General features: G+C 39.8%; 1 protein-coding gene across 1 annotated transcript; it reads right to left on the bottom strand.

Annotated features, from left to right (window-relative positions):
• Nucleotides 1-6174: 6174 nt before the first annotated feature.
• On the bottom strand, nucleotides 6175-50816 carry LOC131684619 (probable basic-leucine zipper transcription factor Q). Its single transcript, XM_058967639.1, has 3 exons — nucleotides 50720-50816; nucleotides 8408-8685; nucleotides 6175-8344 (listed from the first exon to the last, which is right to left on the bottom strand). Exons 1-3 carry the CDS (start codon nucleotides 50735-50737, stop codon nucleotides 6742-6744), a joined length of 1899 nt encoding a protein of 632 aa, XP_058823622.1. The 5' UTR covers nucleotides 50738-50816; the 3' UTR covers nucleotides 6175-6741.
• Between the last annotated feature and the right edge of the window lie 5325 nt (nucleotides 50817-56141).

Consider the following 56141-nt stretch of genomic DNA (forward strand, 5'->3'; position numbering starts at 1 on the left):
GAATTTTCCTAAAGGGGTTATATATTGTACTGAGCCAAAAAATCGAATTGTTTTTTGAATCGATTTGAAGTTTATACTTTACTCAAATTTCCAATGCGACTGAGAACTAAGAAATCAACGCTTTTTCTTGAAAAGGGCCATACTAGCAGTGATACCATTCAAAGAAAATCAACAGTGAATATTTCCAGACTTAGTTTCATTTCCTATTTAAGAACTATTGTGTTTTTTTACATCCTAGATTGCATGATTCAGTGATCGAAACGCAAAACTTCATAAAGTATTTGAAATTATTAAATTAAAATTTGTTTTTGCTATTGAAATTGACAAAATGATAGTATCGCCCCTTTGGCGATTGTTTACTTTTTCGGTCCCACCTATCAGCATTGAAGTATCGCCCTTAGGTTTTTTTACAATAACTACCGTTCTACACCACCGATCTCGTCCGTGTTTTTTCAATAGAGATCATTGTTACTATTTACAGCTGGTATCAGCTTGATAATTCTAAAAAAATACGAAAATAACAGTTTCGCCTCTAAACTGCTAGCAAAAAAAGTATCACCCTGTTTGTTTGCATGGAGCGTGGAGGGCGAAACTTTAAATAAACAAACAAAAATACAGTTTCGCCCGTTGTATTTTTTGCTGTAGTTTAAGAAAGCAATATCGTAGAATCAAAATGTTTAGGTTAATTTATTGCGTTTCAAAGCCCTCATTCGCATGTATGAAAAAAGCCTTATGTTTACATTTGTAAGTATCGCCCTTTTCGAAAAAAGCGTTGAAATGAAATCGCAGCTTTTGATATCACGCTATCTCTGAAGTGCATGCGTGCATAGTTTCAAATTTTACTTCGACATCGACTTTTTCTAAAGGTGACTTCCCAGATGTATCCTTGATTTGAATTATTATCGCTAATCCCAATGCCAAAGAACAAATAAAAACCTTTCGAAAACGAACCGTTTGGGAAAATCATCATCATTACTGGAATTTTCATTTTCACGAATCTTTTCGATATCCTTCCGTCACTTGCGTTAATGAAAATATAGCGAAATCGTCTTAGGGTACCAGCGGGTCTAATTCAGAGCTATCTGCGCGGCGAGTTAAATCTGTAAAGAATACTAAAAATTAATTTCTATTCCATAATTTTCACTTCAGTAATTCGAGAGATCGTGCTCACCGCAAGCCATGAAAAATAGACTACGTTGTGAAGCGATGGTCACTATTTATTAAAAAATCACGGTTAAATAAAAAATTAAACTATTAAAAAATTTCAAATAGTTTATAATTTTCACAAACTTATTAGGAAAAATGTATTAATAAGCTTTCGTAATATTGTGTAGGAAAAAAGCTAAAAATTTCAGTATTTTCTCTATCTGCAACATATAAACCCTTAAGTATACCAATTAATTGGTATACAAATTGGAATAGGTTCGCCAAATTTTGGAAGAAGTCTATAAAATAACCCCTTGAAAGCTACCTAAAAATTGTTGTAGTTCGATGCAATAAAAAAAATCCCCAAAAATGAAATGTACCTATTAATGTGAAACACAGTGAATAATACATACAATAAAGACCCATTTTTATCAATTTCATGGTGTATTTTAGGCTGACAAAATGGGGACATTGACTAAATCGGGCAATTTTTTTCTTTATAATGAACTGAAGCTGTTAAAATATTCTTCCCGTCTCTTGATGTAGTCTGATAACTATTTCTGATTATGATGAACTTTTTATTTTCGCATATTTCCATCTTCATGATAAGGAAACATGTTCAAGAAAGGATTTACTCGAATTCAGTCTTGTTCGTCTGCTAGAGCCTATCAAACATATGTTCATATTTGGCTGATAAAATCGGAGTTTCAATGTATTATATTAGATATTCAGCATTCTAAGAAGTTTCTTGTGAACGAGTGTAGAACGACTTTGTTTCTACTTACTTGAAGTCAGCGGCGTAGCCAGAAATTCGGTTTGGTGGGGGTTTGGTGAAAATCGATCATACTGTCCAAACGGCATAATTCCGAAACTGTAATTTTTGAAGTTTTAAAATTATGCAGAATTAATTTTTCAGAAAATAGTAACAGAGTTCGTGTCTTTAGCGAATTTGTTGAGACTTTATTGTAGTCATGAATATTAACCTGAGAATATTCACCATAAATACTTCTTGAACGATATACCGTCAAAATTATTTTATCAAATGATGCGTTGGTTAACGTTAGTAAAACTCATCGAAGATACTAAACCTCCGAAATTGGCGGTTTCAAAATGATGCTATCTTGACCTTTAAATTACTGTTTTTGAACATTTGACCTATACATATAATTGGTCATAAAACAAAATCCAAATGCTCATCAAAATTGTTCAGGACCTGCTAGAGTCGCATGGAAATCGTCATTTTTCATAAATTTCTCTCTACATTCGGAAAGTGTTATCCTCGTTATTAATCATATTACGTTTTCGTCTCAACTCGACACATTCCCAAAATAAAAACCTGTTTTAATCCACCTAGTGGTGCAATTGTGCTTGTCTCATTTGTCCAGACTACGATTCCATGGCTGGTTATGTTCAATACAATGGTGGAAATGAATATTACATGTTCAGTACGATTTGCACATACATACAATGGATCGACAGCCACGATCTTGAGATACTATGTGATACTGAAACATCGCTTGAAATCAGCGGCGGATCATGGAGAATGATCCGGGAGGTCCTGGTCCTGCCGAAAATTTTCAACTTGTTAAGAAAATTTAAACTAGTTTTAATTTTAAAGTAGCAACCCCTCACTGCATACTCCCTCCGGGCCGGTATGATTGACGATTTTTAGAGGGAGTGCATAACCTTTCTATATGAGAAAAGCAAAAATGTACCAAAGTCCAAAGAATTCAATTTTTGTCAAACATCTCAATGTTTCATGCATTTTAAAGTCAATTGGCATCAAAAATACAAATTTGATTTTGAAATTTTTTTATTTCAGTTTATATGGGAATTTGCTGTGTGATTGCACTCTTCAACTCGTAACTCCGGAACCGGAAGTCCAATCAATAAAAATTCAATAGCAGCCGATGGGAAGGTTGTACCTTTCATTTGAGACTAACTTTGTGGAAATCGGTCCAGCCATCTCTGAGAAACAGAGGTCACATTTTTTTCCACATACACACATACATACACACACAGACATTTTCCGATTTCGTCGAACTCAGTCGATTGGCATATGACACTCGGCCATCCGGGTCGGGATTAGATTGACGAATTTTAGAGTGAATGAGAAAGGCAAAAACATTTTTAGCAAATGTTGAAAGTTATGCATTTTATTGGTGAGCAATTCTATGTTTCATAGACATAAAATCAATTTTAACTTCGCTTCCTATTAAATAAAGACCCTTATTACAGTACATCTCTACAAAAAATGAGCTCAATTTGAAAATAAATCTGAGAATTATGATTGATTACAGAACTCTGGAATTTTCTATTGGAATGTTTTCAGGCAGGAATTTGATATTGATGCTATTAGACAACTATGAAATCAAGACCAATAGATCAGTTACATGTCAGGACCCCATTCCGACAATTTATCAAAAGTCCTCGTGATGTTTACAACAACAGGTTGTCAATCCAGGGATCAGATAATTGTTATTTTAAAATTTAATTAAGTCAGTCTGCATCAATAAATTTTCAACTTCAATCCAATTTTTTTTTGGGTGTGGGGGCGGGGGGGGGGGGGGTTGTATGGTGTTAAACCCCAAAACCTTCTCTTGGCTACGCCGTTGCTTGGAGTTATTTATTTCGCTTTCATTTTCCGATATGTTTCAGATCGATCCGATGGTTATAAGTTAGAAAAATTGCAGTCAGAAGGTTTGCACAAATGAACATTTTTGTACTGATAAGTTATCAAGTTCCTTCCAGACAACTTGGAAGTGTTCGGTGATTATCTCTAGCGGTTGTAGATAGTAAAATGAAATGCAAAATTCGTTTTATCGAAATAATGTTTAGCTTATTTCAATGGATTATTACTATATTGAACAATAAATAGGCGACAAAGAGTAATCAACAAACAACAAGCCATAACTTTTAAAGTATTCAAAATAATTATTTAAAGTCTTCAGTAAAGTTATTCGCAAAAGTAAGAGCTACAAATTTGCTGAAGACATCATTTCGATATAATCACTTCCAAGAAAATTTGTGAAAATATCTCACTCATAGGGGGATTAATCAGCAAAAGCACAATACCGAAAGAAAGGGCATATTACCTCCAATAAATTCTCCGAAGATATTATTGACCTAAAATAAGCCGTCTTGGCGTTAATAATAGATTACATGTTTTTGGTCATATTTCTGGCAATGGGAAATGATAAAAATCTTTCGTCCGCATTTAATGTTAAATATCTCTTTTGATAACAATCTATAGCTTGTTCGAAAGGTATTCGTTAAAGCTGTCTAAAAACATATAAATTGTTAATCTATATTGTCAATTTCGGCAGAAAATTAAAAAAACTGCAAAAAAACGCCATTTTTACACATTCAAGCATTCATATCTTGGAAACTAAACATCAGAATCAAAAACAAATTAATATCGTTCATACTGTTTTTTAGTTCTTTCATTTGAAGTTGGTTTGGATAAGATCGGTTCAGCCATTGCTGAGAAACACGAATGAGAATTTGTCCGTTACATACACACACACACACACACACACACACACACACACAGACATTGTCCCAAATCGTCGAGCTGAGTCGATTGGTATATAAGACTCGGCCCTCCGGGCCTCGGAAAAAATCTTGAAAGTTTGAGCGAATTCTATACATTTCTTTTATAAGAAATGTAAAAATGTCAAAAATGAACGATTAATCATAAAGAAACATAACTGTAATTGTTTACTACAGTATACGTAGCAACCATTCATCCCACATTTGACGTTCCTCAACCATAATAAAGACAGCTTTCAAATAATTGCACGGAGATTTGAGGAATTCGTAAAAATAAATCAGGTGAGAGATGCGTAATATGTAGTAACAAAAATAACAATATCTAATCATAACAATTTAATCAATACTACAATCCATTTATAAAATTGAATGGGGTAATGTACCCGTTTATGCCCTATTAACAAGGGTACCATATTATTACTACAATAATTTTATTATTTCAGCTTCTTTGATTTGTTATTAAGGTCCATTTTTTATTTCGATTATAGAGGTTTTAACGTTAAGGTCATTCGCCTCTTATTAAGAGCCAATATAATAACAAAATTGTCTTGAGAATGGTGAAAATCTTCTGTTTGAGCGCAGCAAAATCTCTAATCGAGTACCCCCATTATCGCAACACCATTTGAGCCAATGCGTTGAGCAAAGATGGCAGACGCTGCTCTAACCAAAAGCTTCAGATGGGTAGGATGATAGTAGAAACAGGGCAAACATAGGCTTATTACCCTACATGCTCTTTTAAACACGATTTCATAAAGGAATCAAGTGTCCCCAAATTAGGGATCGAGTCTCCACTAATCTAAGAATTTTCCATTTTTTGTTGTTTTCCAGAAATGCTCATAGCTCATGTCCAGTATAATATTTCCATGCATTTTTTTTATGATTATTAGTCATCCCTAGAAACAATATAAAACTACAAAAAATGCATAGTTTTTTATCATTCCACGGAGTTGGACTGAAAAATAAAAAAGGGGATCAAGTCTCAACAGTCTCCCCTACTGTTTCGGCTACGCATACGTCGAGTTGTGCCCCAAAGAGTGCACATCGCTGTTTCTCTCGTTAACCCGTCGACGAACCGACGCCAGACTCTGCGTTTTTCGACTTTCATTAAACTCTTCATTCGCCTCTCTAACGACGCGTACTGTTGATGTGCTCTGCGAGTTAGTTGTTTATATTGTTTTGTGACTTTTTTCCTTTGCAGTCACTTTTTGAATCAGTGTTCAATTGTAAAATATGTGCTCAAAAATAGATATGCAATTCAGTAATATCAACAAAAAGCTACGCAGCATGGAAGGGCCCCTTACCTCCCAGCAGTCGTCGTAAAATTAAAAATTAAAAACTCCCTTTCTTGCTTAGAAGTCTACGCCATTCATGGATTTGAAATTTAAAAAAGCGCTCTTTCAGAAATGTAAAGTACATCCAACACAGAGTAAAAACTATTTTCCTTTTTGATTTATTTTATTATTTAATATCATTGTATATCTATATCTACAAATACACATTGCTGACCCAGCTTGGTCGATAACTCAAACATCTGACTATGATGAAAAATTCACTATGTTTCCATACTATCGAATGGCCTAAACACGTACCAATAGAACATTCCATAAAACTGTTAAACCTCACTTTTAGCTGTTCAGAGAGCTTGTTTACATTGCCTTTGAAAACACCTTATAAAAAAGCTCGCGGAACTGTCATTATATTGCTTGATTGCTTCATCACGCAATGTTCTGTCAGTTGCTTCAAACATTGATGCCTTTTAACTCATTTCGAAAATGGAACACATCGTTTCGAAATTCGAACATCTATTGTGGAAACTGCTTCTGAAGCTGAACAACTATTTTCCTATACTCTCGATTCAACAAAAAAACAGTTTCCAAAAATCACATTATGGCGGCATCCTTGGTAAGAACAGCTCCACTAAATTCTAGCTTCTGTGTTCTGTTTGCGTTTAATTAAAATACTAACAAATTAAATAAAACATCCTACAAACTGTTTTGGGGACGACTAAATACAACAAATCTACTACCAGCCGTTGCTCAGCCATCACTGACTCTTTTTTGTACTCGCCACACTTCGGGCGGTCGTCGATACGCTTTGACTTTTTTTCTTGATCCGATGCACCATTTTGTTGATCTTTTTGAACTGTTCCTCAGTGTAGGGGGCATCCCGTTTGTTGGAAGCCTTCGTTGCTGTGCTTGTTTTTGAACTGGGTTCGTTGCTAGTGTCACTGTTGCTAACATTGCTGCCGCTGGTGTCACTTTTGTTGCTGGCAGATCTGGTCGCATGCATCCGGTGGGATCGCGAAGGGCCTGCATGGTAATTGTAAAGCCGTTTGGGTTTCTGCGTGATCGCTACGACGGCTTCCTCGTTGTATCGGGGTTCGATGTCCGGTGCAGGCGAGGAAGCATGACTGTGCAAATCGTTGATTGCTTCGGGTGTTACCGGTTCGTGGAATGATTTATCTTCCAGGGCTTGGTCGGAATAGATCGTTTGGTAGAGGTACTGCTGTTGTCCGTGGTCCTCCGGTTGTTCTTGCTGGTGGTGGTGAATTGCGTACTCTTGCTGCTCGTGGGATGCTTGCTGAAGGTGGGTTTTGAGGGATTGGGATTTGTAGACGACTCGCGTGTGTTTATCGCTGGGGTAGTTTTCGACCAGTTTCGGTTCCGGGAGGTATTCTTCGCCCTCCTGATGAGCAGGTTGATGATGAGCGTGGTACTGGGCAAAGTTTTGATATTTGGGAGGAGGTTGGTAGTGCTCTGAGGGTTCTTCCTGGTCCGGGATGGGAGTGACAAAATTGAGTAGAGGTTTTTGATACACGTATTGTTGATGATGTTCTTCCGGAGCACTGGGAGGTTGTTGCTCTTGGTGTATGTACTGGTATTGAATATGTGCTTGGTGCTGCGGAGATTCTTGATGCTGGTGGTAGGTTTCGTATTGATAAGCTTGGTTGTCTGGTTCAGGAGAGCTGTGGTAAGCGATGTGTGTTGGAATGACTACTGGTTTACGGTAGGATGGTTGTGTTGGTCGGTGTTTAGGCGATTCGTAATAGTGACCATGTACTGGAACAAACGGACTGGGTTTGTATACTGGTACATATTCTTCCTGCGATTGCTGATATGGGTCCGGTTGACTATATTTTGTTGTCTGCACGTGCTGCGTCTGGTGTTGATTTTGATGCTGCGGTTGTTGAGGATGGTAATATTGTTGCTGCTGCTGAATTAATTTTTGCTGATGCAGTTCGATAGCGTGTTGTTGGTGTTGGAATTCTTGCTCTTGAAGCTCCTTATATAATTGGGCTGCTCGTATCTCTAGGTATTGCTGAAGCAGTGCCTGCAAATGCTGAGCATATTTGGCGGGTCCAGGGATCTTCAGAACAATAACGGGACTATCCTGATGCTGTTGTTGTTGCTGCTGATGCTGATAGTACTGTTGTTCTTGATGATAATTCGTTGGATAGATTTGATAAACTTCCTCAATTGGTTTCAGTTCGTAGCTGTGTGACGGCGTTATTTCAAGTTCGGTGACTGTTTCTTCGCTAGTGTGCGTTGCTTTCACTGGACTGTTGTGATGGGCGTAAGGGTATAACATAAATTTCGGCTTGGAAAAATGATACCCTCCTTCGGGCTGGTTGCTGTAGTGCCCATAACTAAAAAGAGAAGGTAATCACATAAAATTTAGGTTTACTGGTTGATTTCAAAGCAAATCTTACCCCAGATCACCGTCTATAGTACGCTTAACGCTCTTAATACCGGTACTGTTGTCTCGCTGGATCTTGATGCGTATCTTGTTGCCATGCTCGTTGAACTGTCGATCCAGCTCCTTGATGAAGTCGATATCATCCGGCGGTAGGCCGGTGAACTCTTCGACGATGGATTTTGGTGTTTTAGTAGGTTTTGCCGAGCTTGCTTTCTTGGTAGGTCGTTTCTCGGGCTTCTTCTCGCTAGCGGCGGTAGCTTGTAGTGTCAACAGTGACACTAGCACCGTAAGCTACGAAATGAAATAAAAAAGGCGGATTAGTGGAGTCTGGTACGTGGACTGATCGAATTTCGGACTGTTTTGAATAGTTTTGTTGTTGGTGCTACCTGAAGTGCCATAGACACTTGCTGCTTATATAGAGAATAGAACGAGACAATAATTTTACTTGATAGGGCTTGGAATGCAAAACAGGTAAACTTGCTTAGTAAATAGACGCTTTGTCAAATTTTTCTCAGTACATTTCTCACAAAGTACCAATCATAAGTAACATTTACTATTTTACAGCGCATTTCAAGTGCAATTTATGGTTTGAAAGTCAAGGGTGATCGATGTTGTCTTCGTGTTAACATATTTGGAAGTGCGTGGTTGTGGGGGTGGGGAGGGGTATCATTAGTGGGAGGGGGAGGAAGCAACTTATTATAGTATATGGGTTGGATGATGAGAATGCAGGTGTGAAGTTAGTCTGAGAGGGAGGTGGGGTGAGAGAGCAGTGGGGGTGTGAGAGAAAAGAGGGGGAGGGCTGGCGTTCAGCTATCTATGGAAACTGTCCCTCAATGTCAGTTTCTTTCTCCGAGCAGCCTAGATAAGCCGAGTAGTGTCGGTAGTGTTTCAACCGGCTATGAATTACACTACGGACTACCTGTTCCGGTGGTAAAAACCCACCAAACAGGGAACCTCAATTCCATAGTATCATGCAACTCGTGCTATGGGTAAAATTGTTGAGGGGGTTTAAAATATTCTCAAAGGCGAACGGAGCCTGGCAAGAGCTGGGCGAACTCCACAGTATGCTGTATCACGCAGCGGACAGCTCGCTTTACGCACCGAGGTTTTTTCGCCGATGATCCGCATAATTTTGCCGAACTTTTGTTGGTTGGGGGTTCGCTGAGACTCTCGGCAGATGGTAGTTCGGTGAAGTATTGTTTGGTTTCGATTATCGAATTTCGATGTGTACGGACGAACCTGGCCAGAGGCCACGTGGTATCCGGCCAAGGTTTGAGCCACTTGGTTTCGGCCCCCATGTCGTAGGAGGCGACTGAAAGCAGGAGTTCCAAAGTCAAGGTGTAGTTCCGTGCCGTGGACTTGATGACTGGAAGGTCTAAAATATGCCAGTCGCGCACGGATCATTCTGGGTTTCGCCCTTACTGTGTTATGCGAATCTTTGACACGGTGGACCATTATTTTCTTCGCAAATCGTGGGAATCTAATGATCGTGTCCCATTTAAACCTAATATGGCTCGCTATATGCGTTCACATCTCAACTATTACAGGCTATTGACGCGTGTCTCATTTCGAAGCTCACAACTCGTGCTGTCTGTGTAGTCACAATCTGGGACGGGACATGCGAAGACGGTCTTCTTTTTCCCTCCCGATATTGATGTCATTTTGCAGGGAAAAATCCGCTTGCAAAATAATTTCAAGCAAATGTCGATGATAGTGCTGTGCCGATGCGGCATAGATTTCTGCCGATGAGGTACAGATTTGTGCCGAAAATAATAGATCCCAAACATGACATGAATTACGTTATCGTTTGTCTGAGCTGTGTAAAACAACATTAACCATAACTGTTGAGCAGAATAATAAAATTGCACGTATCGTCGTTGTACTTTGCATATTTGTTTCTGTACATGTTCATGCATCTAAGCAATATATAAAATATATTTTCTAAAAACACCTTGTTTATAGCCAGGATATTACGATACTACCCAGAAAGTGTCCATTACAATAAAATGAAATTCGTCCGCGGTGACAGTTACTTTATTTCACTTTGCACGTCCCGTCCCAGGTCACAATTACACTGGCTGTCGGTAACGCAGACAAAAAGTATTTATATTGTTCAGCATATCTACCGCATAACCAGGTGGGCGTTATTTATTTGCTGCATTTATCTGAGGTAAGTGATAACTGACTGTATGACGTTCAATCCTCCGAGGTTCAGTGCATACTTGACGAAGCAAGCAGGCGAGACAATGTACTTGTTGTTGGTGATTACAACCTTCCTTATCTACGGTGGTCTTTCGATGACGATCTTAAGTGCTACATTCCAGAAAATGCGACATCGGAGCAGAAGACGACCATCACAGAAACTTTGGTCTCTGATGGTTTATATCATATCTGCACTCTGAGCAATTTGAACGGACGGACACTCGATCTAGCCTTCGTCAACGACACAAAAGTGTTCGAATTGATCGAGCCTCCGACATCTATACTTAAAGTTTTAAGATTTGACGCGTGCTCTTACAAAGGCGACGATTCTGGTACAACTAACGACGACCTTAACTTTGATTTTACTCGATGCAACCTGGCTGAAGTCTCGTCGGCCATTGGTGCAGTCAATTGATATGCTGGATGGAAACGATTTGGATCAGGCAGTTTCGGCGTCCTACGAGGCCATATATGGAATTCTTCGCTGCAATGTTCCTAAAAAACGTACCACTAAAAAAGCAGATTATAAGTATCCGTGGTGAAACGCTGAGCTTGGCCGGCTGCGCAACGTGCTCCGGAAGCAACGTAAGCGATTCTTTCGTCACAGGACCGATGACAACACAGTTACTCTTCGACAAATTGAGCTGCAATATGAAAGAGCCCGGAACAGTGCATTCGATGAGAATCTCATCCAAGTCCAATGCAATCTACGGAATAATCCCTGGACATTCTGCAAGTTTATAAATAACAGATGACGCTCCGTGGGTATTCCAGAAAATGTTTATCTGCGAGACAAATTTTCACAGTCCGCAGCCGAGTCGGTGGATCTTTTTGCAGATCACTTCCGAGATGACTGTCTGGTTTCGCAAGACTACCTTGAAACATTGCCAACCTATAATATCAGCCTTCTCCGCCCTAACGTTAACGATGCCGATGTTCTGAGAGCTTTGTCCAGCGTTGACCCGTCGAAAGGGTCAGGCCCGGATTACTTGCCGCCTTAGTGCATAAAACATTGTCCCCGAGCACTTTCTGTACCAATAAGCATTATTTACAAGCGCTCGATTACGGAAAATGTTTTCCCTAGTGTGTGGAAAGAAGCTGCTGTAGTTCCTATCCATAAGGCAGGAAATACTCATAATATTGTCTGGCCAAAGTTATGGAAAAGATTGTTTATAATGCCATGTACGCTGCATCTTCGCACATAATTGATTAACGTCAGCACGGCTTTGTAAAGAAACTTCGAACTTGATGACGTACACAAGTTTTCTAGTTCCAGCCATCGAGAAGAACTTGTTGATGCTTCTCGATGCAAGCATTCGACAAGGTGCCGAACAACATTGCGTTTATGAAATTGCAGAGACTAGGATTTCCGTGGATAACATGGATGGCTACAATCTTACCTTTCTGAACGATCCACTTTTGTTGGAATCGGCACCACATGCTCAAGCGTGTTTGAATCGCCAACCGGTGTCCTTCAAGGAAGTCATCTAGGGCCACTTATCTTTATATTATCCATCAACGATCTCTGTACCCGGAAACTGCTCTACGCTGATGATCTTTCACTCAATTGCATCGGGACTAGATTCAGCTGTGCTCCAAGAGGATATAGTCAATATTGAAGAGTGGTGCTCGCTGAATGGAATGCAGATCAACGTCGATAAATGTAAGGTGGTAAGTTTTGGGTGCTCGACAACTCTATGGCGCTGCGAATATACCCTTCAAGCGTGTGTAATCGAAAGCATGGAATCTATCCGTGACCTGGGAGTGTTATTTGGCAGAAAACTTCGTTTTTGCCGACCACATCACAGCGACAACGGCTAAAGTTTTTGCAACATTGGGTTTTTTGAAACGAAACACTGCTTACTTCGAGGATTTCTACACTCTGAAATCTATATACTGCGTACTGGTCATATTGGAGTACGCTGTACAAGTATGGGCACCGTACAACGCCGTGCAAAGCAATCGATTGGAGTGTGTTCAAAGAAGCTTTGTAAGGTTTGCTTTAAGAAAACTGCCACCGTCTGCCACCGTATAATGATAGATGTATGCTGCTAAATTTACCAACGCTTGAGTCACGTCGTACCTTCTTGCAAAGAATGTTCATTTTCGATATGTTGTCGACCAACATTGACTGTCCCGATATGCTCTCAGGGATTAATTTGTTTGTTTCTCCTCGTGTTATAAGAAACCGACCGCTTTTATGGATTGCTAGGCATCGTACAGCATACGGCCAGAATAATCTGGTAGATAGATGTTGCCGCAAATTTAACGAAACTTCCGAATTCTTTGACTAAATCTAGTTATAAGTCAGCGATTATAAACTTTTAACACTATAACAATAAGTCATTTACAAGTAATCTGTACGGTTTCTGCTTCGAATAAATAAATAACGAATCATCTTCTTCTTATGCTTTCAAAAGTGTTGTATCATATTGTATTTGTATAAAAAAAGTCCAACTGCCAATTTGTCTTAATGAACTATACTAAACTAAGGTAAACTAAACATATTAAAATAGTGACAATACACGACGACGAAACTGCGAAGAGTTCATGACGAAGTAAAAAATTTCAGCAAACTCGTTGAAGCGACGACTCATTGCTAAAATTGGACTATTGGTAGCGTAGTTAGTGCTGCGCATTTCAGAATGCAGCAGGGCTCGAGGGCGAAGAGAACGGGTAGGCGCGTAGAGGTTGATTTGCGCTAGTAGCTCCGGATCATCATATTCAGCCAGCAGAATCTTTGACACGAAGGTAGCTTGCGCTGCATGTCTCCGGCGTGTTAAAGTATTAAGTCCTAAAAGACGACAACGGTCCTCGTACGGTGGCAGGTTTAATGGATCGTTCCACGGCAATTCACGTAACGCATATCGTATGAATTTACGCTGGACTGCTTCGTTCCTAAGGCTCCACGTAGCTTGATACGGGCACCAAACGACGTTTGCAAATTCCAACTGCGGGCGCACCAATGAGCAATAAAGAGCCTTGAAGCATAGAGGATTCCGAAATATATTTTGAATATAAATTCCAGCCAATGATTGGCTCTGTCGATGGTCGCTGAGACGTGATGAGTATACGTTAGCTTATCATCAAGAATGACTCCTAGATCCTTCACGTGGTCAACGCGTTGTAGTAGAGTTCCTGCGATGTTATAGTTGAAGGTAATCATATTTCTCGTTCGATAATAGCTGATGACAAAACATTTTGCAACGCTAAGGACCATCATGTTTCTTACACACCAGCTATAAAAGGTGTCAATAAGATGCTGTAGCTCACGGCAATCGGCTTCATTCCGTATAACAAGAAAAAAAATTAAGTCGTCGGCAAAAAACAGCTCTTCTCCACGGCTTAGAACGAAAACCGCATCGTTCACGAACAGTGAAAAAAGTAGTGGACCTAGCGTACTACCTTGAGGAACTCCGGAAGCGTTGAAAAAGGATTCTGAAACAATATCGCCAATTTGAACAACGATTTCACGGTCCACAAGGTAGGATCGAAGCCAATGGCAGAATCTAGTAGAACACCCTAGCTTATCAAGCTTTGTTATCAGTATCTCATGATTAACTCTATCGAAAGCTGCCTTTAGATCGGTGTAAATAGTATCCACCTGCAATTTCTTAGACATTTGTTCCGTGCAAAATGACGTAAAGCAGACGAGATTCGTCTCGACTGAACGTCCTGGGAAAAATCCGTGCTGAGATGTACTAATGTAGTGTCGACAAGCAGAAAATAACGTTGATAATTGATTCAAACACTTTAGATTCGACTCCTAGCGAAGTGATTCCGCGATAGTTCGCTCTGTTGCGTTTGTCACCTTTCATGAATACCGGGAACATAACTGAGCATTTCCAATCCTCAGGAAACGTTTGCTGCTGAAGCGATAGGTTAAAAATATATGCAAGTGGTGTTACAAGTAAGTCTGAACATTTTTTCAATACAGTTGAAGGTATAACACTGAGGCCGGGTGCATAAGATGACTTGGTTTTCCGAATTGCAGATATAACCATTTGTTCAGAGACAGTAAACACATCCAAATCAACAGCACAAGCAGGAACGTCGCGAGAGGCATTTTCGAGTTCGTTTGCGGTTGGCGAGTCAGTTGAAAAAACACTCGAGAAGAATCTGGCAAACAGCGTACATTTCGCCACAGTTGTCGTAGCTTCTTCGCCGTCGTAAAGCATCCTTGATGGAAGTCCAGTTTCTTTTCGCTTCGTGTTGACAAATGACCAAAAGCCCTTCGGGTTTCGGCGTAGATTATTCTGGATGCGGTTTACATAGCGTTTGTACAGAAGCTTGTTGTAACAACGATACTCATACTGGCTAAAGTGTAGCAGAAATGGAATTCCGCTCATTTGGGGCAGCTCAGACATCAATCTGAACTGATGGAGTATATAAGTAGTGAAAATCTCCAAATTGGTAGGTTTCAAATGAAACTAAACCGGCTCAATCTGATCATAAGTATATATTTTTCGCTCATTTTGATGTCACCTTCAATGTGGTAACATATCGTAATCTTAAATCTACAAACTGGGACCTCCTTTTGGAAAACTTGGCGACTAAATTTTATGGATATTCTCCAACAAGTAGTCAACTAGATGACTTAGATGTTGTCGCTGATACGACAAACTCATTCATAGTAGCATCCTACGAGGAAGCTTGTCCACTTCGTACTGTTAAAACGACTAGGGGAAGGAGGTGATTGAGCTGGAAAGAATGAAGAAGGACATGAGAAGAGCTTGGAACCGGCAACAGTGTGATGACTCTAGGGCTTTCAGGTCAGCTCGTACTGCATATAAGAAATGTGCTGGCTGGCAAAACCTATGCACTAATGTCTCTAGTCTGAACGAGGCTAGCAGTCTAAATAAAATTCTCTTCAAATCGAAATATTTTCAGATGAACTCCTTAAAAACCAGAGATTTGTTTATGTGACGGACGAGAAAGATTTTGCCCTTTTGCATTCATCGCAGAATTTATTAACCCATTCATGCCAATGTTGTTTGTGGACAACAACGGTTTTAAACAGGTATAACATTTGATTGATTTTTTCATAAAAGTAGGTGCTTTCCTTGCAGTTCTAGAAGCTGCTAAATTTTTACCTTCCAATGCTCAGTACAATTCTCCTAGAGTAGTCCAACTGCGTGAAAAACGTAGCCAAAAATAGTCTAAATTGATAAGTTTTATCAGTTTTCACTAATATTGCAACATGACGAAGTTATATGAAAAATTAATTTTCCGTCTTAAACGTAAACGATCCCCGGCAGCACTGCTCCATCGGAATCCAATCAGACTAATTGCAATAACTTCACTTCTAGAGCTGATCCTTGTAACTGTTAATACTCAAATGAAAGGCAATAGTTGCATTTATTAGCCTTACTTGTTTTTGTGAGCAAATCAGAAGTTATAGCTGTTTAAAAACGTTGTTGTCCACAAACCACATGGGCATGAATGGGTTAAAATATGATTACTCGGCTGTACGGGAAATTGCTGAACTCTATTCATTGTACAGTAATGTTTCGATTATATCACGCTTATATATCAATATATGTATGCATGTATCTGTGTACATACATATGTATAATCATAGTATGTGTATGTAAATCAGTATGTATATATTTAAGTGAATATATATACTTGTACTTATATATTGTTTTACATATATATATATATATATATATATATATATATATATATATATATATATATATATATATATATATATATATATATATATATATATATATATATATATATATATATATATATATATATATATATATATATATATATATATATATATATATATATATATATATATATATATATATATATATATATATATATATATATATATATATATATATATATATATATATATATATATATATATATATATATATATATATATATATATATATATATATATATATATATATATATATATATATATATATATATAATGATATAATCGAAACATTACTGTATATGTTTTGAGATTGTGATATTTTATTGTTTTCATTTCACTAGAAACCGGTAATCCAAGCCAGAAATTACGGCAGGCTTCAGCGTGTTCCGTATGTGCCATTTGAGCCGAAATTTCGGCGGGAACCAGCCAGGATTGCGAACTGATTTCCGGGTTGCGTTATCTGGGAAACCGCATTACCCCTTTCTCCTCTTAATTGATACAGTCGATGTACCGATGATCAGTCATCGAAACGGTTATGCATCAATTGCCTGAAGCTAGGCAATCGGGTTATCACATTGCTTTTTCGTTGAGTTCAAGCTTTATTCAAAGTAGTTGTGAACGCACTCCAATTCCGTTCAAGTGTGCGAAGATCGATTGAAAATGTAAAAAATTTTTGCTTTAAAACACAATTTGACTACAGATTATGCATCGATGTAATGTTTTACCGTTACAGTCGTTATCCAAGACAACCGACACAACTACTAATTTCTCAGATTGGCTTTTCCACTATTTCAATGCAACACTCGTTCGTCGGTAGGGGTGCAGATCAAACTTCTCTAGCATAATCACTGCAGAAACCATCACGACGAACGACCTTGAGCTATCATTTGGCCGTTAAATGGAACTCAATTAATTGATTATCTTTTATTGCCAATGCATTCAAACCGTCCGACATGTAGTCAGATTTTCTTTCACCACATATTTCGTTTGGTTTTCTTTTGTGAATGCGGTATGGATTGGCCAAGTTTATTGATCCGGCGGCAGAGGCAGCGAGGATGATGTGATTGGCAATAGCCGACCAATCGGACCATTTTATACAATAATAGAGCAAATGCATCGGGTGGCATTCAGCGGAATGCTAACAAGCAACTGGTTATAGTGTTAGCGCCTTCCACTTTTGGACTCGAAATTGTGTGGGGCCACGCACTTGGAGGCCTCTTCGAATGATTAGTAAATGTCGGTAATCTGCAGTCTGCCGCGTTATGCTTTCATCACGAAAAATAGCTGATGGTAGAGAGCTTTTCGTGGTAGTTTTTGTTGGACTTTGGCACAGTAAAAGGAGCAGGATGTTGCGGTGACTGCAAGAACTTGTATATTTGACTATAGGGGGTCCAGGATGTGAGCGCGTGTCCCACCGAATCTAACATAATGTGTTTCACTAGAAAGTATTTGTATACAATGTTTTCAAGACTACTACTTGATTATGTTATTCTTTTGGTATTGTTTATGTATTAAATGAAATTATTAAAGCCTTGAACTGCTTCAACTTGACCACGTAAAATTATAGCGTCTGGCTACATTGCGATAATATTCGAAGCATAAATTTCTCCGGTCAGAGTTTTACTTACAGAAACGGCTCTGGACATGCTCCGTCTCTGGTCAAGCGTGTCCATTAGAGAAGGTTTGGTTAGGGGCTTTAAATTCGAAGCCCGACGGGTTTTGGGTCGTGTCCCGATCAGAATCAAAAAAAAAAAACAAAATTGTAACAGAAAGCAATTTACATAACGAATTGTGTTATAAATTTGGTCTCGTTAGTAGAGTAAATAGCAATAAATTATAACAAGTATCAACGGGAGATACAGTTTTGAAACTTGTGAGGAATATTGAGACACGGTTGAGAACTGGTTACTTAAAAATATTGTTACGCAAAATTTGGAAGCCCTTTTATCTAAATAAGATGGGGCAACAAGTCGTACGGCCGTGGCAATCATCAGTTCGTTCATCGAAAACGATATTCGATGAACGAACACTATCGAAAGATGGTAATGTCGATTGGGTGCCTCGTTCTTGCGATTAAATGTCTTTGGATTTTTTTCATGGAGCTACGTTGAGTCTCTCGTCTACAGGGGTCATTTTGCGAAATGCATGCTTTATACTCCGGAAAACGAAAACGACCATCAGATTGCATCACGCGAAAAACGCTGTTGGAAATTACCTACTGAACCGATCCTTTTCAAATTTTCAGACAATAAAATATAACACATTTGCAAGCTTTTGCCATATTTATTTCATTCAACTTTAATATCATAATCGTATGCTCGCACATTATGCTTAACTCGACTCATGAGGTTCTGTACAATATCTGGCTGCAGTTTCTTCTGTACGGAAGGAAACCCACTTTTTCTACATGTCTCCATGGGTTGCTTCTATAGTATCTGCTTCATAATTTCCTGTATTTTTCGATGGGCCCTAGTTCCGGTGTGTTGGGGGGGGGGGTCATATCCTTGGGTACGAAAGTGACTTGCTGGCTTCGTACCACTAAAGCAGTGGCACGAAGCTAGATCGGGTTAGAAGATCGGAGGACCTTGGTGTTGCTTCAACAGAGGAAGCAGGCGGTAGATCTCCCCGTTTACAGTCCCGATAGTCACGAACGTTGCACTCCGTTTGCCACATGAGCAGATCGCTTTCCAAATCATGTATTTATTGGCAAACTTTGAAGCCGCCGGAAGTCCGCCTTGGCGCAAGTCTCATCATCCATGATTAGACAATGAGGCTTCGTCAGCATCTGGATGTACAGCTTCCGGGTCCATGACTTTCCAATCATATTTTGCAATTCGTCACGATTGGGAGCCTTCTACGCTTTGTATGTATGCAGTCTCTCTCGGTCCCTGGCTCTCTGAATGAAAGACTTAGACAGATTCAACTTTTTGGCCACATCCCTCACTGAAGTATGGGGATTCCGCTTAAACGCTTTCATTATACGCTTCTGATCCTGATCACTAATAGAACATCCATTTTGACCACATTTCATCTTCCATTTGATTCGATGCTCAGAGTTTGGTAGTTCTGTGTTATCATACGACCCACCGTTGACTGCACGATTTCGAGTTGTTTTCTGATGACCCCATGGGAGAATTGAAGATTTTCCATGTGCAAACCAATTTGTGACATTGCTTTTCGGGTGACGCCTTTTTTTAGTTTTGGAAAAATTAGCATCGATAAAAATACAGTGTTCAATACACTCCAAATTACTTCTACCCGAATTTTCAAATGAAAATACCCAATGGGATATTTTTTAAATCGTTTTTTTCCGTGATGCAATTTGATGTGGGGCACCCTTTAAGTGCTGTGTTCTAATACTCATTCGCGAAAATAAAGGTAAGGATGACATTGAATGTTTTGAAGTATGAAAATATTGCGAAAACGCCAAAACAAAGTGAAGAGGACATACAGAATGCAATTGCATATGTTCAAGATGGCGCTAGTATTTTGTTAGTCTCTAAACAATTCAAGGTTCCGTTCGAAACATTACGTGCTCGTGTGAAAGGAGAATGCTCGTCATCAATGAAAGCGCGTCAGATGTTTCGCGTGAGTCAACAACACACTTAGAAAAAATCGTGTAAATTTACGTCTCCTGACCATGACATATACGAGCATCAAAAATGACATAGTTTTACGTTTGATTTAGATTTTACATGTCGTTGAATTTTGCGAGTCACGTAATTTTACTTCACATATGGCGTTTGTTTAAAAGTTGAAGGCGCATGGAGAGTACATCTTCAATGTAAAATTAAACAGGAAACTTACATTTAGTTATTTCGTCAATTACGGTTTGTTAGATTGTGGCAACTTTGGAATTACGTCAACGATAAAATTCAGAATTTTTTGGTGTGAATATTAAATTTTAAGATGTTGTTGAAGTAGATGATCGAAAAAACTTGATCCAAAAAGAGAAGGAAAAGGAATATAAAAAAACATGCTCCGTAACGCAAAAGTTATCGTCGTATAGCTAAGCAACCATGTGAGCCAGAATGCACAACTTCAATTCCACGCTCTGGCGATGACGACGACATCGAAGAAGTCATTCGCAAGCTAGACGCAGCTCTTCACCTCCAAACAGTCATCGGACTGTTTTTTTTATAATTCGTTTTTTTGACACGGCTCATAGCGGTAGCTTAACGGAGCCGTGGATCTTGTATATGTTAAAAAATGTAAAAATAAAAATATAAGAAAAACATTATTATAATATTGGATCTCGTGCGCGCAACTTTTTATTGCGAGCGGAGACCTTCTTTCGCGGGGTTTGCTGGCAATCTGCATCTGGGGGGACTGTTTCGTGTTTTTCGCGTCCAGGTCGAAGCCGGCTTGGTGTCCGTGATCAGATGCTTTTCCCTGTTTCTTGCACTTATTGTTGACCAGCGTAAATCCGTCACTGTTATTGTTATCCTTGCCAATGTTGCTTACAGTTAATTTTGCGGTACTGGATGCTTCTTTTGTGGTTGTCATTATGGTCTGTGCAACTGCTGCCACAAATTTGGCCACCGTTTGTGGTTCAGGCATTGGTATTGAAAACTCCGTTTTGGGTTGGTTTGCCGTAGATGAGTTGGCAGTCGGTTGAGGTGCGTCTTCCTCTGCATCTTCCGCGCAAGGTTGTCCATGATGAGCTGTCTGATTACAATACTTGCACGCAGGGGTTTGCCCCTCATGGGTGCATAGCGTAGTTTGCATAATTGTAGTTCCGTGAGTTTTATTGTCAAGTAGGAGGGTATAGGCTTTTCAACCCGCATCCTCACTACCAAAAAGGCCGTTAGGAGTACCCGGGAAGAAGTTTCTCCAAGTATCAGGTGTAACGGATACTACTTCTCCATATTGCGACATGCATTTTGCAATTGGCTCAGGAGGGGTACTAGGTGATAGGTCATATAACCTTACATCTATATAATCATTTTCAATATATACGGGAATCTTAATCTACTTCCAGAACCGTGTACTATTATACGAGACCGATGCCGGTCAGAGAAGCGTTCCTATTACCGCAGGAGTCCCGCAATGCTCGATTCTGGGCCCGGTATTATGGAAGCTTATGTATGACGGGGTTCTGACACTAAAGTTCCCTCCTAGTGTCAAGATCTTCGGCTTCGCCGATGATGTAACCTTGGAGGTCAATCTCCGAGGTAGAACTGACTGCAGCACACGTGATCAGCACTGTGGCGGAATGGATGAGCGTTAGAGGCCTGGAGCTCGCTCAACATAAGACGGAGGTGGTTATCGTCAACAACCGCAAGTCGGTACAACATGCAGTTATTCAAGTGGGAGAAGTCTTGATCACTTCAAAGCGGAGTCTGAAGATTCTTGGGGTCATCATAGATGACAAGCTGACCTTCGGCAGCCATGTCGACTATGCGCGCAATTGGGCTTCGGCGGCTGTTGCGGCATTGTCGAGGATGGTGTCCAACAGGTCTAAGGTGTGCGCCAGTAGACGTAGGCTACTGGCAGGCGTAGCCGTATCTATCCTTAGGTACGGCCGCCCGTCCTGGGCGAGAGCACTGGGAGTAACCAGTTACCTTCGGAAACTGGAGAGCACCTACCGCTTGATGTGTCTCAGAGTAATATCTGCACCAACACGGGAGAGATGCTCCTGGTGCTGAAGCGAGGCACACAATCAAGTGCAGTATATAAGGCCTTGGCCCAAGAGGTCCTTGGTGAGGGCGCCCAAATCAGGTCGCTAGGTGCGGAAACAACTCTCCAGTGCAAGCACTTGGACGAGTTCACGACCGCAGAAGACGTCGTCGCAGCCGTCAAGGAGCACTGCGGCGTCACAATCGAGCGGGCCTCTGTGCGATTGAGGGATGGACCCTCTGGCACCCAAGTGGCCTACCTCAGGCTACTGAATGCGGATGCCAAAAAGGTAACCGAGAAAGGGAAGCTGAAGATCGGCTGGTCGGTATGCCCTATTAGTATACCCCAGCCGCCTTCAGTGGACAGGTGCTATCGGTGCCTAGAATCCGGCCATAAAGCTTACGAATGCAAAGGCATAGACAGGAGCAAGCTATGTCGTCGATGCGGCGAGGAGGGGCATAAAGAGCGGGGGTGCACTAAGGCATATAAGTGCCTTATCTGCACCGCTAAGAAGCAAGCCCATAAACATGCTATGGGCGGACCTTCGTGTCCCTTCGGCGAGTTAAATAAGAAGAAGCCGTGAGAGTCACACAGCTAAATCTTAACCATTGTGCAGCAGCCCAACAGCTGCTGTGGCAGTCGGTCTCGGAGTCGAGGACAGATGTCGCCCTCTTATCAGACCCGTACAGCATCCCTGCCGGTAACGGCAATTGGGTGTCGGACGGGTCTGGAATGGTGGCAATCTGTACAACGGGAAGGTTCCCGGTTCAAGAGGTAATACACCCCTCCGCCGAGGGTGTGGCGATTGCCAAGATCAATGGTGTGTTCTATTGCAGCTGCTACGCCCCACCAAGGTGGCCAATAGAACAGTTCTACCAGATGATCGACAGGCTCTCGTCGGACCTCGTGGGCCGGAAACCGGTAGTAATAGCGGGAGACTTCAACGCTTGGGCAGTGGAGTGGGGCAGCCGCTGTACAAATAGCAGGGGTCAAGCGCTAATGGAAGCGTTTGCGAAACTCGATACTGTGCTAGCTAATGATGGCTCCGCTAGTACATTCCGTAGAAACGGAGTGGAGGCGTGGATTGATTTGACCTTTGCCAGCCCGAGTCTGGCTCCAGGCATGGAATGGAGGGTAGACGAAGGCTACACCCATAGCGATCATTTAGCAATCCGCTTTAAGATCAACTATGGCGTGCAGCATCCGAGGGCGGGAGATCCCTGTCAGGTACGCGGGTGGAAGTCCAATCACTTCGACAGCGAAGCTTTCACCGCGGCCCTGGGACTGGAGGCCAACACCGACAGTCTAAGCGGGGATGCGCTGGTAGCTGTTCTATCACGCGCGTGCGACGCCACTATGCCGAGAAAAACACTGCCAAGAAACGGTAGATGCCCGGTATATTGGTGGAGTGCCGAGATTGCAGCTCTACGGTCAGCCTGTCTCAGAGCTAGACGTAGGATACAAAGAGCTCGCACCGAGGATGCAAGAGAGAACCGCCGTGAAGCGTTTCGAGCTGCGAAATTAGCCCTTAACAAGGCTATTAAAAGCAGCAAGAGAGCGTGTTTCGACAACCTGTGTGAGAGTGCCAACGCGAATCCGTGGGGTGACGCCTACCGGATTGTGATGGCCAAGACCAAAGGGGGCTCCTCACCCCCAGAACGGTCTCCGGACCGGTTGGCAACGATTATCGAAGTACTCTTCCCGTCTCGAGCCACAAGCCCCTGGCCACCTGCACTACGAGACAGTGCGGGCACGGTCGAAATGGTGGCTCCAGTGACGAATGAAGAACTACTCGCAGTGGCTAAATCCCTAGCAATGAACAAAGCTCCAGGGCCGGATGGAGTTCCAAACAACGCTCTCAAGGCAGCGATCATAGCGAACCCGAACATGTTCAGGCTAGCTATGCAGAGATGCCTTGACGAGTGCCGTTTCCCCGATAGATGGAAAAGGCAGAAACTGGTGCTGTTGCCGAAGCCCGGGAAGCCGCCAGGCGACCCATCGGCGTACAGACCAATCTGTCTGATAGACACGACTGGCAAACTGCTTGAGAGGATCATCCTCAACAGGCTCACCCCGTACGCGGAAGGTACGGACGGTCTGTCAAGCAACCAGTTTGGCTTTCGGAAGGGTAAGTCCACAGTGGACGCTCTCAACTCAGTGATAAATACTGCCGAGATAGCGATCCAACGAAAAAGGCGAGGTATTCGATATTGTGCGTTAGTGACACTTGACGTGAAGAACGCATTTAACAGCGCAAGCTGGGATGCCATCGCGCTCTCGTTACACCGGCTTAGCCTACCGGTGGGTCTGTACCGGATCCTGGAAAGTTACTTCCAAAACCGCGTACTGATATACGAAACCGATGCCGGTCAGAAAAGGGTTCCGATTACCGCCGGAGACCCGCAGGGCTCGATCCTAGGCCCGGTGCTATGGAACCTCATGTATGACGGGGTTCTGAGACTGAAGTTCCCTCCTGGGGTCAAGATCGTCGGCTTTGCTGACGACGTAACCTTGGAGGTCTACGGGGAGTCAATCCCTGAGGTAGAACTAACCGCAGAACACGCGATTAGCACGGTGGAGGAATGGATGAGCGCGAGAGGCCTGGAGCTCGCTCATCATAAGACGGAGGTAGTTATCGTCAACAACCGCAAGTCGGCACAACATGCAGTTATCCATGTGGGAGAAGTCGCGATCACTTCACAGCGAAGTCTGAAGTCTCTCGGAGTCATCATAGACGACAAGCTGACCTTCGGCAGCCATGTCGACTATACGTGCAAGAGAGCGTCGACTGCTGTTGCGGCACTATCGAGAATGATGTCCAACAGCTCAAAGGTGTGCGCCAGTAGACGTAGGTTACTGGCAGGCGTTGCCGTATCTATCCTCAGGTACGGCGGCCCGTCATGGTCAAGAGCACTGAGGGTAACCAGTTACCTACAGAAACTGGAGAGCACCTACCGCGTGATGTGCCTCAGAGTGATATCTGCCTACCGCACGGTATCACACGATGCATCCTGCGTGATAGCGAGCATGATGCCAGTCGGGCTGGTCATTCGGGAAGATGAGGAGTGCTTTGAGCTACGTGGAAATAGGGGAGCCCGCGAGCGCACCAGGGTGACCTCGGTCGCCAGATGGCAGCGTGAGTGGGACAACTCCTCGAAAGGTAGGTGGACCCACCGTCTGATACCTAGCATATCGAGCTGGGTGGGAAGACCCCATGGGGAAGTTCACTTCCACCTGACACAATTCCTGTCAGGCCATGGCTGTTTCCGTCAGTACCTCCACAGGTTCGGGCACGCGGAGGTCCCAGTCTGCCCGGACTGCCCAGGTGTAGATGAAACTGCCGAACACATACTGTTCGTATGTCATCGGTTCGACGTCGAAAGAAGAGCAATGCTTGACGTTTGTGGCTGGGACACAACCCCGGATACCCTTATCCAGCGGATGTGTCAAACGGTGGAGAAGTGGAACGCAGTCTCGGCTGCTACCATCCAGATTGCCAGTAGGCTACAGGTAATCTGGCGAACCGAGCAACAGACGGCGGGCACGGCTAACTAGTGATTGGTTAGCTGGAGCGAAAAAGGCCAAGCGCAAAATAAGAGAGTGAATGATCTGTTCATGCCGAGGTAGGTTGGCGCAGCGAATGGCAACCGCGTAAGGGGTAAACCCAGCCACCCCGAAGCAAGACAGAAGAGTGAGTGTATAGGCGTATAAGTGGACTGCCTCATGCCAAGACGGGAGGGTCGTAGCGTAGTATGTTGGAACTAAGCTATCGATGCCTCATGGCGTGGCAGGGGAGTGAAAGGGTGAGCATCCAAGTCAGTCTCACATTGCATGTTAAGGGTGAGCATAAAAGTCAGCCTCACAGGTTGGTAGAGGCTAGCACAAAAGTCAGCCTAGCAAGGAATGAAAAAGGTGAGCACAAAAGTCAGCCTCGCATGGTATGTCAGAAGTGGGGCCTAAGAAAAATGTCCCACATGGGATGCCAGAGGGAGTGACAAAGGTACAATAGAGTGGCACGATTGAGAGTGAATCAGGTGATAGGGTGAGCACCCAAGTCAGCCTCACATAGATGGCTAGGGCGAGCACAAAAGTAAGCCTAGCAAGGAATGAGTAAGGTGAGCACACAAGTCAGCCTCGCATGGAACGTAAAAGGTGAGCACAAAAGTCAGCCTCATGTTGGAGTGTTTGAGAGTGAATCAAAGTGTGATTGAGAGAGCACCCAAGTAAGCCTCATACAGGATGTATGATCGCGTGAGTGAGAGTGAATGAGTACACTTAGTACAGCCATCCCCCCAGAAGTAATACCGAGAGGTAGTTCCTGGGAGGAATGATGGCGGAGCCCAATGGAGTTTAGTCGGTATTAATGGCTGGTCACCATTCGAGTCCGACACGCCCCCAGTGCACCCCGTGTGGTAGATTGGACCCTACCGTTAGCACGTGTACTGGGCTAGGACATAAAGGTCTTCTCCATTGTAAAAAAAAAAAAAAAAAAAAGAGTGATATCTGCTACCGCATGGTATCACACGATGCATACTGCGTGATAGCGAGCATGATGCCAGTCGAGCTGGTCATCCGGGAAGACGAGGAGTGTTTTGTGCTGCGTGGCACTAGAGGAGTCCGCGGGCGTACTAGGGTGGCTTCGGTCTCCAGATGGCAGCGCGAGTGGGATAACTCATCGAAAGGTAGGTGGACCCACCGGCTGATACCTAACATATCGAGCTGGGTGGGTAGACCCCATGGGGAAGTTCTCTTCCATCTGACACAATTCCTGTCAGGCCATAGCTGTTTCCGACAGTACCTCCACAGGTTTGGGCACGCGGAGCCCCCGTCTGCCCTGACTACCCAGGTGTTGACGAAACTGTGGAGCATGTATGTCCTCGTTTCGACGTCGAAAGAAGAGCAATGCTAGACGTTTGCGGCCGGGACATAACCCCCGATACACACCAAAAAAATATGAATTTTAGCGTTGACGTAATTTCAAGCATGACATAATTTAACAAACCGTAATTTACGAAATGACGAAATATAACCGTGTTCTGTTTAATTTTACATGAAACATATACTTTACAAGGGCAGTGACATAAAATTACACTTACTGCCATTCAGAACAAACGCTATATGTGGAGTAAAATTATGTGATTTACGAAATTCAACGTCATGTAAAAGTAAAATCAAACGTGAAGCTAAGTCATTTTTGACGCTCGTATATGTCAGGGTCCTGAGACGTAAATTTACACGATTTTTTCTAGGTGTGTACCCTTATCCAGAGGATGTGTCAAGCGGTGGAGAAGTGGAACGCAGTCTCGACTGCAACCACTCAGATTGCCTGCAGGTTATAGAGAATCTGGCGCGCCGAGCAGCAGACGACAAGCATGACTAACTTGTGATTGGTTAGTTAGAGCGGAAAGGGCTGAGCGCGGAGAAGTGAGCGAATGGTCTGCTCATGCTGAGGCAAGTGTGGCGCAGCGGGTGGCAACCGCGGTAGTCACACCGAAGCATGGCAAAAGAGTGAGTGAATAGACGTATGTATGGACTGCCCATGCCGAGATGCGAGGGTCGTAGCGTAGAATATTGGTACCTATCGCTATTGATACCTCGTGGCGTAACAGAGGAGTGTAGCGTGAGCATCCCAGTCAGTCTCACATGGTATGCTAAAGGTGAGCACCCAAGTAAGCCTCACATGGTATGTCCGAAGTGGGAACCTAGAAAAATGTCCAACATGGGATGCCAGGGCGAGTGACAGGGTGTACTAGGGTGGTATGACTGAGAGTGAATCAGGTGATAGGGTGACCTTCCTAGTCAGCCTCACGTGGTATACTAGAGGTGAGCACACAAGTCAGACACATCCCATGTAACAACTTTGGTTATATTAAAGTTTTATAGCGTTTATTACAACCAATGTTTAAAACCTTCCATTCATACTTCATGGTTTTGACACCTTTCTACAGGCCGCTATAAACCCGTGTTATGATAAGTTGGCCCAGTTGTATTGGTACCAGTATAACTTGATATGCAAACCACCATAGGAGTAATCGTTTTATTTCAAAGTCGTTAAAGCCTTTTTTGCTTTCCATGTTAAAACTTTCAGTTCTAGCTTGGCTTTTCTCCATTGATTCAATAAAATTTTATCATGGTTTTATTCCTTCACACCTCATAACTTCAATCATCGAACGAAATGCATGATTGTTAGGTATATAATATTTCCCAAAATATTAAATATACGAAATCTTTATTCTTGTTTACGACCCATTTTTACTTGTTTTAAAGGCGATTTCAATATTTACGGTGAAATATAATGCAAAAGTTACGCAAAATAAATGCGCCGCATGAATTCGGCCGAAAACGGGTTTTCTATGATACTTAAAATGCTAGAATTAAAATAATATTATACCAAATTCTGTTAAAAATGAAACATTTTGTTAAAAGTGCATAGATTTTTACTCGATAAACGCCTTGAAACGTATAATTCTCATTCAAACGAAGTAATAAGCATGTATTTGAGAAAATTTAAATTGGCGTTTTTTGTGTTTGCATGAATTTTTGTATCGGACAACATTTTTTTCCAATAAAACTTGATATATCTGAAAAATATTCCATATGACATGTCCTCCTGCGTTTGTTATAACATAACAAGTCATATAGCTAGTGTGTTTATCATAGCACTTTAAAGGCTATGTTACGATCGACAAGTTTTATGGTGGGCTGTATCGCTGCTTGCAGGTTATAATTATTTTGACAGCGACTTCGACCAAGATGGTAGATAAAAAGGTAGGCGTTTTTTGTATGTAGCGGTTGTCAAACTTGAGTTATCAAAGAAAAAAAGCGAATACGTTACATTTTTCGTTTTGAATAGCATAAAATACCAATATAGATACAATGGTTATACATTTTGCACTTACAGCTAATACTGTAACATGTATCGAAACTACTATTTTAAACTATAAAAAAATAAATGATTTGTTGACAGCTATAGCAAATGTCAGACAATGTAATGTCCTTCTAGTAAATGTCTTGATCAATTGATTTGAAGTAACCAAATTAGCAGGAAACTTCCGTATTCATGTGAACAAAGAATCTTGTTTTGGAATCTCATGTAGGAAGCATTGTGGTATTAGCTGATTGAACTTTTGAGATCCGGTTGGCTCCTTAGGAATAGAGCTGAAAATGCCACACTTACCGTTTCGAAGAAGGATTGTAAGTGCAGAATTGTAGTACTATCCATGAAATTGTTTTGTTCACTGAGAATTGGCAACGAAGTCTTTCCGAACAGAAAGGAAAAAAATCCCTTTACTTTGAACAGACAATTTATTTCGTCGATCAGAAAATACAACGAGTAACGAGCGGAACGTTTGTGTAATAGCGTCACTACCCGATCAGAATGAAATAACAAGATTATAACAGAACACAATTTTTGTAACATATTGTGTTATAAATTAGATCTCGTTAGTTGTTAAAATAAGAGAAATTTATAACAAGTAACAAAGCGAGATATAGTTTTGAAATATTTCTGTTATGTGTTTCTGATCGGGTAAGCTCTACGTTGTTTTTTATGCTTTTCGATGCAAACTAACGCCAAAGAAATTTAGTCAAATTTCTTTTTAATATTGTGTACGTGAAATAACAAAACAAATAATATGTAAGGTAGAATTAACAGGTCAACGAATCTAATCTCTGCGGGTGAAATGTCTGGCAAAAAGGCTGATAGTGTGAAACAGCGACCTGTTTACATTTACGTAGAATATAAATAAAAATAGTAAATACAACCGCAATATCCACAGGCACAGCATTTAAGATCAACCATCGCACTAATTGAATGCGTGGATTATTCAAATATTGTAATTTTTTGTATCGGTAAACAATATTTACTTTTCTACTGATAAATGCTAAAGTTACCTTATTATTCAACTTCGCTAGTCCTGGTGTCATATATTAGTTTTTTTAATTTTCTGACGCTTTATGTATCCTGCATTTCTATAGTATGTCCACCAAATCGTAAAATTTATTCATTAAATTTCATTCTATTTCGCTCCTCAAGTTGGACTGCATCGGTATAAAAGCTCCCACCATTCATTTATTTTATATTGACAATCATTATAGCTCCGTAGTGCATATTATACCTTGCGTAAGAATAATTGTTTTGAATAGGTTTTATAAAAGAGATAGATCAACTTCAAGGTTTGCAATAGTCTACAATAAAACTGTCTTATGACTTGATTGCTTGTTTTATGCTAGTTTTATTCTAGGTTTAAAATAGTGCACAGAACCTTTTTACAACCACAACATAAAACTTAAAAGTTCAAATTATATTGTTGAAGTCATAACAATGTTTTATAGAGTACTTACAGAGCAAATCTAATGATAGTTATTTAAAACCATAATAAAATCATCGGCTTCGATGGTGCCTTCTTAAAATCAAGATAAAACAATGGTAAATCCTTCAAGCATTTCAATTGTTACTTAGGATATGGTATGTAAAAGGTGAGCACACAAGTAAGCCTCACATGGAGTGTCAGAGCGAGCGTCAGGGTGTGACAGAGCGAGCACCCAAGTAAGCCTCCCCAGTAAAGCTCAGCCGGAATTGAACTGGAATTCTGGCTGGTTCCAGTTCGTACACGGGCTCCAGTGACACAACCGATTCTAACTAGAATCGGTTGTGTCACTGGAGCCGGAATACGAACTGGAACCAGCCAGAATTCCGGTTCATTTCCGGCTGAGCTTAACTGGGTCATACTGGATGTGTGCGTGCGTGAGCGAGAGCGAGTAAGTACATTAAGTACTGCCATTCCCCCAGAAGTAATGCCGGGTGGTAGTTCCTGGGGGAAAGATGGCGGAGCCCAACGGAGTTTAGTCGGTATTACCTGTTAGTTAGTTTAGTCCTGGTCAAGCCCGACACTCCAGTACACTTCCGTGTGGTAGCTTGACAACTACTAAGCACGTGTACTGGGTCAGTACGTAAATGCATTCTCCATTGTCAAAAAAGCCAGACGCAGCTGCTGAAAAAACATGTTTTTTTTTTCAATATTTGCGGTTTCATGATTTTTCGTATCATTTGCCACTCCCTCATTTTCTTGCCTGAATGACGTCAATGGATTGCATTTATTATTTATGTTATAATTTTTTAAATAATCTGCAGTATTCATACTCTTCAAATAAAAGTTGAACGGCTCACTTTCTACGTGTTTTATTTAACCTTGAATATAGTGACCTATCGTACCATCAGATTTTAAAAACATCGAAAAAAGTACTTTCGACTTATTGGGTTTGGCTTGAAAACTTTGCTGGGACTAAATCATTATTGCCAAAACGTTGCCAGATGTATAACCATTCCAACGAGTGTTTATTTGTAAAAATTAGCTCAAAAATACCATCACTCGAGCTCGCCAAAAAACTGACCTTCTTGACCCCACTCTACTCTACATATAGTTGTGGTTTAATTATAGAAATAAGAGGTACCATCCTACACTACTAATCTGCTGCGAATAGCGTTAAAATGAGTCGAATTGCGACTTGGTGTGTGTGATATTTGTTTGAAGTTGAAATGAGTCAATTTTGAACTATAAGTACTGACAAAGTTATTATTCTAAACTAAGCAAACCAACTGTAGGCTTGGAAAAATCCGTACACTTTTCAGCTCAAAATTGAGAATACAAAAGTTGATTTATTGGGCTGTTTAGTATTTCTCGCGTTCCCTATATTTTACCTCTGGCGATTGCATTTTTACAACATATTTTCTGGATTCAGTGTGAGTGATGGAGCACGTTAAGTAAATGTCAAAGTTTGTGTGTTCTGAGTATTGTTATTTAAATATTATTAATTTGCCGTCAAAACCTAGCTCGATCATTCCACGACATCGGAAGTTTTTGAACAATCTAGGAAAAATGTTTTCTATTTAATATTTTCCATATCAAGTCAACAAAATGAACCAATAGTACTGAATGATATGATGGAATTGGAAGAAGATGATTTTCGGAAGGCTTAGCTATGAAAACTTTTAGCTATGAAAACTTTTGGAAAATGTTGGGAAGTACCAAAGCGAAAAGACCCACAGCTAATGATTACGTTATTTGATATTACTTAAAAAATATACTTCAACTAGAAAAATGGCCCTTGAAAATAATTGTAGCATTCTTATGTCCACGATCTCGCAATAATGAAAATGTACGGATTTATGAACGATGTCTCAAGCGCCAACACACAAACGCAATCATGAATCGTACTCGCCCGGGAGTTCCCATTTTAAAATACGAAACTTATATACACTAGACAACAAGTCTCAAGGTGCCATAGTTAAAGACTTCAGTGAGATGGGGGAACTCACTTTCTTTTTTCATCTGAATCGTACGCTTAAAATCATACCTCAGTATGACGGGCCGCGTGAACATTCGAAAGCCGCACGCAAACGGCTACATGGTTATATAAACGAATTCAAATACGTGAAGCTATACGCACACCCACGCGATCAAAAAAGTTAACATAAAAACGCTTGTACCCTTCACGGTAGTTTAAATCTAGTAACGCACGTGAACATGCAATCGCCATCATTCGTACATACCTACGCCCGCCATTTCACATACATAAAACACTCCGGCGATCTAGTCAATATGTCAGCACTTACAAATTTTTATACTCGATCTCAAATGCAATTTTACCGACACCCGTTTCAACCCGATCTTGAATCAATATCATCCGAAAGCCCCTCTCTTAATTCCTAGCAGCATAGGTCCATGCCTTCCATCTTGGTCTCAAAAAGTTCAAATGCACTAGTAGTCTCAGGGTGTTATCGCCGGATACTCCAGTGATATGGGGGGACTCATTCCTTTATAGATAAAAAGCGTACACTCAAAATCGCCGTTCGTGCAAACATTCAATAGCCTACGCGAAAATGCAAGAATTTACACGGTTGTTCAAAAAAAATTATACGCGTTACACACAGACGCTCACGCTTCAAAACCGTTAAACTACAAACGTTTGAGCCCTGCGCAATAATACAAACGCGAACATACAATTGCTATCATGCATGCAAACCTACGCCCGCGAGGGCGAATGACCTATCGAGGTTAAATTCCCAATAAACAATAATAATAATACACCCACGATCTCGTCAACATAAAAACGCTCCTGTGATTAGGTGAGCATTTTAACAATTACGAATTTCCACTTTTCCAAGCGATCATGAATCAGTCACGTCTCGTCCTAGCAGCCTACATCCATATCTTCAGTTGGTCCCATCTTAAGACAATAAACATGTATATACACTAGACAACAAGTTTCAAGGCGACAAAACCGGTCATTCTAGTAATATGACGGAACTTAATCTCTTCTTGCATCTAAACCATACATTCAAAATTAAACATCAGACTCGCGGTTTGCGTGAACATTCACGAGCTCACGCGTATATCTACATGTCCACACGGTTATGCAATCGATTTTACACGCGAAGTTACATACTCACTAAAACATGCGACAAACAAACGCCTACGCTATCAAATACGTTAACATACAAACACTCGGATCCTTTGCGATCATCCACACACTGTTACACCAGCGATCTCGCAAACATGACAAATAACACGGTGATTAAGTGAACGTTTTAGGACTTCTAAATTTATAAACGCAGTCTCAAGCGTAAACATATATTTTCAAAAAACGTTACCGTACAGTTTCACTCTTTAACCTATTTCACCCCTGATCAAACCTTTTAAAATAGGAGCCCATTTCAAAACATTAACCTGCAAGATGGCATCATGAGAATAATGGTATTAGTTCTTATCGTAGCGAACGACATATTTTAACATTTTGGTCAAAATAATTAAATCGATCTTGTATCAAATTTTAAAGTATTTACAAGGAACAGAATGTAACGAAAAGCATGATTTTTTAGAATGTTTCATAAGCGAATTTTCGCTTGATTTCCATTATTCGCTGTGTGCCGACGTAATTAGTTTGTGGCGTCACGTTTGTTTTTGGTGTGTTGCTCAATCTTCATCGATAAAAGAACGTACACCGGCATATTTGGTACATAATTAAAGAGCCATGTAGTGCAAATAAAAGAACCAGGCAAATGATAATTGAATGAAATGAATTGCGCTGAATTATGTCGCTAAAAAGAAAGAGATAGTTTCTCGTATTCTTCGAAAACAAGAATACCATCGATACTAAGGGCTTCAGTACCATGGCACCGATTCTCACAAAAAGGATTTCTAGGAACCTTCGACTTCGAGCCAGCTATCCAAATTCAAAAAATATAACCCAACTTGCGTGAATGGTTTAAATGACTGGTCGGGACGGAAAGTAAGACAGATAGCTGTTCATTTGTTTATCTGTGTCAGGAACAATTAAAAAAAATACTTGTTCCCAGAGCTCAGAAAAAAATACTCAATTTTTTTTACTCTCATTTACTGGTTGCCTATTACCACCCAAATCGCAGCTTAGATCCTGCTAAACTAGTTCGCAACCATATTTAGGACTTATGGTATCTAACGGGGAAAAACGATCGAAAATGGTGAGTGAAGCTAAGCAATCATGTGAAAAAAATTCCCCCAGAGACGAGATTCGAACTCGTAACCTTTGAGACTCCGACCCAATGCATTGACATTATTTGGTTGTTTGTGGAAGAATTCGTATTTTTCCGGGAGTACATCTACTTCTACTAAGCTCGGAAATTCCGCACAAATTCCGGACAAATCCGTACTGGTATTTTTTCCGGACATGCGTCGGAAAATGCGTACAGTCCTCCCAAATTCCGTACGGTTGGTCAGCTTATTCTAAACCTTGAAACTGAGCTTAAAGCAAATATGACCTTAATCTGGGGCATATTTCATACAACAGGTTTAGCAATTCGGCTATGCTCTAAACATAAATCGTTTTGAACCGTATAGCAACAGTGTGATACGTAGAGAAACAACTCTTAAATGAACATAAAATCATAAGAAATGTGAAACACAGTAGAGTTCAGTAAACGTTTCATACCGGACTGAAGTGTAATTAAATCGATTAATTTGTTTTTTTGTGGATCATGTTAACTTTTGCATTGTTTCTTTAATTAACAGGAAGAGTGATGGCAAAATATTATAACCTATAGAGGATCCAATTAGATGCTTACTCCACAAATGACACTTTTTATGCATTATACCAGTTATAATGCAGAATTTGCGTATTGTGATCAAGCAGGTCGTGTTTTAAGTGTATTATCACTCTAAAATAGGTAAAAATACCCGTTGATTAGAACGTTTGCCATCTTAGTTCAATGCATTAACTGAAAACTACGGCGAAAATTGGGGCTCTCGTTTTGAGCTTTCACATTGTATCGCCAATGTTTACTTCTGTCAATAAATTTACCTTCGCTCAGCCAATTTGAATTTTTGGGCAATATTTAAATCTTGGCAGCTTTATTAATCTGAAGTACTGGCCCTAAATGGTTTACCATGGTAAATCTTACCATCGTTGTGGTTCGTGATAAAATCTAGATCATGTTTGTTGTATGTCTACATGACCCTGGTGTACTTCGAAAATCATTCAATCAATCACCCAGAAATTATGCAGCTTCCTGTATCGCCCAATTAGATGTTGTAAACTGGTTTCCTCGGCAAAGTTCCGAGGCGGTATGTTCCTTGTAGATTACGATCGACAAAAGACCAGTTTGTCAGATCACCCATCAAATGACTATGAAAGGAACGGATGTTCTTTTGCCATAAACATTCAAATCCGAAGTTGACCTACTAAACATAGAACAAAGGAATTTCGCTCCACTTAATTAAATATTTTTCTTATGACATTTTTAAACGCTTTGTTTTGCAAAAAAACGCATCCAGTGCAGCTTCGTCAAATGTTCAACATAAATAGTAATAGTTGAGTTCATTAGCTCCGGTTGGTTGCATCCTCTGCCGGCTAGTAATGCGCGTTCATCAGCCAGACCGACGCGTATAAAGTTGTTTTCTGAGTCAGTAAGTCATGTTTAGTATATGTTTTCGCTTTCATAATCATTGTGCGTATTTTTTTTTAAATTTTATCGGTACATCATGTTTAATGTTTATATTTATTGTCGACACCAACGACGTCTGCCCCTTTTTAAGGAAATTGTATGTTTTGATCGTATTACGAAAGGTTCAGCCGACATTGTTTCATTTTTTATCGTCCGAAAAAATGGCGATTCACCATTTGAAATCAATTTTGCGCGATTTATGCTGTTATCAAACAGCACAGTTAAATAAAATCAACAACAGCAACGAATGGCGAACCGGTTGACTGATTATACAATTTTCGATTTGCACTTTCGCTTGTGGGCCCAACCTGCGTAGTGTTCGTCGTCTTGAGCTGAGACCTATGCGCGCGGTCCTGCTTTTCTTGGTTGGATTAGCTGGCTTTGGAAATGGGGCTATACATTGTGGAGGATGGCAATAGTACACTGGAACCCATAAGGAAACGACTGCCGAAGCGATATGTGGTACCGGTTTGGTGTCTTTCGGGCAGATTTTCCGACGAATTCACTGGTGGCCTTTGGGTGAACCGTCGTTGGAGGTGAATTTGAGGTAATTATTAGCTTTTACGTTTTTGACAGAGGGGAGTACCGATTCTGCATTTTGAAAATACGTATTATGCTAAACACGCTTCTCGAATAAATGAAGTTAATGTGATAGTGCCGATAGAAGAAAATTATTTTTTTGCGTATCAAGAGCATCACATAAAAACCTTTTACGAAGGCTTCAATCTCACTTAAATTCATGCCACTTTCTGTATTGTTATGTGCAATTAGTTTGTTGTTCGAGTACCAAAGTCACCGCACAAAACAGGTACGCGGTCCGTGATAAAGAGAAAATTGCCCCTTTCGGCATCTTCGAGCTTTTCTTTTCTCTCATAAAAGTATCTCTGTGCAATAACACAAGCGCCTTCAGCTGAAGATGCAAGCAGCTGATGTGACCGGTTACCAATATAACAGCTTCCTACAAGGCAATGTTTGGTTTAGTGCGGCACATGCTCATTGAGTACCCACAATATCGTAGTAAAGATGGACAATTTACTCGCCTGCCAGGTCGGTTATCGCTACAGAGATCAATTGTACCCGGGGGGTTGACATCGCAATTCGGAAGATCCCTTGTCCACGGTTGTTGGGTAATATGTAATGTTGAAGAGTATGACGATGTTTTCATCATTGCATAACACAGAACACAAGGTCACGGGGGGAGGATGACCATTCGATTGGCCTAGGTGGCAGAGGCTAAATAAAAGCGATGGAACTTGCTAGTTTCATTATAGCAAACGTTATCTTTATTGATGAAGACCATGGATTTCCTCTGGTAATATACGTCAGAGAAAATGTTGGGGCAACCCAGTCCGCATCGACCTACGAATGACACAAAGTTAGATAGCTTTGCCATTTTTTTAAAGACTACCGAAACTTATTTCGCTCACAGCAGACTATTTTAGGTTTTGTAGTTTTTAAAAACATGTTTGAAATTTTCCTAATCGGTCCATATTCACTTTTCCATATCATTCTATTTCAAGACTTTTTATTATTTTCATTTTTTTAATTTTTTATCCACTAAGGAGGAAATTATTTAAAATTATCTTTGCGCGTTGAAGGCACAAAACCTTTAACTAAATTGGTTATGGAATTTGCGTTTCGACTTTGACGACTACGCCAACATGTGTTTGAAGCTATGATCTAAAACGTATGGTTATGGTCATAGGGTGCATGCGACACGACTTCGTGGTGTTTGAATTCATTTGATTTGCTAACACATCATCCTGTAAAGTGTTTATCATTCATCAACATGTCGCAGCCAACACGCTGTTTCGATTTGTTGTCAAATGTTCTTGTCCTCTGTCAAGCAATAAACAGTAATGTCGTCCCGAAATGTGTTTCATCGCTTTATTAACGTACATAAAATACAACAAATTAAATAATGGCTCGAAGATGCAAATGTGTGAACTGCAACATTCACTGAGCATCCGGAATCAGGTACCGTATCCTTTGTAAGCAGAACGACTGACTGTGCTTAGGGGCTTATTGTGGAAACGATAGCATGCATTTTTCAGTACAATATCGATGTAATGAAATGATAAACTCATCCGTTCATACCAATTCATGTAAAGGTACCACCTTCCACAATGGAAACTTCATGACCACTTCATAAGTGCACTTAATACATCTCCAAATGTTAACAGCAGTTTTTAAACGAATACCATTACTTTGTTTACAGCTGCAGTGTGCAGTTATGGGTCTTTCCATAACGATGCTCATGTAAGATGGAATAAGTGGATGCTTGTGTGAAAGATGTGCTGTTTCAATGCTTCTACTGAAATCATTTCCCTGTCAAAAAAAAAAAAAAAAATGCGGATGAACATGGTCAGGCGATTTAAACAGTTTTACGTTTGACTCGCCTGTGCTAATTGCCCCTAGGAACAAATGCATTTTGCGAATGCGATTTAAAGGCAATTTCAATACTTAGACAAATTTTCTGGCGGCTGAAATGGACTTGGTTGTTTTTCGCGTTTTTCTAATATGGCGGTTCATCTTTGGCTTAAGCTTGAAATTGTTTTTTTTTAAACAATTGGCGTGTTCTCGCTTGTACTTTGTTTGTATAGTGCACTTCATTTATCCAACGAATGTGGGAAATTGTGGAACCATGTGTAACTATAATAGAACAAGATTCCTGACCTCAGACCCGTGCGCAAGGGGAGGGTTTTGGGGGTTCAAACCCCACCCATGAAGGTTTTGAATTACTTTTAAAATTTACTAACCTCTTGTTCAGGAAAAAATATACCCCAAACCGTTTTCACACATAAAATGTCATTTGAGTTCAGTCACTCTAGAAATAAGTAGAAGAAGAAACCAAGTAAGAGAGTGACTGGAAAGAGATGTATGTCAAGTTGGACGGCTTTTCTGAAGGATCGGTTCCCGTTTCGTTCGATATTAGCAACAGTTGTGAGTAGACAGCAGATGTCGGTCAGCGAGATAGCAACGGCAGCAAAGGAGGAAAAATACGGAGTTAGAGAAAACCGGGATATCGTTGTCTGGAGAAATTTCACCGCTGATGATCACTCCGCCTGAGTGGCAACTAAATGGATTGCGAAAATGGGTTTCGGTATCGAGTGAAATACCGCAGCCGAGAAACTCTCAGCATCAGCTAGCAGATCAATAGGAACAACCAAGAAGGATAAGAAACCCAGCGAAGGTGGTTGTAAAGAAAGGAGGAAATTATTTAAAATTATCTTTGCGCGTTGAAGGCACAAAACCTTTAACTAAATTGGTTATGGAATTTGCGTTTCGACTTTGACGACTACGCCAACATGTGTTTGAAGCTATGATCTAAAACGTATGGTTATGGTCATAGGGTGCATGCGACACGACTTCGTGGTGTTTGAATTCATTTGATTTGCTAACACATCATCCTGTAAAGTGTTTATCATTCATCAACATGTCGCAGCCAACACGCTGTTTCGATTTGTTGTCAAATGTTCTTGTCCTCTGTCAAGCAATAAACAGTAATGTCGTCCCGAAATGTGTTTCATCGCTTTATTAACGTACATAAAATACAACAAATTAAATAATGGCTCGAAGATGCAAATGTGTGAACTGCAACATTCACTGAGCATCCGGAATCAGGTACCGTATCCTTTGTAAGCAGAACGACTGACTGTGCTTAGGGGCTTATTGTGGAAACGATAGCATGCATTTTTCAGTACAATATCGATGTAATGAAATGATAAACTCATCCGTTCATACCAATTCATGTAAAGGTACCACCTTCCACAATGGAAACTTCATGACCACTTCATAAGTGCACTTAATACATCTCCAAATGTTAACAGCAGTTTTTAAACGAATACCATTACTTTGTTTACAGCTGCAGTGTGCAGTTATGGGTCTTTCCATAACGATGCTCATGTAAGATGGAATAAGTGGATGCTTGTGTGAAAGATGTGCTGTTTCAATGCTTCTACTGAAATCATTTCCCTGTCAAAAAAAAAAAAAAATGCGGATGAACATGGTCAGGCGATTTAAACAGTTTTACGTTTGACTCGCCTGTGCTAATTGCCCCTAGGAACAAATGCAATTTGCGAATGCGATTTAAAGGCAATTTCAATACTTAGACAAATTTTCTGGCGGCTGAAATGGACTTGGTTGTTTTTCGCGTTTTTCTAATATGGCGGTTCATCTTTGGCTTAAGCTTGAAATTGTTTTTTTTAAACAATTGGCGTGTTCTCGCTTGTACTTTGTTTGTATAGTGCACTTCATTTATCCAACGAATGTGGGAAATTGTGGAACCATGTGTAACTATAATAGAACAAGATTCCTGACCTCAGACCCGTGCGCAAGGGGAGGGTTTTGGGGGTTCAAACCCCACCCATGAAGGTTTTGAATTACTTTTAAAATTTACTAACCTCTTGTTCAGGAAAAAATATACCCCAAACCGTTTTCACACATAAAATGTCATTTGAGTTCAGTCACTCTAGAAATAAGTAGAAGAAGAAACCAAGTAAGAGAGTGACTGGAAAGAGATGTATGTCAAGTTGGACGGCTTTTCTGAAGGATCGGTTCCCGTTTCGTTCGATATTAGCAACAGTTGTGAGTAGACAGCAGATGTCGGTCAGCGAGATAGCAACGGCAGCAAAGGAGGAAAAATACGGAGTTAGAGAAAACCGGGATATCGTTGTCTGGAGAAATTTCACCGCTGATGATCACTCCGCCTGAGTGGCAACTAAATGGATTGCGAAAATGGGTTTCGGTATCGAGTGAAATACCGCAGCCGAGAAACTCTCAGCATCAGCTAGCAGATCAATAGGAACAACCAAGAAGGATAAGAAACCCAGCGAAGGTGGTTGTAAAGAAATGTAAATCCTTATGGTCGACACCTCCGGATCGGTTCGTGTCTCAACAGGTGACGATATTTGCAGCGAACCTGAGTAGGTCAGATATATCGCGAAGGTTGGCCAGCAAACAAGAAAAAGCCACTATGGATAAAACATAAACGATTAAAACAAAACAAAAAGTGCATTGTGCTCTTTCTAAAGTAGTTACGAATGGTTGGATGGATGAGGATTGCGAGATACAGGTGGTTTTGGTTTAGTTGGTAGGCTCAACTACTACAAACTAATTCGAATCCACCACGAGTCAGGTCTATTGATGACTTCTTCTCGGTAACAAACAACATAACCTTTTGAGCTGAGTCGATTGGTTCAGGAGACTAGGTCCTCCAGGCCTGGGAAAAAAGTCTTCAAAGTTTGAGGGTTTCTGTACCTATCTTTTAAAATAAACGTTAAAATATCAAAACCCTCCCTTTGAGAATTTTCTGCGCACGGGCCTGCCTGACCTAAATATTTCACGGATGTCAGATTGTGGTAAGTTTTGGTGTGTACTACCAATTTCACCATTGTTCTTCCTACAGTTTGGTGGTGATTACCTAGTACACTGGTAAATTTATGTGAGTAGATAATGAATCCGAAAACAAGGAATATTTGCAATTTTCATATAGGCAATTAAGGGCGACTAAATGGAGCGTTCCGTGGGCGATTTGGGTGCGATTTAAAGACGGACAGGGCGGCAAAAAAATGACGGCGGCAAATCGCCCAAATGTTGCATTTGAAATAGCCCCCTAATTGCCAGCAATTTGCTGGCAAATTGAAGGGCAATTAACCCATCCGAGTTGGCAAATAGCCCCCCGTTAGCCAGCAAATTGCCCTTTTTGACTGGGTTTTTATGCTTATTGACGATTCTGCGTTAGAAGTGTTGCTGTTTTCATTTTGTTCTGTTATAGTGGATATATTTTCTGTAAACTTTGGCAAGAAAATAGCTTTCAAACAACATATCACCTTTAAATCTGTTGATAATTGCTTACGAAAACGAAGGAAAACTATTATTTTATAAGATGGTGACTAAACATCATGTAAAAAGGGAGTAAAACATAGTGTTTTCTAATATTCGCAAAGCTACATGTGTGCGGTTCCGAAATGTAATTTGTTGAGCACCATAGTTGCCGCAACATCATTTCCCGTTTGTCCTAAGTCAAACAAAACCTTCATGAGATGGTGTAAATTCATGAAACTCTCCGGATCACACGAGGAAAAAATATAACCAGCTCATAAGGAAGTGTCAGCGTTGCATCATACACAGCTGATCCTTCGCTCTGATAGGCCCAACAGAATCTCCTACGTAGTTCAAAATGTGAAGGGATTGAATATTAATACTGAAATGCATAAGCCAAACAGTTTCAAATGGCTATAACTTCAAAATAATTGCAAAGAAAACTAAATTTCTTACTCGTTTCATTCATATTTTGGGACTGGTAAGTTAATTCCGATGATACAATGAAGTTTTTGTTAGAAGCTACGACTCTCTTGCGAGTGAAAAAAAAAACAAACTGCATCACTTTGCCAGTTCATGAGCTGACTAATTTTAGTTTTGCTGCAAATCGCCAATAGGGTTTTGAGTCTATTTTCTCCCTGTTCCTTTTCTCATCATACCCATTTGAAGCCGTTGGTTAAAGCATCGCCTGCCATAATTGTTCAGCGCAGAAATATTTCACCAGGCTTAGACCCTTTGTGTTATTGTGTTGGTTCTTTGGGACGAAACAGAGATACTCAAATTTTTTACTCATTCCATGGATTGTGAGCCGCACAATTAATGAAATAGTGCTGCCCCTCCCTATTAAGGCCAAAACAGGTTTTTTTACCCTATTGTATGCGCACTAAGGGCCATGCATAAATGCCGTAGCATTTTGGTGGGTAGGAGGAGGGGGTATACCAAATTTGTGACGATGTGTGATAAGGGGGAGAGTAGGGTCAGAAGCTGTACGACGTAGCATTAAGTTTAAATTTTTTTGAATGGCATCAAAACCCATTGATGTTCCTCCATTCCTATTAGAAATAAATTTAAAATCACACAAATTAGATTCACGTAATTGCAAGCTCGCAAAAAAAGAAAATATTTTATAATAGGCTTATTTTGTACCAATTTGTTCTTATTATGAAAATGTTGATAAAATCCGCCAATAATTTTTTAGGAACATATATTTAAAATAATTGTAAAACATTTAATTTCTTTTTTCATGCACCGGCCGCATCGCGGGGGAGTAGGTTTGGGAAATGCTACGTTATTTACAAGGGGGAGGTTAGAATTTTGTGACAAAATGTTACGAAGGGGGAGGGGTCGAAAATCGCCGAAAAAGGCTCCGTCATTTGTGTACGGCACCTAATGATGGTAAGGGTCGGATTTTGGTTGATAGTGCAAAACTCGATGGAATAGTGTAACTGTTGTACATTCCTAGTATATTAAGATTGCAAATATTTTGAATTGAATATACGTAATAACATATACATTCAATTCATTAATAACCCTATAATTTACACCGATACAAAGTATCATACATAGAATCCACATTTCAAATACTTTAATCAAAGCAAAGCCTACCATCAGCCAAAATCTAGGAAATGTGTTCTATCTTCGATAAGGCCAACCGTTTCTGTATCCGAAGATCACGCTCGTTTCTTTCAAGCCCGAGTGAGATTGCGAGAATGCTAATTTCAAGAAGAATCCTTGCAGTAAAGTTGAGGGAAAGGGAAAACTAGACCATTTGCTTAAGCCAGAACAAACTAGATGGTTAAATGATCTGAGATCCCGAGTAATTCCAAAGAATTTTCAGAAAATGACGTATTTCCGGGTATTTTGAGACTCCCTTTCTTAATCTGAGGAAAATAGGCTCTAATCACTTTGTCCAAAACCGTTCAGCAGAGTGGTAGTGTCGCGATTTGTTTGCAGCGTGTGTACCCATTTAGGTAAAAGCCGTGATAAATTATGAAACGCAAAAATTGTCCAAAATTTACTCCCCTCTCCCCCCATGTAATAAATTATCACAAAGTTCTCTATCACCCCTCCACTATTTCGAACAAAATTCGTCAAAATTTTTTTTTCATCAGTAAAAACATGTTACGTAAAGTTCTAGCTTACTCCCCTTCCGCAATATGTAACAATTTGTCACAATTTGTCGGACCCCCTCCTCCCTAAAAGCGCTACGTAAATAATGGAAGGCTTTCTCTTACTAGATAGAAATCGTGCGTTGCGCGTAGAAAGCGTGTAGTGCGAACCGATTATATGTGCGAATCGAGAAACGAAGGTAAAATGTGCTTAAAATTCTGACCACGCACATGGCTAACAACCCTTTTGACCACCAAGCTTCGTTACTCCAAACAGGATAATTCGGTGCAAACCGTACGCAAATCCGTTTACCGCCCGCTTTCGCATCACTAGGAAGGACAAATTTAACCGGCACGTTTTTGTCGGAAGGGAGCCGATACGCCAACACATCGCTCCATCGGAAGTGCCCAAACCTTCCGGTGACCATCTGAACACCACGTGAAATCGAAGCAGCATAATTCAACCAGGAACAGCTGGCCAGATTCGGCCGAGCCGGTAGCTGTTCACCAGATCGTCTCGTTGCCCTGATACGCCGCAGTAGTAGCAGAATCATCAGCATCATCTTCATTCAACAGTAGCTGAGTCGGTGAGTCCGTTCTAGTTATTATTAGTGGTGAAGTGGCGTCCAGAGAAGACGACCCCTAGAAAAGTTTGAGACTTTCCACAGGTCAGTTTTTTGAGTACCCGCTTTGAGTCGGGCCAGGCTCCTGACGTAATCGAAGTTACATGTGCACATGTGCACATGGCGTTCTCGATAGCACCCTCGAGGCGCACATGTTTTAAAACACCCGGGCGTACAATCAGTAGCCGCTCCTCGCTTACCGCTCCGGAGCCCCGAAGCTTGGTTGGGTCGAATTTGGAAAGCACACAGGACAGATAAATAGAGAAAAAACGCACACCATTAGAATTGATATACATCGAATAATTGAAATATGTTTTGTTTTTGAATAAATGTTTCGTGGTAGTGTAATTGAAATTGGCGATTTGCGGAAAAACTAAATTTAGTCATGCGACACCTATGATTCAGCTCATGAACTGGCAAAGTGATGCAGTTTGTTTTTTTTGCACTCGCAAGTGAGTCGTAGCTTTCAACAAAAACTTTATTTTATTCTTGGAAAAACTTTATCGGTGCCAAAATATGAATGCAACGAGCTAGAAATTTAGTTTTATTTGCAATTATTCTGAAGTTACAGCCATTTCAAACTATTTGGTTTATACATTTCTTCGAAATGTAATCATGGTATAAAGGTAATTATAAAAAAACTTTCAATAAATGAAGTTTCAACTAGAAACCGAAACTCAATCAGTATCAGTGTATAACTTCTAGCTGTGTATGATGCAAATCATCAAAGTTTAAGTAACAAAACCTAGTACTGGTAACATGCCAGGCAAAGCAGCTTAAGATAAGGGTTTCTGAATGAGTCCTTTACTGTTCATGCAAAGCAGGAACCACTCGGTGCAAACAAATAGTGGCTTGTGTACTTCTGATCCGGTAGCTATGCCGCACACATTTCAGTATGTAGGCAAAGGCACATTTTATCTAGCCAAATCAACTCCTGGTTGATAGTAAAGCTGGGCACCCGAAATGATCTGCATTCGTGATTGAAATCGTGTAAACCCCAATTATTCTACCCAATCCCTCCCTGTTCAGCTTTTATTTCTACAGTAATACAAGTATAACATTTTTCGTTTCGAATATTTTAAGATGACACATTTCTTGAGCGCTGTTCATTTCTTTGCCGAAGTCGCTGCTTGACGATTTCCCAGAATTTTTCGGAGGTATAAAATTCGGAGGGTTTTTCTGCTTTGCTACGAATTCGACCTTATTAGATGCAGATCAATTTAGATCCACTATAGAGTAGTGACAGCTGGCCGAATTGAGCCAAACATAACCTTACTCTCATGCTGATGGAAGAGATTATTTCTACAAGCATGTTGTCTTCATTGTTAAAGATGTGTTGAAAGGCAGCGTTACTGGGTTACTAAATACGTCCCTTGAAAAATCTTCTTGAAAAAGGCGATCTTCCATCTCCACAACAGTCACGCCTCCAAAAACTAATTTAGTTATAGGTTTCGTGTCCTTAACGCGCAAAGTGGTTTAAAACAATTTGCTCCAAAACGTGACGAATGGCAAATACGTAGGGAAAGTCACGGGCTCGGAACTGTACCTCAGGGAGAAGCTTCTGCTTCCTCTGCTGAAGCAGCACGAAGCACAGTGGGACGAGCCCGGACTTAAGTCCGTATATGAAGGTTATGCGATATTTCCACTAGTATTTTTCTCGTATCAGCTGAGCTATCAGAGATATTTTCGCGAGATTTTAGGTGATTTGAACGTAAAATGGATTTTTGACAGCTTTTTGAAAGTCATAACTCAAGTGTTTTTTGCATTATTTGACCATAGGAACTACATACGATTATTTTCATTTTTCAAAGAAACGGTTAATTTTATGCATTGCATTACTTCACCAAAATTATCCGTGTGATAAAATTACATCGTTAGTGTTTAGATAACTGTTTGTAATGATTTTTTATTGAATTCGAACTTCTAATGCGATAACAACAACGACGCCCGTGAATGCCCGCGATCACACTATGCTCATTCGAAAGCTTTTAATTTTCTCTTTAAAATGAGTATATGCTAGTTTTGCGAAAACTTGCGATAAGCAGTCAAAATTTAAAAAAACTGTCAATGGAGACGCATGGTTATTAGTGATATTGAATTTGAATAATCACTTTATAGCTAGAATAATGACATTAATGCATACACAACTTTCAAATAGCATTGAGAGCATGATCTACAAGGGTTTTACTAGTGATCAAGAATAAGAAACCGATTGGGAAGTTTGGTTTTTAGGTGGTAAAGGTATTAAGAATGTTTAAAAATCAGTAAATATTCTCAATCATCTGAAATATGTCATAAAATGTTTCTGGAACTATTTTTGCTAACTTATGCAATAACTGTCAAATTGAGTGAACACAGTTGAGTTCTAGTCATTTGATGAGACTATTTTGATCCGAGTTTGCATAGCACTGATATAGCTTAAGGGTATGCGATAAAAAAAACCTAAAACCCCATAATGAGATGACAATCAATGCGTTTCAATGTGGAAAATAAATTTCAAATTTACTATTGAAAAAAATCATTATAAAAGACAATATATTTACTTTTGAGCCACTCTAATAAGTAGTAAAGTTAATTTCTATTTTCATAATCAAAATAGCGCACAAAAATTTCTTTAAAAAATTTTTGAGCCTTCACAACAACATAATTATTTTTGAGCCAGCCTAATGTATAATGAATTTTTTTACAAGTGTTCATATAGAAAACGATTTAGCACACGAAAATTAACATACACAAATTTTAAGAACGATTTCGAAAAAAAAAAAATTTGAGACATCCTAATGAATGGTAAATGTTTATTTTTAAAATGTTTTAGTATCAAAAACGAATTCAGCGCACCAAAATTACATAAAACGTCCTATTTGAACCGATACGGTAAAGTTTGGACTTTAGTCCACCTTTTGTTCTAAGTCGTGCCACTGTGCGAAGGCTTCACGATCTTCTGGGAGGATCTAGCTTCGTGGCTCTATTTAAATGTTGTCCTGGAGTTGTACGAAGCCAACGAGGTCACTTTAGTACACAAGGACATGAACCACCCTTCACCCCGGCACCGGAACTAAGGCCCATAGAAAATTGAGGTCAAATCTAATGAAAATATAATGAAAAAGTCGGTTTCCGAACAGAAGAAGCTGCAGCCACATGTTGTACAGAACCTATTGAGTGGAGTTTAGCGTAAGGTGCGAGTGTGCGGTTATGGTATTGAAGTTGAATGAAATAAATATGTCAAAAGCTTACTAAGCTAATAAATATGTCAAAAGCTTGCGAAGCTCAAATATTAAATTATTTGGTAAATCGATTGCCTTGTATGCAGCTCACCTCAGTTCGATTCCCAACACCGCACATAGGGTTAGAGATTTTTCCAAAAGAGATTTCTGTAACCCGAAAAGAGGCGAATGATCTTAAGGTTAAAACAACTATAATCAAAAACAAAAAAAAATAATTTGAGATTCAACCAACAAAAATGGTCGATTTGGCAAATGAAAGCTGTTGTTCAAACAATTTTTGTCATATCAAAAAAAATATTTTTTGGTTCACCGTAGATTTACATTTTAAAAACATTTTTTTTAATTCAATAAAAAATTGTCTCATTCAATAAAAAATTGTCTTATTGTCAACAATATTTATTTTTTAATTGATTTTCAGGCAAAATATTGTTGAAATTAAAAGATATTTCTATGCGAGTACTAGACTTTTCACTTCGCTCAAACGCGAGTATTATACATTTTCCGCGTCAGATTTTTCATTGTATTACTTCAGCGCAACGAAGCCAAGAAGTTGAAATCTATTTAAGCCCAATCCAGTGACAGTTAGCCGAGCTATCAACGAAATAGTGTGACATCCTGACTAATGAGATGTATAAGGGCTCGTTTACCCTATATTACAATGACAATTGTTAATTTACTGGTAGAAAAATTACTACTAAAAACAATTATCGCAACAAAAAAGCACAGACACTTTGACACAACGTCGCTGTTGTGCTATCTTATGACAAACGCCATTTTGGGGTAAACTGAGTTAGATATGCTACATTACTTGTTTGAAAAATCTCTACAAAGTGGCGTTTTCAGAATTTTGAAATTCTACTTAGTTACTTAGATATAGCGAGAAACATGATGAGAAATTGTGAGTTTTTTGCTTCAAATCACTGTATCTAGAGATTTGCTCAAGTTATATTGAAGTTTTAGATGTTTTATGTGTGAAAATGTCTGAGGAACGCAATGACATAAACATTTTCAAAAGAAATTACACGAGTTGTGAGAAAAACACAGTTTTAGTTTTAAACTGGAAATAAAGCATATTTGGCAACACTGTAATCAAAAATAACAATTTCCCTGACTCATTTCCTTCAAAATGCATTTCACCGATTGTTTATAGACCATATGAACGCAAATATATGAATAAAAGTTAAAAATTGATGATTTTTTTCTATGGAAAATTTTCCATGCACGATTATGACACGTCTTATAAATTTTGTCATCAATGTGACGTGTGAGTGCGACTTTTGTTTACATTCATAGTAAAAACTCGCAACATAGTCAACCGATCTTCATAAAATTTGAGAGATTAATGCAGAATAGATAGAAGCATCAGCTTGTCATAAGATAGCACAACAGCGACGACAAGTCGACCCAGTAACACCTGCTGAACCATCAGTAAATACTAAATTAGCAACACCGTCCTCCAGCGCATCGGAAGAAGCTACCATTATCGCCAGCGGAATGGCAAGAAACCAGGAATATGGTCTCACGACCATAATCCGCAAAGCAGTGAAACAGGTCAAAGCAATCAACAATATCCAAAACACTAGCAGTGACGATAGCATGAACGAAAATGACATCCAAAGGAGCGTACCGAATGGCCTTCAGGGTGTTGTCAGCTGGCACTGAAAATGCTTCACCGCTACGGAAAAGAATCTCCACACGCAATGGCAAATTGCGCAATGGTATTGTTCATTTGTTGTAATTTATTGTGAATTGTTGATTCTGTGAAATGGCTCCGTGGTTGAAGTTTAGCCATCAGAAAATGAAACAAGTAGTGGGGCTGCGATAAGTTTGGGGAAGATCTGTGAAATTGTTGAATTGAAAATTTCATGAATGTTACCATGAAAGTGGTAACTTAGTTTATGATTTTTTTAACTATTTCACGAGCAAAAATGATGTATCGTAAGAAATATATACAATATTGTTTAAAGGGGGCAAGAGGGGGATCGTCTATTCTACTTCTGAGGTAATTTCTTGAGAATTCATTTGCTAAAATTGTTGCTCGGCTATATACCTATCTGATTAGTTTTTTGTGCTACCAGAAAGAAAACACATTTGATTTAGAACAAATTTCTGAGAATGGTTTTGAAGAGCTCTTTCTAGTTTACACAAATGTTTGCATGACGATTGAGTTTTTATACTGAATATCATAGGCCAGTGGGAGTTTATTTAACACATTAATTCCATTAAAATATGTTTCCTTGGATTTTGTCTAGTAGCACTGGTCTCACAAACCAGTCGGCCTATGCTCGTGTTCCAACATTGACGTTGATAATCGGCTTCGGAGTCGGTCGAAGTAGAAGGCCAAGCTAATATAGCACCAAAACTTACCTTCATGGAATACAAAATTAACTTTCCAAACTTTAGTGGACAGTGTGGCAGATATTGTTAACAAATTTCATGGTTCAGCAATTATTTGTTTCATTTAATCTTACCCTCTTCAGGGAACATGATAATTTTTAAACGCGTAAGCTCTTCTCATAAACATTTTTAATGAAATGCTCTAAAATTACACACACAGGAACATTACTTAAAGAACCCGTTAATGTCACCACTCGAACACTTTATTGCGCTTATTGCACCCGTTATTATTCTCGACTGATCCAACATTAAAAAATTATCCACCGTTTGGCACTCAATCTGATTTCCATCCGCAACATACACTCAATCAAGCATATTCCAATTGACAGTAGAATCATACACGCGCTGTAATTACATAAGCTCTATAAACACCAACCACCAGTTTCAGTTTCAGATCCTTGATCACTTAAGTTGCAAATATGTGCCGTAACAGCGTTTCTGTGCGTTCGAACTTTTTTTCCTTTTGCAACCACAAAGTCCTTCATCGGCTACCGGCCTGTTCTTCAGACAATTAAATCTTCTCGGCAGAGCAGGTGTCCAACGTTGCAACCACAGGTTAGCACAAACTATGTAATTTTCTTCGCGAGGATGTTAGCAATTATAATTGGTTCGAGCATTCTGGGACCGGAAAGAAGCTTCATGCGAAAAAAAAATACGAATCAACATACCACAATAATCCACTTCATTCTGTGTCAACAGTCCATACGGTACTAGGAGGCGCTAAAATGCGGAATAACACTTTTATAAATTGCTTTCAAATAATCCACTAGTGTTTGGGGTCTCTGGGAGTGCTCACTCTCGAACGATGTCGCTCGTCTCAAGTGGGTCTCACTAGTGTGAAGCTCTCCCGATCCGACTAACAGTTTAGTATTCGCTACTTCGACTACGCTGATGCAACTCGCTGGATGGCACGTGGAACTCACTGCCGCAGTGGCGTCGAAAGCGCGCGGGACACACTGGCGGGAAAAATATATGTTCGCACTTACGCCACGACGGTTCGCGGGCGTCTGCCATCAATTTTGTTGCGAATGCACTGGTCGGTCTCTGCTGCCAGCTTTGGGCTGCGTACTCTCACAGTCAGTGTCTCGGTTTGGGTTCCTCGCTTGAGAGGTTTGCCGCACGAACTCGTGCGCGGCCGAGCATTGAAGTCGTCAACGGTAGCCATTCGCAGTGTAGTGGATGCAGGCAGAGGTGCGCAATCGTGTATGTTGCGTGGGATATGGATTGGTACAGAGGACTTAAATGCAGTCAAAGCAGGGATAGTAAGTTTATATTTGCTTTAAAATAAGTATTTATTAATTAAATTATTTATTTTTGCGCACAAGTCAAATAAATGATTAATTAATGAGTTAATTTATTATTGAATTAATTACTGAGTTAATCTATTTAGTCGGGATTTTTTTTCGATTTTTTTATATTTTTTGTGTGTATTATATATTTTATCGCTTAATTAATTAATTAATTTATTAATGTATAACAAATTAAAAACTAATTATTTAAGTTTAGTTTTTCTCACGCGCTGTAATTGCATAAGCTCTCTTACATATGTTTTTCTCAGAAAAAAATTAAGTTTATATGCTATATTCTTAATATGCATTGTACGTAGATATTTAATCTTGAAATAAGTATAAATAAAAATATACTTCGTGACACAACATGGTTTTTTCTTGAATAAAATAATACTTGCATCAAACATATCGTCAAGCAGAAATAAACACTACCAGTTTTTTTTAATGACAGTTGCACCTTAAGAAAAATTAAGGTTCTAATCCTAAAAGATGTAGGATGTAGTCTTAGGAAACTTTTCTAAAGACATCAAAGCATGAAAACATCTGTGAATCTCAGGAATGACTTTTGACCGTCTTTTTCATTTTCGCCCCGCTTTAAGCGGTGCGTTGGACGAAGATGTAACTGAATGTTTATGTACAGGAAAATTATTTGTAAGAAATTACAATTATATTTTTACATCCAGTAGTTATCTCTAAACCCCGAAGCCAGTGTCACCAGTGAAGAGCCAAATAGTAAAAGAAAGAAATGCATCCAAATAAGAATAACGTATGCGGAATGAAATTTGGACAACGCTTCCTACATTAAAACAAAAACGCAACCCTGCGCAAGACCCCGTACTAAACGCCATACTCTAGGTACACTTATTTTAAGCATCTAGCGGAAATTTCGACCCGCTAGGAGAAACCATGTGAACAAAATGACAGCGAACGGCCAATCTGGCACCTAGCTGTTACGCCAAAAAAAATTTTTGGCGCATTGGAGGATTATGGCATACCTTTTGTACAAAAGGCTGATAATCCTCCAAATGTACCGCAATTGCGTCCAAATGAGGATTTCTGTGATAATTTGATGCAGTATATGCCAGTAATTTTTGACCTAGAACTAACAAACACGATAATCAAAATTAAGTAAGAGATTAAGAATATGCCAACATCAATTTTTTCGACTCCTTTGCAAAAAGTTTCTGCAAACTGTCATAAAACTTCTCGAATGGACTCAATTTTTATACCACATTAAGTTAATAAACTGACAAATGTTTTCATATAGAGAGAACATTTAATAAAGGGTTGTCTACAAAAATATTGCCTTTTGAATTTTGTCCAAATTTTATTCCACATACGTTAGAATCTGCTTTAGCACCAACAGATCGAAATCGAATTATTATGTGCACTAAATTAGATGAAAACTGAAGTGGTATGATCTCCAAAAAGTCCACATCCTACAAATGCTTACTTACGTATTGTTGATGTTTCCTGTTTTATTGCTTGTTTCAAATTAGTCTTTTCCATTAAGCCACAACAATTAAAAATGTATAAATAATTCATTGAGGCAATGAAGTCAACGTATGAACTGCGAGCATGGTCTCGATTACTACAGTGGCACGTGCCTTTTAAGTTACCCGACTGTGGTAAATTTGTGAACACATTGTGATGCGTCAGACAGTTTTGCTTAGTTTATTATGTATACATATAATCAACTATTTCCGAAAGAAAAATTAGCACAAACACTGTTAGACTCCTGGTTGCAACCAAACCGTATTTCAGTAGTGACGCTGAACTTCACTATCTAACCAAACTAAATCATCGCATAAATTACCATCGCATTGGGCCCGTGGGCGAAGAATATTTAATTCGGCGTACGTTACGTATTTAGTTAAAAAGAACTTGAGCACATACTGTTTCCTGATAAAAATACGATCCGCTCACACGCCTTTGCGTGACTTATTTCCCCAGCTTGATTCACTGTCCGGGAAGCGAGTGTAGTGTGGTTCCTCGCCGCGCCGGTCAACATAACAGTCGAATGCAGTGAGAAGTAAGTACATCCGAAGTGAAGGTGCTGTATGTGGCTTCTGGGCAAGTGCATTTGCAATTATCTGGTAAGGCACGTACGATACTCGTGTAAACAGTCAATTTTCAATTTACTTAAGCTGGTTATGCGTGCGAAAAAAGGAGCTCCTGCTATGCTTCCAGAAGATTCCTCTTTCATATCTGTACACAGAGGTATTCCCAAGTAACAATTGAAGTTTTATAGCATTCTACAAGTGCAATCTAAGTGTAATGAGTGGCTATAAAACTACCATACAACCTAAATTGTTACTAGGGTTATGTACCTCCTGTATAACTGCTTTAAAGATTGTTTACCTATACAACGATTAGCTGACGTCCAGAAGTGGCTAACCCACACTTGTTCGACAATTGCATTTTCTATTTATTGAAAGCTATACAAGTGTACTGCCATTTGAGAAATTTGAAAATTATTTTTAATTTTTTAAAAAATAAAAACAAAATTTGACCATGGAGGTGACACCAGTACTGTTTGGGATTCAAAAAGGAGCTAAGCATACGTTTTATGGAAAGAGAAGGCGTTCAAAAGTGGCTAACTAACATTTTTTCCAATAGTTTTTAAAATTTAGAGCCATAGTACTCAAGTGAAAGCTAGGATGTGGAATATACAGACTAGAAAACTAGAATTGGTAGGGTCATTAGGAATTGGTAGTGTCATTAGGAACAGCTTCGATACACAGAAATTTTTTTTTATTTGTATTTTTAAATTTATTTTCATGCACATATTTGGATCATGAATGTAAATGTAAAATTAAGTTCCACCACAAACACGCACGACTTGTCGTACTTTCTTCAATGAATTATAATTTTACACGTGGATTGAAAATTACAGTTTCTTTAAACCGAAAAACTATGCGCTTCTTATGTATTTTTACTCGAATACTGCTGTAAAATGAATGACATGTAATATTACACGAATGAAAGTGTAAAATTGTATGCTGTTTGATGCTCCAATTGATTTTAACGTAATTTTCAATCAAATTTTTGATTCAATCGTTGTATGTTTACATTCGTATTGATTTACATGTCGTTTAAATTTCATTATTTTTTGGTGTGTAGAGTTGCTACGAACAGCTCGAGTCTACCAACATGTCTCATGGCAAAGAAAAACTTGTCTCTCATTACCATGAGAACTGACAAGATTTTTAGTATGTTCCTAATGAAACGGGTATTTCTAGTTTCACTTCGGTTATATCTCTGACATTACCTTTCCCTTTTTTTTATATTTTGTGTTATGTCAAAGTGAGGGCCGGAAGAAGCTTCATTTAACCCCTTCATGCCAATGTTGTTAATAAACAATAACGTTTTCAAACAGCTATAACTTTTGGTTTAGACAATATTGGCTTACATAAACAAGTAAAGCTGTGATTATTGCCTTTCTTTAGAACACTTGTAACTAAGTAGGGGAGCCCGGGGCTAGTTGGCAGTTAGGGTAAGTTAGCGGAATCCCTTTTTCTCTGTTTCTATTAGACATATAGCGCTGCCTCTTCTTGTATAGCTCAAGTTATGTGAAACACATTATCCAATGTGTTTTTGTTGTAAAACGATTTGTTTGCTGAAAGTTGTGGATGATATTGTGTTTTCGATGACACAATACGGCCTTCTTCTTGAGCAAACTGTCTTGTCTCGTCACGGAATGTAGTTTTGTTAAAGTGCTCTTCGCATTCGGTCTCCTCAATTGACAGCATGCTCTTCATATGACACGACTCTAGTTCCCAAAACCTTGCCAGCTTTTCTTGAATATCGCTACTACTCTTGGAAATTTCCATCAACTATTCCAGAAACGATCCATCCGAAAACTGAGTTCTGCATGGTAGGCATTCTCTGTTAACCTTTGTTTCCCGTCTACCAGCTAATTGTAGAAAGGTTCAGCTCCGATGATTACATCTATCGGATCGTCTATTACATGTGTTAAAGCTAGGATCAGCCAACTCGATGTCCTTTGGTAGCTCCAGACTTTCCAATTTTTTAAAAGAGAGAGTTTTGGTGACTCTGGTTAACACGTGGAACTTCATAGTTTCAATAAATTGAGAAATCTGCATGGATCTCGCTAGGACGGTGGCTATTACTGCTCTAGTCGAGGTTGTCTCCGACTATTCGACCCCATTAACTCTCAAATAGTCAGAAACCTGTTTGCATCTTAGTTTCTGAGCGAATGCCGCTGTCATTAAAGTTCGCTGAGATGCACTATCCAGCAAGGCTCGAGCAAACAATATGTCGATAGCAATACATCTCGAGAATTAGGGGAGAGAGGGTAACAATGAAACACATTTTTTCTACAATTTAATTTTGATGATAATACTTGTTATTTGTGTAACCAAAAGTGATACATAGTGCCACTCTGTTGTTAACTAATACATATATTTTTTCCAGCTGGTAAAATTCACGGGAAATAACATTTTTTGGATAATAAACAATCGGTGGTAAAATGTATCAGTGTGCCCCATGGGTAGGAACTATGAAACAAGATGTCGTCTATAGTGAAATATTCTACTTATAAATTTTATTCTTTTGTTTTGACGAAGAATGATCCTAACGCTTTGAATTAAAGTTATATTGAGGCGAAAATCGTTTGTTTACGAAAGAATCCACTATAACATCGCGTAACATTGAACCACCATATATGCATATCAGCTGCAATCCTGAAATAAGAGAGAATTTCTACAAAACTTGCCCAAATTTACTAATTTTGCACTATATGAGTAGTATTTACTGTTGAAAATCGGAACCCATTCAC

Source organism: Topomyia yanbarensis, chromosome 2, assembly GCF_030247195.1.
Source record: "Topomyia yanbarensis strain Yona2022 chromosome 2, ASM3024719v1, whole genome shotgun sequence".
Lineage (NCBI taxonomy): Eukaryota > Metazoa > Arthropoda > Insecta > Diptera > Culicidae > Topomyia > Topomyia yanbarensis.

Coding starts and splice junctions, on each gene's coding strand:
- LOC131684619 (XM_058967639.1), bottom strand. Junction 8,345..8,407: donor ACTATAGACGGTGATCTGGG/GTAAGATTTGCT, acceptor TTCTCTTTTTAG/TTATGGGCACTACAGCAACC.